The sequence below is a fragment of the Hemitrygon akajei genome, unplaced genomic scaffold (assembly GCF_048418815.1).
Source record: "Hemitrygon akajei unplaced genomic scaffold, sHemAka1.3 Scf000132, whole genome shotgun sequence".
NCBI lineage: Eukaryota > Metazoa > Chordata > Chondrichthyes > Myliobatiformes > Dasyatidae > Hemitrygon > Hemitrygon akajei.
The window spans coordinates 129,614-201,702 of record NW_027332018.1 but is presented as its reverse complement, the minus strand read 5'-3'; the positions used below and the strand labels follow the sequence as shown (position 1 = coordinate 201,702).

Here is a 72,089-nt window from a genome sequence, read left to right as displayed (position 1 = left end):
GATTGGGTATGCTAATAAAACCGAAATGTAACTGAGATAAGAAATGACTATAAAGAATGCTGTACACTGGAGCTCGGTGGGCTTTCGGTGACAAGTTCATTGATTGCCTCAGCCTTTGTTTGCAAATAAAGGTTTAATTTTCTTGAAGAATTGTCTGTGTCTCCAAGTCATTTCAAGTAACCACGACACTTGCTCCTCCTACACCCAATTCTGAATAACGGCTACAATATCAGAATTCACTGTGTTGATTCCTGCCCTGAGCTCGCCTGCCAGTCTTTAAATCTTCCTGCATTGAAATATACAGAGCTCATGGTAACAGTCGAACGATGCACAGCCTTTTGATTCCTGACTTTTTCAGAGGTCTTAACAACATCTGTCTCCATATTGACTCCGCTGTATGCTCTCGAACTCTGAATCCCATCCCACTGCAAATCGAGTTCAACAACTCTCCCAGAATCTCTCATGTACAGTGCTGACAAACCTTCCCGCCAGGATATCAGTTCCCCGCCAGTTTATGTGTAAACCTTCTTCCATCTATTTTGTACACGTCCCAACTTCCTTGGAAAAAATACAGTGATTCCAATTTTTGGAGCCCTTCCACCTACACCAGCACTTGAGCTACGGGCTAAACTGTATGGTCTTCCTCCGTCTGGGCACACTGGGACGGGTGGTGGTCCTGTCCTTTATTTTAATAGCTGAATCCCTGACCTCATTCTGCAGAACCACCTTCACATACATACCGATTTAATTTGTACATATATGCTGCTCACTCAGTCTCTTAAGAATCAAAGAGAAGCAATGGTGTGCTGTGAAAAGAGGAAGGAAGGGGCGGAGAGTGGGGCCACAGAAAGGGTGTTCAGAATGCAGCCGTTAGAGCAGAACGTGTGAGCTACCATTTTCTTGTTCCCTATCTCTAATTGGAGCCAGTTTAAACGCCGGAATCCACTGACCCATGACTAGGAGTCAGAGGCAGAGCGAGAATCACTCCATACAATCCCATCACACACTTTTGGAAACAGACACTGAGTAACGCTCCCTCCGAAAGGATCCATTACACACTACCGGGGTCAGACACAGAGTGAACCTCCCGCCACACTGCTCCTATTATGCACGCCCGGGTTCAGACACAGACATAAACCCCTTCTGCACCTTCCCAACACACAGTCCCGGGATTAGACACAGACAGAAACTCACCCTACACCGACCCATCACACTCCTGGTGTCAGACATGTGAACAACCACCCGCTCCATTGTAGCACAGTCCACTGGAGTCAGAAAATGTGCGCAGCTCCCTTTCTCCCCCGGTCTCCCCACTCACCAATGCCGAGCACTTCGGTGTTCCAGCAGACTCGAACTGTATGTGTCTCTCGCAGATGCTGTGTGTGTCTGTGTGACCGGATGGCGTGCTGCCAGAAGAGGAAGGAAGGGGAGGAGAGAGGAGGCCAGTGAAAGGGTGGTGGGGCTGCAGCCACTGATGGTGGAACCACGTGACCGGTCTGTGCATGTAGAGCTGTGGAGAGGCTCAGAAGCTGGTGACAGATATCCGGTGGGAGGGGGGAGGTGTAGCACCAGACGCCTTCTCTCACTCATAGTCACCACAATTGCCTGTGAACACCGAGAGGGAGCAGAGTGGGGAGGGGTCGACGGAGATTATGGGGGCGTGTCACGGAGAGTGGGTGGGTCGTCGGGAAGGTAGAGGATGAGGGACACTGCGAGGTGAGAGAGTGGTTCACGGTGACGGGGGAGCTTGCAAGGGATGGAGGGGTGACGGAGACGGGTGTAGTGTAGGAGAGGGACTTTGACGGAGATTCCCCAGATTCTTTGATCTCTTCCCACCGGATGAATTTAAACAGCAGTCTGCTATTTTCTACAGAGCAGAGAACGTCAGTAACAAAGCGGAACAGACCCTTCGGCCCAAAAGTTTGTGATATACCAATTAAACTAAATCCCTTCTGCAGACACCATGTCAGTCTCCCTCCATTCCCTGCACACCAACGAGCCTGTTAAACAGCCTTAAACGCCTCTGTGGATCTCCCTCCACCACCAGCGCTGGCAGCACGTTCCAATCACTCACCAAACCCTTTGACAACAGAAACGTACCAAACACATCTCCCTTCAACTTACCCCCTCTCACCCTAAAGCTGGCCCTACGGTATGAGACATTCCCACCCTGAGGGTAAAAATACCCGCTGTCTGGTCAGTCTGTGTCTCACGTAATGACATAAACAGCTGTCAGGTGTACCCTCAGACTCCCCCTCTTCAGGGAAAAGAAACAAAAATTTCCGACCTCTGCTTTTAGATTTTGCTCTCTATTCCTGTCATCGTCCCAGGGAACCCTCCTGTTTATCCTCTCCAATGATCCCCACACTCAGCCTGTAACGGGGCGACACGACATGAATGAGTGAACTCGGAAACGTCAAACCCAGTCCCAATTCCTATCTACTTTGTCCGTCGGTTCCTCGGCACCCTGATCCTGTTCACTGAAGTCGCGCTCTCCTTCAGATCTTCCCACTATTCACGGTATTGTCCCTTCCCTTCTACACTGAGGTTAAACAACGCCTGGGCTCCAACGTAATAAGTATAACCTTGCCAGAAAATAACCTGGACGAATCCACACCTGACAGATCATTCCTGACTCGAATAAAGTTGGCCTTTATGCAATTTAGAGTCTAAAACGAAGGTCCGTCCTATCCTTTTCCATAATTACCTTGTATCTAATGGCATTATCATCACTAGGTGAAAACTATTGCCCTATTCAAACTTCGATCCCCTACCTTGTCCCATTCCGTAGGAGGAGATCATGTATTGCACTCTCTCGTTAGAACTTTACAGGTACCGTTTAAATAAACTTTCTTTAAAACATTTGACAAACTGTACCACTGGTCTTTCACTGTATGGGACTCACAGTCAATACCAAGAAAGTTAAAATCACCCATGATCACAACCTGATGTTTCTTGTAACAGTCTGAGATCTCTCTGCAGATTTGTTCCTCTGAATCCCCAGGACTGTTAGGTGGTCGATAATGTGTCTAATGAACGAGTTCTTACCTCATTCCTCAGATCCACCCGTAAAGCCTCACCTGGACGATTTCTACAGTCTCACCTGACTGAGCATCGCCGTGATAGTTCCCTTGTCCAGTAAAGCTGTCCGTCGCCGTTTAATTATTCCCGCATTAGTACGACTAAAACAGCCGATACTCGGGAATACTAAGCGAAACGTCCTGCCCGTCCTACAACCAACTCTCACGCCTGGCTGAAATATCATGCTTCCAGGCGTTGGCCCCTGCCCTGAGCTGGTCAACCTTCTGTACAATGCTTCCTGCATTGAAACGGACGCTGCTCAGACATGAGTCCCAGCAGACTCAAAATTCTGCGTCCCAACTTCGTCTGAAGTCGGAACAACATCTGTTCCAACAACCACTCCACTATCTGTTCAGGTGTTCTGGCCTTCCTCCCCCTGCAACTCTCGTTTAAGCTCCCCCACTCCCCCTTTCTAAAGGCAAAACTACCCGCTGGGATGCTAGTTCCACTCAAATTCAGGTGTAAACTGAGAGTTGCTCATGGAGAGGAAATGAAGGAGCTGAGCAACGTGAGGGCCGTGTGGCCCAGTCTCCAGGCAGGAGCGTGTGGTGCCCCCTAGTGTTCGCTCAGCAGAAAACAAAATCTGTTCTGGCCAATTGTAGATTACATTGGGGGTGCATGTGTAAACCCCAAGCTCGGCCGGCTACGTTAGACTAGAGGAAGACAATCACCCCACCCCTCCCACCCCACGCCATAACGATGAAGTCTTGTTTGTGTGGATACTGCGTGATGTTTTCCCCTTGTAGAACTCAGTAACACGGAAGAGTAGACGGTACACCAAATGCGATTAAAGAGATGTGCTTCATAATTGGAAACAAAGAGAAAAAGGGCAAATTTCAGTGAAAGTTTATTGTGCAAGTTGGGACGCACGGTTCTCCATCCTTGAATTACACATCGATTTCCACCGATCGTCGTCAACTCTCGGACCCGCACTCCAAGTTCACTCGGTCCTGCGGGATCTCAGCTCACTCCTCTTGTGTCTTCGCTCTCAGTATCTCGCCCAAAAGGCAGCTAAGTTTCTCATTGGATGGCGCACATTGCAAAGTCCCTGTTATTTGCTAGTAATAACAAGAGACACTGCTGCAACAGAGAAATCAGTACATTATCAGTGAAACCTCACACACCGTTACATATCTGTGTGTGTGTGTGTGTGTGTGTGTGAGTGTGTGTGTGTGTGTGTGTGTGTGTGTGTGTGTGTGTGTGTGTGTGTGTGTGTGTGTGTATATAGACATATTATGTGAATGTTTCTATTGATGTTCTACAGTGTTTGATTCCTTTCTATCTTATGCATATTGTGTGTGCTTTGTGCCGTATGTGACACTTGGTAATATCTTTTTCAGCTTGGTCCTGGCTACATGCATGAGTATTCATGTGTGATGGAATTACAATTAAGCTTGATTTGAATTGAATTGAAATGAAATGAAACCGTCTCGTCTGTAAAGGTGGTACCTTCCTTGGAAGAGATCCCCATGATCCACACATAGTAAAGCTCCATCCACACCGTCATATCACACATTCCCTGAGTCGGAAAAGTACTGAGTCTCCCTCCACATCGTTCCATCACTCACCCCAGAGCTAGACACAGAGTGCACCTTCCTCTGGATCATTCCATCACACACTCTCGGTGTCAGGCAAGCACTGATGGTCTCGCGATACCATCCCATCACACAGTCCTGAAGTTAGACACTTTCTTCGGACCATCCCCTCACACACTCACAGGTTCAGACACATACTGAAGCTCACTCCCCCTGATCCCTTCACACACTCCCAGGATCAGACACAAACTGAAGCTTCTTCCCCCTGATCCCTTCACACACACCCAGGTTCAGACACAAACAGAAGCTCCCTCCCACTGATCCCTTCACACACACCCGGGTTCAACACAAACTGAAGTTCCCTCCCCCTGATCCCTTCACACACACCCGGGTTCAGACACAGAGGGAATCTCCATCCACACCCTCCCATCATACACTCCCGGGGTCAGACATAATCTCCCTCCACACCATCCCATCACACACTCCCGGGCTCAGGCACAGAGTGAATCTCCCTCCACACCATCCCATCACACACTCCCGGGCTCAGGCACAGAGTGAATCTCCCTCCATACCGTTCCATCACACACTCCCGGGCTCAGGCACAAACTGAAGCTCCCTCCCCCTGATCCCTTCACACATTCCCGTGTTCAGACACAAACTGAATCTCCCTCCCCCTGATCCCCTCACACACACTCCCGGGTTCAGACACAAACTGAAGCTCCCTCCCACTGATCCCCTCACACACAATCCCGGGTTCAGACACAAACTGAAGCTCCCTCCCCCTGATCCCCTCACACACACTCCCGGGTTCAGACACAAACTGAAGCTCCCTCCCCCTGATCCCCTCACACACACACACCCGGGTTCAGACACAAACTGAAGCTCCCTCCCCCTGATCCCCTCACACACACTCCCGGGTTCAGACACAAACTGAAGCTCCCTCCCCCTGATCCCCTCACACACACACCCGGATTCAGACACAAACTGAAGCTCCCTCCCCCTGATCCCCTCACACGCACTCCCGGGTTCAGACACAAACTGAAGCTCCCTACCCTTGATCCCTTCACACACACCCGGGTTCAGACACAGAGTGAATCTCCATCCACACCGTCCCATCATACACTCCCGGGTTCAGACACAGAGTGAATCTCCATCCACACCGTCCCATCATACACTCCCGAGGTCAGACATAATCTCCCTCCACACCATCCCATCACACACTCCCGGGCTCAGGCACAGAGTGAATCTCCCTCCACACCATCCCATCACACAATCCCGGGCTCAGGCACAGAGTGAACCTTCCTCCGGATCGTTCCAGCACACTTTCGTAGGGCCAGATACCGTCTTATCACACAGTTCTGAAGTTAGACACTTTCTTCGGACCATCCCCTCACACACACCTGGATTCAGACACAAACTGAAGCTCCCTCCCCCTGATCCTCTCACACGCACTCCCGGGTTCAGACACAAACAAGCACCCTCCCCCTGATCCCTTCACACACACCCAGGTTCAGAAGCTCCTTCTCTCTCGCCATTCCCCAGCACTTCGCTGTTCTAGCAGTCCTGAATTGTGTGTCGGTCTCGCAGATCGTGCGAGTGTTTGCGTCCAGATGGTGTCCAGTGAAGAAAAGGGAAGTGGCGGAGAAGGAGAGCCAGGACGTGGCGTTGAGATGTCAGTCAATGGAAGGAAGTGGTGTCGACCCACACGACCGGCCTGTCCACACAATAGAGTGAAAGCTCAGAACAGAGTAATCGACATCCGGTGGAGTGGGGCGGGGTGTTGTTACACCAGGCGTCACCTCTACCCCTTCCTCCCCAGAATTCAATTTGAAGAGAGTGGGAGGGATATAGAGGAGGGACAGGGTTGATGGAACCATGGATGGCTGTAGGGAATGGAGCGGGTCAGGGAGACGGAGTCAGGAGTTGTGAAAGGAGGAGATAACGTAAACGACGAGGGGTGTAGGGGACGGAGCGCTGATGTAGACGCGTTGTGTAGAAGAGGAAGCTGGTGACTGAAAGGAGGTGTAGGGTGTAGGGCTGTCGTGTCTGACGGTGACGAGGTTGGTCGCCGTCGAAGGAGGATTGACGTGATTGACGATGAAGGGTGCTGCAGGGGAGGAAGGGGCTGATGGAGACGGGGAAGGATACAGTGACTGCTGGTGGTGACAGGGACTGGCGGTGTGTAGAAGAGCGAGGGGGTCGTGCAGCCGACCAAGGGTGAGGTGAAGGGACAGATTGACTAGACCGGGTAGTGGTGCAGAAGAGGGAGGGAATCACGGAGAGGGAGCGGATTTTAGTGGAGAGATGGGCTGACGTAAAACAGTTTGTGTGTAAGGGAGGGAATACATGACGGAGACTTGCAGGGGTGCAGGTGAGTAGGTACACGAGTTAGGAAGTCACGTTGCAGTTTAACAATACATTAGAGACAGGCATATTGTTCGGCTCTGCTCGCTCCCTTCTCTTCTGTGACCTCTGTCTCCACGGACGATGTAAGGATCATCCTTCAGGTGGGTGAATTCTCGCCAGGTATCGGGGTCCGAATGCGTTTCTAGGAGGGCACGGAAAACCTTTGCCACCAGCAGGCTGGATTGTTCAAGGAGTCGGTGGTGTGGAAGGCAAATATAAGGGTAGCATTCATTTCCCGGGCAAGGATTTAATTTTAAGTCTCTGCTGAGGCCTCATTTGGAGTGTGCTTCCCTGTCATTTTTACTTTGAGACTCGGACTGCCAGTTTCTGCCTGTCACAATCCTTCCTGGAATGTCTGTAATTAAATGGATTGTGCTGAGCACTCAGTGCCCAACCGTAGGAGATCCATTCTAGCGCTGTGGGTTGTGATTGACACTTTGGATATAGTTACTGCCATCTTGTTTATTTTGAGTCTGAGTCCGAGTTAATTCCAGACCTTACTCTGCACTTGGGTTGACACCATCCATAACTCCCTGGCCACAGAAGTTATTGTGACGTCAGGAGTTCGCGACGATTTGGTTTTTCATTGAACACGAGTACATTTCTATGGATGTCTGCATTTCGAGGTATTTATTATCTTTTTGTAATTAACATTAATTTTACATTTCTGAGCCGGACCGATGCGGAAATGAACAAATCTCAGGTGGTTTAAGTCACAAACCATAACGCAGGCCTTCATCAGTCAGGACACTGAGTACAGGCGCCCGGAGCTGACGTTGCAGTTGTACAAGACGCCCGTGAACCCGCATTGGAGTAGGGGGTTCGGTTCTGCGTGCTCTGCTGCAGCGAAGATGCCATTGAGCTGGCAAGAGTGCGGGTGGAGATTTACGAGGATGTTGCCAGCACTCGAGGGACTGAGTTATGGAGAGAGGTGGGGTAGGTCAGGACTTTATTCCTTGGAATGAACGGGGAGAGGGTAAATACGCCTAGTCCTTTCTCCCTATACTCGAGGAATCGAGAATCAGAGGGCACAGGATGCAGATGAGAGTGGGGAAGATAGAGGAGGAAGAGAGAGATGGGTTAGAAAAGATGGGAAAGGGACGTTAGAGGGGCGGGGGAATAGAGGGCGCGATTGGGAGAAAAGGTGCGATAGAGGTGGAGGGAAGTGAAGGAGGGGCGAAGGCAGATAAGATTGGGGAGTGAGAGACCGGGATGAAAGAGGAGTTGTCAGTTGATTCAAGTCGCCCCCACTGACAGTTGACAGACATCCGGGTACAAAGATGTAGCCGTCTCGCAGATGAGACGGCGTTTATCACGATTGCAAGAGGAAATCTTCCTGGACGATTTGCATTCGGTGCATTCGAACTTGCCAGCGTTCATCTTGTACTCGACATGACAGGCCACTTTCCTATCAAAAAGGGTTAGACAATCTCAACAGGAGCAAAATGGATCCAGTAGGCAACCCAGAGAGTTTTCTGGAAATATTCCCTCTACTCCACTCTCTCCACGGCCCGTGTCAGTCTCCAGACTAATCTCACTACACCGGGATCTCGCCGCAGCCCCATTTCAGTCTCAAAACTATTCCCACTGCTCCGCGCTCTCTCCACGAGCTCGCGTCATTCTCCAGACTAATCTCACTGTACCTTTAGGGGATCCAGCGGGGCACCGGGACGGGTTGTTGCGTTGAGCCGACAGGAGATCACGGAGACGGTGATGTGTGCAGACAGGGAGAGTGTCACGAAGGCGGGTCAGCTTATAAGGGAGGGACGGTGACGGGGACGGGAGTGGTGTAAAGGAAGGAGTGTGTGACGGAGACAGGGAGCAGTGCAGGAGAATGAGTGTAGACGGAGATGGAGAGGAGTCTTGGAGAGGGAGGGGATTTTGCCTACGGGGTGATTGTGTCCCTGCTATGGTGAAAGTCGAGACAGTGTGTCGGGATCGTTAGGCGGTGGGTTCGTGTTATGCTGCAAAGCGTGGCGGTGCGCCGGTGTCACGATGAGGGGCGTGGTCATCTCCCGTTGTGAGCTGTGCCGGTGTCACGCTGCGGGTTGTGTCTGTGTAGTAGTGAGGGCTGTGTCGGTGTCACGGTGAAGGGGGTGTCTGTGTAGTAGTGAGGGCTGTGTCGGTGTCACGGTGAGGGGTGTGTCTGTGTCACGGTTAGGGGTGTGACTGTGTAGTAGTGAGGGCTGTGTCGGTGTCACGGTGAGGGGTGTGTCTGTGTCACGGTTAGGGGTGTGACTGTGTAGTAGTGAGGGCTGTGTCGGTGTCACGGTGAGGGGTGTGTCTGTGTCACGGTTAGGGGTGTGACTGTGTAGTAGTGAGGGCTGTGTCGGTGTCACGGTGAGGGTTGTGTCTGTGTCACGGTGAAGGGTGTGTCTATGTAGTAGTGAGGGCTGTGTCGGTGTCACGCTGCGGGTTGTGTCTGTGTAGTAGTGAGGGCTGTGTCGGTGTCACGGTGAGGGGTGTGTCTGTGTAGTAGTGAGGGCTGTGTCGGTGTCACGGTGAGGGGTGTGTCTGTGTAGTAGTGAGGGGTGTGTCGGTGTCACGCTGCGGGTTGTGTCTGTGTAGTAGTGAGGGCTGTGTCGGTGTCACGGTGAGGGTTGTGTCTGTGTCACGGTGAAGGGTGTGTCTATGTAGTAGTGAGGGCTGTGTCGGTGTCACGCTGCGGGTTGTGTCTGTGTAGTAGTGAGGGCTGTGTCGGTGTCACGGTGAGGGGTGTGTCTGTGTAGTAGTGAGGGCTGTGTCGGTGTCACGGTGAGGGGTGTGTCTGTGTAGTAGTGAGGGGTGTGTCGGTGTCACGGTGAAGGGTGTGTCTATGTAGTAGTGAGGGCTGTGTCGGTGTCACGGTGAGGGGGGTGTCTGTGTAGTAGTGAGGGCTGTGTCGGTGTCACGGTGAGAGGTGTGTCTGTGTAGTCGTGGGGGCTGTGTCGGTGTCACGGTGAGGGGGGTGTCTGTGTAGTAGTGAGGGCTGTGTCGGTGTCACGGTGAGGGGTGTGTCTATGTAGTAGTGAGGGCTGTGTCGGTGTCACGGTGAGGGGTGTGTCTATGTAGTAGTGAGGGCTGTGTCGGTGTCACGGTGAGGGGGGTGTCTGTGTAGTAGTGAGGGCTGTGTCGGTGTCACACTGCGGGTTGTGTCTGTGTAGTTGTGAGGGCTGTGTGGCTCGTTCACTGCCTATGTCGAGACGTCGTTCCCTAAGTTTCTCAATGCAGCGTCATATTCCTTCATCTACCCTGCCCCCTGAGTTTCCCATCCCAAGAGTTTAAAACACTTCTTGCCCCTCCTGTAGAGACAGTGAAACGTCTCCATCAATCTGCCCTCCCCACCGTCTCTGGCAGCACAGTACAATCACCCACCAGTCTTTGTGTGAATAAAAAACTTGCCAACCTCATCTCCTTTGGACTTACCCCTCTCACCTTAATGCATGCTCTGTGGTATGAGACATCTTCATCCTGGGGTAAGAACACCCGCTGTCTGTTCCATCTGTGTCTCTTGTCGCGATATAATCATCTACCAGTTGTCCCCTCAGCCTCCGCCGCTACAGACAAAATAAACCAAAAATTCTGGCTACTGCCCACAGATAGTGCTCTGCATTCCGGGCAGCATTCTAATGAATCCCTTCTGGATTCTCTCCAAAGACCCCCACACATTTCCGTTATCGGAACGTCAGAAATTAATCAGGGAGCTTCGACTCGTCAAACCCAGTCCCAACTCCTATCTGCTCCGCCCCGGGGTTTCCCGGCTCTCTTCCCCAATCACAATGTGTGAACCCCAATCCTCTACATTAAAGTCCCTCTCTCCTTCAACACCTGCCATTATTAAACTACGGGCCCTTCCCTTCCACACTGAGGTTAAACAGCTCCAACTTAGCAGGCACATCTTTGCCAGAAAACAACCTGGCCGAATCCACACTTGCCAGATAATTCTGGACCCCAATAAATTCGGCCTTCATTCAATTTAGAAACTAAACCCGGTCAAAAATATCGTTTTCCATAATTACCTTGTATCTAATGGCATTATCATCAATAGATGATAATGTGGTAGCCTGCACAAACTTCTGTCCCCTGCCTTCTCCCATTCTATCGCACCCTCCCGTTGGGAATTTTTACCTACTGATTAGGGAACTATTTGACAATCCATCCCACTGGCCCTTTCACAGTATGGGACTCACAGTCAATACCGAGAAGTAAAATCACCGAATATCACAACCTAATGTTTCTTTACAGACTTGTTCCTCTGAATCCCCGGGACTATTAGGTGATTGACAATATGGCCCCATGATCAAGTTCATACATTTCCTATTCCTCAGTTCCTCCCAAAAACCCTCTTTGACGAGTTCTTCAGTCTGTCCTGACTGAGCACCGCCGCGACATTTTCCCTGACTGTAAAGCCGCCCCTCACCTTTGATTTATTTGCTCATTAGCGCGACTGAAACAGCCGAAAACCGGAATATTAAGCTAACGGTCCTGCCTCTCTTGCAACCAAGTCTCACTATTGGCTACAATCTCATACTTCCAGACGTTGGCCCCTGCCCTGAGCTCACCTGCCTTTCGTACAATACGTACGGCATTGAAACGTACACAGCTCAGAACATGGGTCCCAGCTGGCTCAACCTTCTTCTTCCTGACTTTGTCTGAGGTCTTAACTACATCTGTCTCAACAACCTTTCTTCTATCTGTGATGGCATTACGGTTTTCACCCTCCTGTAACTCTAGTTTTATGCCCTCTTTTATGCCAGGAAATCCCGCTGAGATATTATTTCAGCTCAAGTTGTTGTGTAAACTGAGAGAGTTGCTCGCTGGCAGAGGAAGTGAAGGAGCTGCGCACGGCAGGCCGGTTTGGCGTGGCCTCCAGGCAGGAGGCTGTGCTGCCCCCCAGTGTTCGCTCGGCAGAAGACAGTCTCTGTTGTGGTCGACTGCAGATATCAGTGGTATTCAGTTGACCCAATGCCTCCAACTGCGTTGGTAGTTTTTTTCTATTTTATACATACTTTTGTGCCTTCTGCCCTGTTTGAATGCTGACAATGTGTTTTGCACCTTGTTTCTGGAGTAACGCTGTCTCCTTTGGCTGTATTCATGGATGTTCATGTGTCGTCCTGACCTGTGAGATATATCCCCATTTGGCCATTTTAACCTGTCTCTCCCGACCAGAGGTATACAAAATGGTGTACCTGTTATTGAGCCGCATGGCCACAGGAGGCCGCTGTACTGGTCCTGGATGATTAACCCCTTTGAAACTCCGGACTGTCACCCAGTTTCCTGCGAACTGAACATTCCGTCTATTTTCCTCCCAATATGACCTGACAGAGAGTCATCGTATAACGACAAGATGATAAGAGGCATTGATCTTGTGGATAGTCAGAGGCTTTTTCCCGGGGCTGAAATGGTTGCCACTAGAGGACACAGGTTTAAAGTGCTGAGGAGTAGTTACAGAGGAAATGTCAGGGATAAGTTTTTTACTCAGAGAGTGGTGAGCACGCGGAATGGGCTGCCAGCAACGGTGGTGGAGGCGGATACGATAGGGGCTTTTAAGAGACTTTTGGATAGGTACATAGAGCTTAGAAAAATAGAGGGCTATAGGTAAGCCTAGTAGTTTTTTGTAAGGTAGGGACGAGTTCGGAACAACATTGTAGGCCGAAGGGCCTCCATTGTGCTGTAGGTTTTCTATGTTCCTATGTTTCTATCTTTATTTTCTCTTGCTGATGAACCCACCTTGCGGATTGGTTGTTGTTCAAACAAACGCGAGGCACTGGTTTATAATGCACACATTTCCCAGTTCCGAACTCTGTTTGGAGGCTGTCCCATGGGGAAAATATATATGAGTCTCTGATACCGTCAGTCAGACGCTGAGCGAGTCACACTCCATGCCGTCCATTCACAGACTCCCGGAGTCAGACACTGAGTGAAGCTCCCTCACCAACATTACATCACACAAGTTCGGAGTCCGAAAAAGATTGAAGCTCCCTCCACGCTGTCCCAACGTTTCGGAAAAGGAGTGAAGCTCCCACTCACAGTCGTATAACGCACTTTCGGTGTCAGCATTGAATGAAGCTCCCTCCCCACCGTCCCATCACACACTCCCGGCGTCAGACACAGAGTGAGGCTCACTCCACACCGCCCCAGCTCACTCTCCTTTGGTCAGACACAGAGATAGGCTCCCTCCACACTGTCCCATGGCAGACATAACGCATTTCCGGAATCAGAGAGAGAGTGAATCTCCCACCACACTCTCCCATCACACACTGCCGGGGTCAGACACAGAGTGCGTCTCCCTCCACGCCGTGCTAAAACACACTCCCCGGATCAGACACAGTGTGAAGATTCCTCCACACCGTCCCGTCACACACTTTCCGGAGGAGACATAGAGTGCAGCTCCCTCCACGCCGCCCCAGAGCAGATCCCCGGCATCAAACACGTGATGCTCCCTCGACACTGTCCCATCACATTCTTTCTGGTACAGACACAGAGTGAATTCCCTGTTCCCCATCCCTTCACACATTCACAGTTCAGAAATTTAGTTAAACTGCATCAACCCTGCCCAAAACCCGCACAATCGCATCACACACTACCCAACCCAAAATAACTGCCCAACCTCCTCCGTCCTCCACTCTCCCCTCTCGGCAAGCCCCAGCGCTCCGTCACCCCAGTCGCCAGGAAGTCTGTCCCGGATACTGTGAGCGCGTGTGACAGGATGTGGATTATTCAGCACGCACGTGCTCCCAGTTTTAATCACCGACTCCAAATCCCGGGCTGGGGTCCGTCCCTCTGCAACTGGATGACAGACTCCCTCATCCGGAAACCACAGTCTGTAGCAACGTTACCGAGCGACAGGTTGTGCTGAGGAAGGGGGGGGGGGGAGGGGCTGCAGAAACGCTCAGACAGAATAGGATAGGAGAATGAAAATGGACGCGGCAATAGAATAGAGTGCCGGGAATAGTATAGTCATCATTTAAAAAAAAAACATACAATCGTAGAATGTTTTCTGAAGGGAGGGTTTTTTTTTTAACCCAGGCAACCTGTTCATATTCTATACCTTCACAGAATGGTCTGGGTCAATTTTGAGCCGGCCCAAGAATCCGCTCATAACAAGTGCCTATACAAATGTTTGAACAGCAGAGCTATTTAGTATGTATAAATAGCATATCTAACGTTAATAAATGAGTGATGAATATTTAACTAATTTTTCAGAGATCCAAAATCAATTTCAATACATACGGGTCAAATTCAACCCGGAACAGCCTCAATGTACAAACATTTGTAGCACCTGTACAGAAGTATAAAACTTCAGGGTGTTTTTACTGTTGTCAAATGTCAGAACGGGTCAAACATGACCGGCACAGTGTGTAAGGGTTAAAAACAATCTGCGGTGCAGAGGGATTTGGGAGACTTCGTGCAGCTTTCCCAGAAGTTTAACCTGCAGCTTGAGCCGGCGGTGAGGAAGGCAAATGCGATGACAGCATTCATTTCGAGAGGACTGGGACGTAAACGCAAGGACGTTATTCTCAGGATCAATACGTCACTGGTGAGGTCACTTTGGAGTTTGCTGAGCAGGTCACGATCGCTTATCTCACAGGGGATGTGAGACAATGGAGAGGGTTCACAGGAATGATAACGGGATTGGACGTCGTATTATAGGAGGAGTATTTGACAGCTCTGGGAGACAGAACACTCACACACAGCGATTCAGGAACAGCTTCTTCCCCTGCCCCATCACATCTTTCAATGCAGCAACACTAACACGACATTTCTGCGGTGTTTATTAATATTTGTGATTTACTTTAATTGTACATCTTTGCACCGTACTGATTCTTCAAAAGATCTAATTTCAGGCCTTATAAGTTTCAGATAATAACTCAGATAGAGATTCCTGTGGAAAACATCCGATAGGGTGGACAGGACACTTGGCGCGCTGGTCTTCAGCAATCAGGGCACCGAATACAGGAGTCGGGAGGTCACGTTGCCGTGGGACAAGACGTCGGTCAGGCCGCCCTGATTTAGGACAAAATGTCAGTGAACTGGATATATTGTACAGGGAGTTCTACAGGGATACTGCCAGAACTCGGAGGACTGAGTTATGGAGAGAGGGAGGGAAGATTGGGACTCCATTCCATGGAGCGCAGTTGTAAATTTACAGAGTTACATAAACCTGAGAAGGTCAGAGACAGAGGGAATGCGCACAGACTGTGACCCTGGGTTTGGTTATCGAGAACCAGACGGCACAGGATTGAGGTGAGAGTGGATGGAAAGCAGAAAGAGAGGGAAAGATCAGGGAGACGGATGGTTTAGATAGAACGGGAAGGGGAGGTACAGAGTGCCTGGGGGAGGGAAGGGGAGAGAGGTGAAAGGTGGGCAGAGGGAGCAGAGAAAGTGCGGGCGGAGAAAGTTCGAGGAAATAAGGGGAGGAGAGGGGGTAGAGCGAAATGTAGAGGGAGCGGGGAAGAGCGTGACGGGGGAAATGGCGAGAAAGAAGGGGATAGATGGCGAGAGGGATTTGTCCGTGTCCAGTGGGGAGAATATGGTTGCGACAAGAGGATGAGATGGAGTAGGAGGGAGGGGCAGAGAGTGTGGGGATGGAACTTGACAGGATTTAGGAGTGAGAGTGAAGGGGAGAGAAGGAGGAGAAAATGGGGGTTGTCACTAGATTCACGTCCACTCCACTGGCTGTTGACAGAGACCCTGGATCTTTTCAGGAACATCCGGGAACAAAGGTGCCGACTTCTCGCAGATGAAAAGCCGATCACCATCACAAGGGTTACTCCTTCGGCACTGACTGCAGACGGGCGTTCCAGAGGACTCCTTGTACAGGAAACTCCAGTCCACATTCCTATCCAGGAGGGTTAAACAATTTCAACAGAGACAAAACAGCTTCAGTAGATGACCCGAGTGAAGTCCGTCCCCAAGCTAATCCCATGAATTCGATCTCTCCTAACTGCCTGCGTGAGTCCCCAAACTCATCCCATTCAACCACTCTCCCCCCCCCCCCCCACGGCCCTGTGTCAGTACCCAGGCAGACACCACGTTCCCAATGTCACCCCCGCAATCCTGTGACCCGAAACTAATCCCACCGAACCGCTTCCTCACCAGATTCCTCTGTCAGTCCCCATACGAGTCGAACAGGACCACCCTCTCGCCTCTGATCTGTTTCAGTTCCCGAACGAAACCCGCTGTCCCACCGTCTAATCCCGCTGCCCAGCTCTTTTCCCTCAGATCTATGTCATTCAGCAAACTAATCACACTGTTCCTCCCTCTCCTCACAGCCTGGCGACTAGCTCCGAACTAATCACTTTAACTCACTGTGTGCCCATCGCCCTGTACAGTTCTCCAAACTAATGCAGTTGTCCTACTCTCGCCCCTGAGATCTAAGTCATTCACTGAACTAATCCAGCTGCTGCTTCCTCGCCTCACAGCCCGGCGACTATCTCCAAAATGATCTCACTGCACCGCGCTCTCCTGACCGACATGCGTCAGTACCAAAGTAATCCCTGTGTACTGTTTTCTCCCTACTGCCCCCTGCCATTTTCCGAAATATTCCCACTGCCCTGTACTTTCCCGGCAGACATGTGCGGCCCCAAAATACTACACCCTACACACATACAAACAAATCCCAATACCCCTCACTTTTTCATCAAAACTACTTCAGACTGTAAACGAATTCTATTTTCTCCCGTCAGGACTATCACAATACCCAACTCTCACCCGACAGATCAGTCCAAATCTCACCCGTTTTCGCATTTTCCAATCCAGTATATACGGGTTTGGTCCACAAGGTTGCGGGATACAAAGTTCTGGGAAATTTAAATTTACTGTATTAATGCCAAGAATCGAAAACTATGATACCGAGCTTCTCTCAGTTGATTACAACAGGAATCTCTTCCAGGACTCTTGTGTAGGTAGTTTCAGTGTGTGTCAGACCCCAGGAGTGTGTGATGGAACACTGTGGAGGTAGATTCACTCTGTGTCTGACCCCGGCAGTGTGTGATGGGACAGTGTGAAAGGAGATTCTCTCTGTCCCTGACACCGGGAGTGTGTGATGGGACGGTGTGGAGGGAGCTTCACTCTGTGCCTGACCCCGGGAGTGTGTGATGGGACGGTGTGGAGGGAGATACACTTTGTGCCTGACCCCGGGAGTGTGTGATGGAACACTGTGGAGGTAGATTCACTCTGTGTCTGACCCCGGCAGTGTGTGATGGGACAGTGTGGAAGGAGACTCTCTCTGTCCCTGACACCGGGAGTGTGTGATGGGACGGTGTGGAGGGAGATTCACTCTGTCCCTGACACCGGGAGTGTGTGATGGGACGGTGTAGAGGGAGATTCACTCTGAGTCTGACCCCGGGAGTATCTGATGGGTCGGTGCGGAGGGAGTTTCACTCTGTGTCTGACCCCGGGAGTGTGTGATGGGACGGTGTAGAGGGAGATTCACTCTGAGTCTGACCCCGGGTGTATCTGATGGGTCGGTGCGGAGGGAGTTTCACTCTGTGTTTGACCCCGGGAGTGTGTGATGGAACGGTGCGGAGGGAGATTCACTCTGCGTCTGACCGCGGGAGTGTGTGATGGGACGCTGTGGAGGGAAGTTCACTCTGTGTCTGATCCAGGGGGTGTGTGATGATTCCTGTGTTTCTGTGGAATCTTCTCTTGCTGTGACACATACCGCTTCATCCTTTGAATTGATTTCGAGCAGCCTTGAATCTCGGTTTGAACAATCTTGAATCGCTTTGTAGAAAGATGTTACAAACGTGGAAACGTAATAACACCGGTCTTTATTTGTGACCCAATTCTCGGAACAGTTTTGCTCTGGAAATCAGGAACAAGGATCAGTGAGACACAGAGTGAATCTCCCTGTACAATTTTCCATCACACACACCCGGGGGACGCAGAGAGTGAATTTCACACCATCACGTTCACCTGAGGTCAGGCACAAAGAGAATTTCCCCGCCCCCAGCATCGTCCCATCGCACATTAACAGGATCAGGCGCAGTGAATATCCCTCCACACCATCCATCACACACTCCCGGAGGAAAATACCTCATCACACACGTCAAATAGACACAGATATAGAACATAGATTAGTACAGCACAGAACAGGCCCTTCGGCCCACCATGTTGTACCGACTCTTAAACCCTGCCTCCCATATATCCCCCAACTTAAATTCCTCCATATACCTGCCTGGCAGTTTCTTAAATTTCACCAGTGTATCTGCATCCACCACTGACTTAGGCAGTGAATTCCACGCACCAACCACTCTCTAAGTAAAAAACCTTCCTCTAATACCCCCTTGAACATCCCTCCCCTTACCTTAAAGCCATGTCCTCTTGTATTCAGCAGTGATGCCCTGGGGAAGAGGTGCTGTCTGGCCACTCTGTCTATTCCTCTTAATATCTTGTATCCCTCTATCATGTCTCCTCTCATCCTCCTTCTTTCTGCAAACAGTAAAGCCCTAGCTGCCGTTATCTCTGTTCATAATGCATGCTCTCTAAACCAGGCAGCATCCTGGTAAATCTCCTCTGTAGCCTTTCCAATGCTTCCACATCCTTCCTATAGTGAGGCAACCAGACTGGATACAGTACTCCAAGTGTGGCCTAACCAGGGTTTTATAGAGTTGCATCATTCCCTCGCGACTCTATAAACACTACCCCTTGAATTATGAAAGCCAACATCCCATAAGCATTCTTAAATACTTTATCAACCTGTGAGACAACTTTCAGGGATATGTGGACATGTAAATCCAGATCTCTCTGTTCCTCCACACTACCAAGTATCCTGCCATTTACGTTGTACTCTGCCATGGTGTTTGTCCTTCCAAAGTGTACCACCTCACACTTCTACGGATTGAACACCATCTGCACATTACTACTTCCTATCAATGTCTCTCTGCAATCTTCTACAATCCTCTACACTATCCACAACACCATCAGCCATTGTGTCGTCTGCAAACTTGCCAACCCACCCTTCTACCCCCACATCCAGGTCGTTATTAAAAATCACGAACAGTAGGGGTCCGAGAACCGATTCTCTTGGAACAACACTAGTCACAACTTCCAATCGGAAAATACTCCCTCCGTCACGGCGCACAGCTTTCTGCAGGCAAGCCAAACCTCCTGGGATCACATGACTTCTGACTTCCTGAATAAGTCTATCGTGTGGAAACTTATTAAATGCCTTACTGAAATCCATATAGATCACATCGCCTGCACTACCCTCATCTATATGCCTGGTCACCTCCTCAAAGAACTTACAGGTTTCCTGGACACGATCTGCCCTTCCCAAAGCCATGCTGACTGTCCCTGATCAGACTATGATTCTCCAAATGCCTGTAGATGCTATCTCTAAGAATCTTTTCCAACATCTTTCCCACCGCTGGCGTAAGGCCTATAATTACCTCGACAATACCTACTACCTTTTTTGAACAAGGGGGTAGCATTCGCCTCCCTCCAATCCACCGGTGCCATTCCAGTGGACAACGTGTACAGAACGATCCGAGCCAGTCTCAGCAATCTCTTCCCTTGCCTCGTGGAGCAGCCTGGGGACTATTCTGTCAGGCCTCTGGGACTTATCCGTCCTATTGTTCTTCAACAATTCCAGCACCCCCTCTCCCTTAATATCAGCAATGCTCCTGAGCTTCAACCTCGGTCATATTGTCCTCACTGTCATCAGGTTCCGTCTCATTCGTGAATATCGAAGAGAAGTATTCAGTGCGGACCTTGCTCGCTTCCACAACCAACAGGCACAACTTCCCACCTTTATCTCTATTCGCTCCTACCTTCACACCTGTCAGCCTTTTGTTCTTCACATAATTGACGAATGCCTTGGGGTTTCCCTTACCCTACTCGCCAAAGCCTTCTCATGCCCCCTTCTTGCTCTCCTCAGCCCCTTCTTAAGCTAATTTCTTGCTACCCTATATTCCTCAATAGATCCATCTGATCCTTGCATCCTAAACCCCATGTATGCTGCCCTCTTCCACCTGACTAGATTTTCCACCTCACTTATCACTTCACCCTACCATTCTTTATCTTCTTCACCGGGACAAATTTATCCCTAACATCCTGCAAGAGATCCCTAAACACCAAACACACATCCATAGTACATTTCCCTGCAAATACGTCGTCCCAATCCCCACCCGCAAGTTCAAGCTTTAAATCCTAAGACTAGATCCAATATGGAACTCCCCCTAGTAGGCTTATCAACATACTGTGACAGGAATCCGTCCTGGACACGCTTAACAAACTCTGCCCCATCTAAACAATTGGAGATAATCAGGTGCCAATCAATATTAGGGAAGTTAAAGTTATCCATGACAAGAACCCTGTTATTTTTGCACCTTTTCAAAATATGCCACCCAGTCTGTTCCTCGATGTCTCTGCTGCTACAAGAAGTCGATAGAATACCCCCAGTAGAGTAACTGCTCCCTTCCTGCTCCTGACATCTACGCACACTGACTCAAAGGAGGATTCTGCTGCATTAACCACCCTTTCTGTAGCCGTAGTGTTATTCCAGACCAGTAACGCCACCCCTTCTCCCCCTTTCTTCCTCTCGATCCCTTTTAAACCACTGAAATCCAGGAATATTGGGAATCCAATCCTGCCCTGGTGCTAGCCATCTCTGTAATCGCCACTACATCGTAATTCCATGTACGTATCCAAGCTCTCAGTTCATCACCTTTGTTCCTGTCGCTTCTTGCATTGAAGAACACGTATTTTATCCTTCTACCTTACTACATGTATACTCTTTATTCTGTTTCTCTTTCCGCTAAGCCTCTTTATATGTTAGATCTGGCTTTGCTCCATGCATTATACTTGCAGTTCTCGCATGACTTTTATACTTCTCCACCTCACTATCTGCTCTAACACTCTGGTTCTGCTCCCCCTGCAAATCTAGTTTAAACCTCCCGGAGCAGCACTAGCAAACCTTCCCGCAAGGATGTTAGTCCCCTCCATTTCAGGTGCAACCCGTCCCATCGCAACAGGTCCCACCTTCCCTGCAACAAGACCCAATTGTCCAGAAACATGAAGCCCTCCCTCCTGCACCAACTCCTTAGCCACGTATTTAGCTGAATTATCACCTGTATCCAGCCTCACTGGCACGTGGCACTGGTAGCAATCCTGACATTGAAACCTTGGAGTCCCGTCGTTCAATTTTGCCCAAGCTCCCTCAACTCTCTGTGCAGAACCTCCTCCTTCTTCCCATCCACGTCATTGATCCTTACATGGTCCACGGCATCTGAGTGCTCACCCTCCCTCTGGAAAATGCTGAGAACTCGTTCCGAGACATCACGGTTCCTGGCACCAGGGAGGCAACAGACCACCCGAGATTCTCAATCTCTTCAACAGAAACACTTATCTGCCCCCTAACTATTGAATCCCCTATCACTACTGCTCTCCTCTTTTCCCTCCTTCCTTTCTGAGCTCAGGGCCTTGTCTCGTTCCAGAGACGTGACCAATGCAACTTGTCCCTGGTAGGTTGTCTCCTAAACGGTGTAATTATTGTTGATGTAAACAGCCACAGGGATGTTCTGCGGTCGCCCAGCAACCTGTCTCCTGACTCTTAGGGGTGACTATCTCCCAGAAACTCGTGTCTACTTCTGTTCCTGCTTCACGAATGATCCGAAGTTCATCTAGCCCCAGCTCCAGTTCCCTAACTCGGTTTGTCAGGAGCTGCAGCCGGATGCACCTTTTACAGGTGTAGTCATCAGGGACAATTTGGCTCGCCCTGACTTCCCACGTCCTTCAAACGGAGCGCTCGACTGCCCTAACTGCTGCCTCCATTACCTATTTCCAAGCGAATTAGATTAATTAAAGTAGCTTACCAAGCCTTACCTCATTGGGAGCAAGCTCGTCCTCAGTCTCTGCTCGCCGAAGCCGCTCGAGCCAAACCCTTCCTACACTGTCTCCCACTACTCCGGTGCCCGCTCCGTTAATCTGTTCGTTTTTTCAATCCTCTCGCTACTTCAGAGGCCAACTTTCACGCGCTTGCGTAGTCGTGCCCCGTCCAAACTGCCGAAGAAATGACATCCCCCCTCTCAATCTGCTCGCTTTTTAAACTCTCCCGTTCACTCAGAGGAAGAGTGATTCTCGCTCTACAGTTTCTCCACACACCACAGAACAAAATGTCAGACACAGAGGGAAGCTGCCTCCACACGGTCCCATCACACATTCACGAGTTCAACACAGTGTGAACCTCTCTACCTACGTCCCATGACACACTCCCGGGGTCAGACACAGACTGAAGCTCCCTCCACACCGTCCCATCACACACTCCTGGATTCAGAGACAGAGAGAAACTTCCTCCATGCAGCCCCATCACACAAACACCGGGTCAAACACAGAGTGAATCAGCCTCCATACCATCTCTTCACACACTCCCGATATCAAGCACAGAGTGACGCTTCATGCCTGCCCAGTGAGGAGGAGCGGGTGAAAGAGGGAGATGATGCCTCACCTCTTCTGCTGGTTAACAATTCACAGATTTGAGCCTTGGTTTCGTTGTCAGATCTGTACTTCGTTTCCATCTCAGTGAACTTGTGACGGATCTGTGACACTGCGAGAGATGGTGAAGGATGTTTAGCCTTTACATGAGTCAGCATCACGCTACCGAACCGTTCACAGAGAGTGTTGTGTTGGTGTCACGGTGAAGGGTGTCACAGTGAAGCATATCCTTTGGGCAAAGTGAGAGGCGTCGGCGCCACCTTGGGGGGGAAATCAATGTTCCAGTGTAGGTTTTGTTGGTACTATGGGTGTCTGCCTCAGTATCGTGCGGGGCATGTCCGAGTTGCTGTGAGGAACGTGTCGGTGTCACTGTGATAGGAGTTTCTGTGCCCCGGCGGAAGGTGTACCGGGTCACAATGACGTGTCACGGTATTCTGGCGTGGGGTGTGCTGGTCGCAAAGAGAATGTTATGTCTGTGCCACGGTGAGAGACATGTCACGGTGTGTGTGAGAGTGACACGCTGAGGTGTGTGTCGGTGTAACGGAGAGTTCGATGTCGATGTCATTGTGTCATTCTGAATTTATGTGTCGGTATCTGTTAAGAGGTTTACCGGTGTCAGGGTGAGGTGAGGGTAATTGCCTCAGCGAGCGGTACATCGGTGTTATGTTGAGGAGTGATACTGTCGCGGTAAGGGGTGTTACAGTGACGTGTGAGTCTTGGTCACGATGCGGTCAAGAGCGGGTCACGTTGAGGAGCGGGAAGGTGTCACGGTGTACGGTACCTCAGTGTCACGGTGATGAGTGTGTCGATGTCACTGTGAGGTGTGTGTCGGTGTCGCTTGAGCAGTTTATCAGTAACACGGTCAGGAGCCTGTCGATGTTACAGACACGTGTGTATCACGGCGATGGTGTGTCAGTGTCGCGGTCAGGAGTGCATTTGCGTATTGTTGAAGGTCGTGACCGTGCTACGGTAACAGCATTGTTGATGTGATGGTGAATGGCGTGTCTGTGTCAGCATGAGGCTTGATTGTGTTACTGTAATGACCTTGTTTTATCACGGTTTGTGGTGTGTCCGTGTTATGGAACATAGAATAGTACAGCACAGTTCTGGCCCTTCGTCTCACAATGTTGTGCCGACCCCTTAAACGCTGCCTCCCATATAAACCACCACTTCAAACTCCTCCATACACCTGTCTAGTAGTCTCTTAAATTTCACTAGTGTATCTGCCTCCACCACTGACTCAGGAAGTGCATTCCACGCGCCAACCACTCTCTGAGTAAAAATCTTCCTATAATATCCCCCTTGAACATCCCACCCCTTACATTAAAGCCATGTCCTCTTGTATTGATCAGTGGTGCCCTGGGGAAGAGGCGCTGGCTGTCCAATTTAGCTATTCCTCTTCATATCTTGCATACCTCTATCATACCTACTCTCATCCTCCTTCTCTCCAAAGGGTAAAACCCTATCTCCCTTAATCTCTGATCATAATGCATACTCTCTCAACCAGGCAGCATCCTGGTAAATCCCCTTTGTACCCTTTCCAGTGCTTCCACATCCTTCCTATAGTGAGGGGACCAGAACTGGACACCAGTACTCCAAGTGTGGCCTAACCAGGGTTTTATAGAGCTGCATCATTACATCGCGTCTCTTAAACTCTATCCCTCGACTTATGAAAGCTAACAACCATAAGCGTTCTTAACTACCCTATCTACCTATGAGGTGTCTTTCAGAGATCTATGGACGTACCCGCTGATCCCTCTGCTCCACCACACTAACAAGTGTCCTGCCATTTACTTTGTACTCTGCCTCGGAGTTTGTCCTTCCAGAGTGTTGCACCTCACATTTCTCCGGGTTGAACTCCATCTGCTAATCCTCAGCCCACTTCTGCATCCTATCAATGTCTCTCTGCAATCTTCGACAATCCTCTACACTATCCATAACACCACCACCCGTTGTGTCGTTTCCAAACTTGCCAAGCCACCCTTCTAAACCCACATCGATGTCGTTAATAAAATCACGAAAATTAGAGGTACTAGAACCAATCCTTGTGGAACAGCACTAGTCACGGCCCTCCAATCCGAATGTACTCCCTCCGCCACGACAACCTGCTTTCTCCAGGCAAGCCGATTCTGAATCCAGCTGGTCAAGCTTCCCTGGACCCCATGCCTTCTGACTTTCTACATAAGCTCTACCACGTGGAACCTTGTCAAATGCCGGACTAAATTCCATGTATATCACATCCACTGGACGACCCTCATCTATATCCCTGGTCACCTCCTCAACGAATTCTATCAGGCCTGATAGACACGATCTGCCCTTCAGAATGTCATGCTGACTGTCCCTGTTCAGACCATGATTCTTTAAATGCCCATAGATTCTATCTCGAAGAATATTTTCCAACAGCTTTCCCAAAACAGACGTAAGCCTCACTGGTCTGTAATTACCCGGTCTATCCCTCTAACCTTCTTGAACAAGGGGAAACATTCGCCTCCCTCCAATCCTTCCGTACTATTCCCGTGGACAACGAGGACATAACGATCCTAGCCGGAGGCTCAGCAATTTCTTCTCTCTCCTCGTGAAGCAGCCTGGGGTATATTCCGTCAGGCCCCAGTGACTTATCCGCCCTTATGTATTTAACAACTGCAACAGCTCCTCTCACCTAATATCAACATGCTCCAGAACATTAAATTCTCTCATATTGTCCTCACCGTCATCAAGTTCCCTGTCATTGGTGAATTCCGAAGAGAAGTACTCATTTAGGACCTCGCTAACTTCCACAGTCGCCAGGCACATCTTCCCACCATTATCTCTAATCAGTCCTACTTTCACTCCTGCCATCCTTTTCTTCTTCACATAATTGAAGAATGTCTTTGGATTTTCCTTTACCCTACTCACCAAGGCCATCTCTTGCTTCATTCTTTCTCTCCACAGCCCCTTCTTCATCTCTTTTCTTGCTACCCTATGTCCCTCAATACTCCCATCTAATCCTTGCTTCCTAAACCTCATGTATGCTGCCTTCTTCCATCTGTGTTATGGTAAAGCGGGTGTTGGTTTTACTGTTGTGTTTTACAATCTCAATATATTCCACTCTCTGTATTTACGTTCTGACTCCATCCAGAGAACGTTCCACTGACCATGGATTGAGAGACCGGCCACTGTCACGATGAGGGCGGACGTAACGAGGCAGAGTAGGCAGATCAGACGGGACGGTCTATTTCCGATCTTCTCTTTCGACTCCCGTTCTTGCGCAGCTGTGGAGATACCATACGACCATAAGATCACAATAAATGTTTAATAAGACCATAGGAGCTACTTAATGAATACTTTACTTCAGTATCTTAGTGATTGTCGTGATGACTTGCAGCAGACTGAAAAGCCTGAGCATGTAGATGTTACGAAAGAGGATGTAATGGAACTTTTGGAAAGTGTCAAATTGGATAAATCACCGGGAGCGGACGAAATATACCCCAGGCTACTGTGGGAGGCGAGGGGAGAGATTGCTGAGTCTCTGGCGATGATCTTTCCATCATCAATGGAGACGTGGGAGTTTCCGGAGGATTGGAAGGTTGCGGATGTTGTTCCTTAATTCAAGAAAGGGAGAGGAGATAGCCCAGGAAATTATAGACCAGTGAGTATTACCTCAGCTTTTGGTAAGTTGATGGAAAAGATCCGGAGAGGCAGGATTTATGAACATTTGCAGAGGTATAGTATGTTTAGGAGTTGTCAGCATGGCTTTGTAAAGGGCAGATCGTGCCTTACGAGACTGATTGCATTTTTGTGGGGATGTGACCTAACACATTGTAAGGAAGAGCAGTTGATGTAGTGTATATGGATTCCAGCAAAGCATTTTATAAGGTAGCCCATGCAAGGCTTACTGAGAAATTAAGTAGGAATGGGATCCAAGGGGATTTTGCTTTGTGGATCCACAACTCTCTTGCCCACAGAAGGCAAAGAGTGGTTGTAGACGGGTCATATTCTGCATGGAAGTCGGTTACCTGTGGAGTGCAACATTGATCTGTTCTAGGACCCGTATTCTTCGTGACTTTTATAAATGAACTGGATGAAGATGTAGAGGGATGGGTTCATAGGTTTACAGATGACACAATGTTTGTAGTCTTGTGGATAGTTGGAGGGCTGTCAGAAGTTACAGCGGGATGCAAAACTGGCTGAGAAGTAGCAGATGGAGTTCAGCCCAGTTATGTGTGAAGTGCACGACGAGTGAATCTGCAGATGATAGAAATAAATAGAGACACAAAATGTTGGCAGAACTCAGCAGATTGGACAGCAACTATGGGAGGAGGTAGTGACGACGTCTCGGGCCAAAACCCTCGTGAAGTGGTTCATTTTTGTCAGGTCAAATACGATGTCAGAATATAGTATTAATGGTAAGACTCTTGGCAGTGTGGAGGATCAGAGGGATCATGGGGTCCGAGCTCAAAGCGGTTAAGAATTCGTATGGTGTATTGGCCTTCATCAATCGTGGAATTGAATTTAGGAGCCGAGAGGTAATGTTGCAGCTATATAGAACCCTGGTCAGACCCTACCTGGAGAACTGTGCACAGTTCTGTTCGCCTCACTATAGGAAAGACGTGGAATCCATAGAAAGGGTGCAGAGGAGATTGACAAGAATGTTTACTGGATTTGAGAGCATGCCTTATTAGAAGAGGTTGCGTGAACTCAGCCTTTATTCCTTGGAGCGACGGAGGATGAAAGGTGACCTGAGAGAGGTGAACAAGATGATGAGAGGCATTGATCATGCGGAGAGTCAGAGGCTTTTTCCCAGGAATGAAATCGCTCGCACGAGAGGACAGGCTTTTAAGGTGCTTGGAAGTAGGTACAGAGGAGATTTAAGGGGTAAGTTTTTTTTTTACTCAGAGAGTGTTGAGTGCATGGAATAGGCTGCAGGTGGCGGTTTTGGAGGCGGAACTGATAGGGTCTTTCATGGGTCTCCTGGATCGCTACATGGAACTTTGAAAAATAGAGGGCTCTGGGTAAATCCTAGGTAGTTCAAAGGTACGGACGTGTTCGTCACAACTTTGTGGGCCGAAGAGTCTGTATTGTGTTGTATGTTTTCTATGTTTCAATGTTTCTGTATACATCACAAACAGGAGTGGTCCTGCAGAATAAAGCGTCACAGTTACAGAGAGAGGGCAGTGCAGGCCGACGATAAAGTGCAAGGGGCCACGACGATGTAGATCGTGAGGTCAGGAGTCCATCTGATCGGCCTGGGGGCCCGCTCTGTAAGCCGATAGAAACGGGCTAGAAGCCGTCCTTGAGACTGGTGGGACGTGCTTTCGTAACTTTCTCCCCGATGGGAGCGAGTCCGGCTGGGTTGGATCGGGGTCTGTGGTTATACTGGCTGCTTCACGGAGACAGCAGGAAATGTAGACAGTGTCGCCGAGAGAGAAAATGTCAGAATTCCATCTTTAGAGTAAGACAGCAGGACGGTTGATCAGGGCAGTGTACCAGGCGTGATGGATAGGGACTTCAGTGACCTATTGTTGGGCTGCTCTGTATAAGGGGGTTGGGCCAGGGGAGATTAGACTGATTTGATTGCGGAGGACCTGTTTGTCTTGATTGGTTGATGAAATTTACACTGACTTTCACAAATACTGTCACAAGATCCCAGATGGTAAATCACTCTGGGAGATGGAAGTGAGGAACGGAGGGAGAGATGGAGAAAGAAAGGAGCAGTGAGAGAGGGGGGTGGGGAGATCCGAAGGGTGGAAGATGGAGGAGGGAGAGAGATACTGGATGGCCTGAGACCCAGAGAGAGTTGTCGGGCTAATTTGCTCTGGAAGGACAGATCAGGCACGGGGAATAGATGTAATCTACCTAGACCTTAAAAAGGTCTTGGATGGTACACTGCTGTAGAAGATGATGGTACAGGAGTCGGGAGGTCACGTTGCCGATGTACAGTGACGCCGCTCTATGTACGAGGATGTTGGATTCGGGGAAATGAGGTATGGAGAGTGGTCGGACAGTTCGGGACTTTATTACTTGGAGTGCAGGGGCGACCTTACAGAGTTGTATAAAACCACGAGGGGCGCAGGCAGGGAGAATGAGCACAGACGTTCTTCAGGTCCGGAGTTTCGGAAACGAGATGGCACAGGATTGATGTGAGAGTCGCTGGGAGGGCGAGAGTGGGGCGAGAGAAAGTGAAAGGGAGGAAATAAGGGTAGGAGGCAGTAGAGGGAGGGAGTTGGGGAGAGAAGACGGACGGGGTGTGGGAGAGATGGGGAGAAAGGAGGCCATAGATGGGGAAATGTTTGCAGGAGATTGGTGGGGAGAATCTGGATGCAAAGGAGGAAAATGGGGTAGGAGAGGGGCAGTGATGTTTGGGAGGGTAATGTGTGAGTGGAGGAGAGAAAAGGAGGAGAACGATGTTGTCTGGACTCGAGGGACTGAGTTCTGGAGAAAAGTCGCGGAAATTTGAAGTTCAATTCTTGGAGAGAATTAAAGAATTATTATTTATTTAATTCTTGAAGGGGAACAGATAGGAAGAGCAGAGCACCCCTGTGGCCGTTCCCATCAACAATAAGTGTACCGTTTTGGATACTGTTGGTGGGGACGACCTACCAGGGACAAGTTGCAGTGGTTGCGTCACTGGCATCGAGACTGGACCCTCAGCTCAGAAGGGAAGGAGGGAAAAGAGGAGAGCAGTAGTGATAGGGGATTCGATAGTTAAGGGGACAGATAGGAGATCCTGTGGAAGAGAACAATGTTCCCGGATGGACTGTTACCTCCCTGGTGCCAGGGTCCGTGATATCTCTGATCGAGTTCTCAGTAATCTCAAGAGGGAGTGTGGGCAGCGGGATGTCGTGGTCCATGTAGGGACAAATGACGTGGGTAGGAAGAGTGAGAAGGTCCTGAAAGGTGAGTTTGGGGAACTAGGTGCCAAGTTAAAGGACAGGAACTCATGGATAGCAATCTCAGGACTGCTAACTGTGCCACGTGAAAGTGGTTTAGAAATAGTAAGATAGCGCAGATCAACACGTGGCTGAAGACATGGTGCAGGAGGGAGGGCTTCAGATATATAGATAATTGGCCTGTTTTCCAGGGAAGATGGGACCTGTTCCGGCGGGACGGTTTACATCTGAACTGCATGGGGGCAAATATTCTTGCAGGTAGGTTTGCTAAAGAGGCTCAAGTGGATTTATATAATATATGAGTGGGGAGGGGAACCAGAGTGTAGGAACAGATGTATGGGAGAAGGAAGAAAAAGATGACAGTAAAGTTTTTCTACTGTTAGAGATAAACAGAGTGGAAGAGGTGGAAATATTCTTAAATGCATTTACTTTAATGCTGGGAACATTGTAAGATAGTTGGATGACCTTAGAGCATCGATTGATACATAGAAACATGATGTTGTAGCTATTAGTGAAACATGGCTGCAGGAGGGGTGTGATTGGCAACTAAATATTCCTGGATTTCGTCGCTTCAGGTGTGATAGAATCGGAGAGGCAAGAGGGGAAGGTGTTGCGTTGCTTGTCAGAGAAAATATTACAGCGGTGCTCTGTCAGGATACATTAGAGGGCGCGTCTAGGGAGTCTATTTGTGTGAAATTGAGGAATGGGAAAAGTGTAGTAACACTTATAGGGGTGTATCACAAACCACGTAATGGGGAGCAAGAATTCGAGGAGCAAATTTGCAAGGAGATGGCAGATATTTGTAAAAAGCACAGGGTTGTGATTGTGGGAAATTTTAATTTTCCACACATAGTCTGTGAAGCCCATACTGTAAAAGGGATGGATGGTTTGGAGTTTGTAAAATGTATGCAGGATAGTTAATTGCAGCAATACCTAGAGAAACGAACCGGAGAAAGTGCAGTGTTTGATCTTCTGTTAGGGAATGAAATAGGTCAGGTGACGGAGGTATGTGTTTGGAGCACATTGGGTCCAGTGATCACAATGCCATTAGTTTCAATATAATTATGGAAAAGGATAGGACTGGACCTAGGGTTGAGATTTTTGATTGGAAAAATGCTAACTTTGAGGAGATGCGAATGGATTTAGAAGGAGTGGATTGGGACAATTTGTTTTATGGGAAGGATGTAATAGAGAAATGGCGGTCATTTAAAGATGAGATTTTGAGGGTAAGGAATCTTTATGTGCCTGTTAGGTTGAAAGGAAAGGTTAAATTTTTGTGAAAGCCATGGTTTTCAAGATATATTGGAAACATGGTTACGAAAAAGAGAGATATCTACAATAAATATTGGCAACATGGAGTAAATGAGGTGCTCGAGGAATTTAAATAATGTAAGAAGAATCTTACGAAATGCATTAGAAAAGTTTAAAGAAGATACGAAGTTGATTTGTAAATGGCAAGTAAATCAAAAGGGTCACTACAGTTATATTAATAGCAAAAGGATAGTGTGGGATAAAATTGGTCCCTTAGAGAATCAGAGTGGAGCCGAAAGTGATGGGGGAGATATTGAACATTTTTTCTTCGGCATTCACAAAGGAGAAGGATATTGAATTGTGTAAGGTAAGGGAAACGAGTAGGGAAGTTATGGAATATATGACGATTACAGAGGTGGAAGTACTGGCGCTTTTAAGGAATATAAAAGTGGATAAATCTCCGTGTCCTGACTGGATATTCCCTTGGACGTTGAGGGAGGTTAGTGTAGAAATAGCAGTGGCTCTGACAGAAATATTTCAAATGTCATTAGAAACACGAATGTTGCCGGAGGATTGGCATATTGCTCATGTCGTTCCGTTGTTCAAAAAGGGTTCTAAGAGTAAATCTAGCAATTATAGGCCTGTCAGTTTGACGTCAGTGGAGGGTAAGTAAATGTAAAGTATTCTTAGAGAGCGTATATATAATTATCTGGATAGACAGGGTCTGATTTGGAACAGTCAAATGGATTTGTGCGTGGACGGCGGTTTTTGACAAATATTGACTTTTTGAAGAGGTTTTGGGGAATGTTGACGAGGGTAAAGCAGTGGATGTTCTCTATATGGACTTCAGTCTATATGCACTATATTTGACCAGGTTAAGCACGGAAGGTTAGTTGGGAAGGTTCAATCGTTAGGTATTAATCTTGAAGTAGGAACATGTATTCAATAGTGGCTGTATGGGAGATGCCAGTGAGTAGTGGTGGATAACTGTTTGTCAGGTTGGAGGCCGGTGACTAGTGGTGTGTCTCAGGGATCTGAATTGGGTCCAATGCTTTTGTCTTATACATTAATGATCTGGATGATGGGGTGCTAAATTGAATTAGTAAGTATACAGATGATACTAAGGTAGGTGTCGTTGTGGATAACGAAGGAGATTTTCAAAGTTTGCAGAGAGATTTAGGACAGTTAAAAGAGTGGGCTGAACGATGGCAGATGGAATTTAATGCTGACACATGTGAGGTGCTACATTTTGGTAGGAAAATCCAAATAGAACACACGCGGTAAATGGTAGGGCATTGAAGAATGCAGTAGAGCAGAGTGATCTAGGAATGATGGTGCATAGTTCCCTGAAGGTGGAATCTCATGTGGATAGGGTGGTGAAGAAAGCTTTTGGTATGCTGGCCTTTATAAATCAGAGCATTGAGTGCAGGGGTTGGGATGTAATGTTAGAATTGTACAAGGCATCGGTAAAGCCGAATTTGGAGTATTGTGAACAGTTTTGGTCACGGAATTACAGGAAAGATGTCAACAAAATAGAGAGAGTACAAAGAAGATTTACTAGAATGTTACCCGGGTTTCAGCATCTAAGTTAGAGGGAAAGATTGAACAGGTTATGTCTTGATTCTTTGGAGCGTAGAAGGTTGAGCAGGGACTTTATAGAGGTATTTAAATTTATGTGGGGATAGGTAGAGTTGACGTGGATTGGCTTTTTTTCCATTGAGAGTAAGGGAGATTCAAGCAAGAAGTGTTCATACACATGTTCAAGGGTAACACAAGGGGGAATTTCATTACTTCGAGAATGGTAGCTGTGTGGAACGTGCTGCCAGAAGAAGTGGTAGAGGCAGGTTCCGTATTGCCATTTAAAGTACAATTCGATAGGTAGTTGGACAGGAAAAAAATGCAGAGTTGTGGGCTGAGTGCGGGTCAGTGGGACTAAATGAGAGAAAGCGTTCGGCACGGACTAGAAGGGACGAGATGGTCTGCTTCCATGCTGTAATTGTATGTTATATATATATGGTGAATAGGGGTGACCTTGCGCGGGGATATAAGACCACTAGCGGTGAATGCGTAGTTATTTTCCCTAGACTTGGAGAAAAGAGAGCAGGTCTAGGGTGAGTGGGGACAAGGATTTAATTAGGGTGTCAAGAGACAACCACTTTTATCCAGATGGTGGTCAGTCTATGTAACCCGCTAACAGAGGATGTGGTCGATGGACACTTGACAGTTAGTCACGTGACCCCTTGGAAAGATTTCATCACTGTGAACTCTGACCTGCTTGTGCAGTGGTTGACAGCCCGGCTGATCCCGAGGCAAAGGGACGACTTTCGTCCTCATCGATGCGGGGTTCCTCTTTCCAGAAGTTCACCTCTGAGTAAGTGGAGATAAGACCGTTTGGGAGAATGACGGTCATGCAGATAAGAAAGAGAGTGACAGCGGTAAGAATAGGGGAGGGATTAAGCGGATAAAGAGAAATGAGAACGGGAAAGAGAAGAGAAAAACAAGTGAGGAGGGAGAGATGTGACACAACAAGAGAAAGATTTAGGGAGAGGAGGGAGAAAGAGATGGTAGTGACAGGGAGGTAGAGGAGGAGAGCGATGGGCAAAGAGGGGGAGAGGGTGAGGGGGCGATGGGCGGGAAGATGCGTGAGAAAGAATGAGGAGGGAAAACGGGGTGAGAGAGGCGGAGATAGAGTTGGGGAGAGAGAGGATGAAAGGTGCTTTCTATCTTGAGGCAAATCAGAGTCGATAAATCCCCAGGACCTGGCAGGATATTCCCAGGGACCTTTTAGGAGGCTAGTGTTGAAATTGCATGGGACCTGGCAGATATATTTATAATGTCGGTATCTACGGGTGATGTACCGGAGGATTTCAGGACAGCTCATGTTCTTCCATTGTTTAAAAAAGGCTCTAAAAGTAATCCAGGAATTTATTAATCGAGGAAATCTGCAGATGCTGGAAATTCAGGCAACAGACACAAAATGATCCGATCCCAACGCTCACCTTATGACACCACTACGAAGCACATCTTCCCATCTCCCCTGTCTTTCTGCTTTCTGCTGGTGTGGTATATTGCGTCTGGTTCTCCCGGTGCGGCCTTATATATTGCTGAGACCGGACGCAGACTGGGGGCCGTTTGGCTGAACACCTACCCTCTGTCCGCCAGAGAAGGCAGGATCTCCCAGTGGCCACACATTTTAATTCCATGTCCCATTCCCATTTTGATATGTCTATCCATGGCCTCCTGTACTGTCAAAATGAAGCCAGACTCAAGTTGGAGGAACAACTCCTTATATTCTGTCTGGGTAGCCTCCAACCTGATGGCATGAACATTGATTTCTCTAACTTCCGTTAATTCTCCTACTCTTATTCTCCTACTCCTACTCTTCTTATCCCATCCCTGATTTATTCATTTTCCCTTCCTTCCCTTTCTTTTCTTCTCTCACTCTGCCCATCATGTTTTGCCTGTTCTCCATTTCCCTCTTGTACTCCCCTCTTCCCTTTCTTTCCCTCTAGGCCTCCCATCCCATGATCTTTTCCAGCTCTGCATCCCTTTTGCCAATCACGTTTGCAGCTCTCAGCTTCACACCACTCCCTCTTGTCTTCTCCTATCATTTCGGATATCCCCGTCCCCCTCCTACTTTCAAATCACCTACTATCTTTTCTTCAGTTAGTCCTTACATAGGTTCTCAGCCAGAAACGTCGACAGCGCTTCTTCCTATAGATGCTACCTGGTCTGCTGCGTTCCATCAGCACTTTGTGTGTGTTCCCAGAAATTATAGGCCGGTAAGTTTGACGTCGGTAGCAGGTAAATTATTGGAAGATGTACAGAGGGATAGGATCTTCAAGTATTTAGATAGACAGTCAATAATTAGGGAAAGTCAACATAGCTTTTTTGCATGGTAGCACATGTTTAACAAATGTATTAGAGTATTTCAAAGAGGTTACAAGGAAAGTGGATGATGGGCAGACAGTGGATGTTGACTACATGGACTTCAGTATGGGAGGTTAGTTAGGATTATTCAGTCACTAGGTATACATGGTGGCAGTAAATTGCATTAGACATTGCGTCAATGCAAGAGATCCTTAAACATCGGCCACATGGCCATAGTACATTTCCCTGCAAAATCATCATCCAAATTCACACACTCAAGTTTAAACCCTGATAGCCTCATAATTTGCCCTTCCCCGATTAAAAATGTTTCTGTCCTCTAGAAAATAGGTATAGATGGAGTGAATGCAAGCCAGCTTTTTTCCCCACTGAGGCTAGAGGGAAAAACACAGAGGACATGGGTTAAGGGTGAAGGGGAAGCGTTTAAAGAGAAGATGGGGTGGGGGCTTCTGTACGCTGAGAGTGGTAGGAGTGCGGAATAAGCTGCCAGATGAAGTGGTAAATGCGAGCTAACTTAATATTTAAGAAAAACCTGGGCAGATAATTGGATGAGAGGTGCATGGAGGTATATGGGCCAGGTTCCGGTCAGTGGGACTAGACAGAAAAATGGTTTAGGGCAGCCAGGAAGGGCCACAATGCCTGTTCTATATGCTGTAAAGTTCTATAGGTCTAAGATTCCAGGGAAGTAGGAATGGATCACAGTTGAACATGCAGTTCATTGGGATGCTAAACTCTTGATTTTAGACGGGCATTCAGGAACGTCACTTTCATGGGAGATACATTGACAAGATTGCGGTGACTGGGATTCACAATGAACTGGGAATTTGGGCTCAGAGTTAGCTTGTGTACAGACCTCAGAGAGCGGCGGACGCCCGTGAATCGTGGTATAATGCACCGATCCGGCCTACGGCTTCTGCTCTTTGTGGCAAAGATTTGGATGGAAATATGGATAGTCAAGCAGGCTTTGTGTGTTTAGAATGTCCTGCCTTGTAGAGTTAGTAAGTTGTTAGAAAATTGTTTTATTATTTCCAGGTATAGAACAGAGACCACCCAGCGGAGTACAGGAATGGGCCTACAATTTTGTCCCGAATGCATTCCCTCTGGTATGAGATATTTCAACTTTGGTAAAAGGTACTGTCTGTCGACTCAGTCTGTGCCTCTTGTGATCTCAGAAACATCTGACGGATCTCCTGCTCAACGTCTCCGTCGGGCAGTGAAGCGGGGAAGATTTAAAAAGGTCACAGCCTTATACAGCTGGCAGTGAAGTGGCCGGGGGCAGAGTGAAGGCTTAAGGGCTTTGACTCAACGAGCTGAGGCGGAAACGGGCGAGGCAAGGTAGGTTTAGGTTTCAGTTTTTCCTGTTATGCAAGTTATTTTGAGTAAGTGCAAGCTGTTGTATTTCAGGAAGACAAGTAGTGTGAGAAAGACACAGTGACGAGGAAGAACTCTGGGAAGTGTTAGAGAATAAATAGCCACAGGACTACACGAAAACGTTTCCCAGAAATTAAGGTCAAGGGTGGATAGGGCGGTGAAGATTGCATTTTCATCAATCAAAGCTCTGAGTACGGGAGTCGAGAGGTCACTTTGCAGTTGAACAGGACGTAGTTGTACAGGACCCTGGAATATAGTGTTCAGTTCTTGTCCACCTGCTCCAGGTGAAATGCCACTGAGCAGCAAAGATTGCAGAGGGAGCTTTACGGGGATATTGCCGAGACTCGAGGGACTGAGTTATGGAGATAAGTCAGGCAGATTAAGATTTTATGCCCTGGAGTTCATAGGTGACTTACAGAGGTTTATAAAACCACGTGGGGCACAGACAAGGTGAATGCGCAGAGTCATTTTCTATAGACTTGGAGAATTGAGAAACAGAGCGAACAGTTCCGAGGTGATAGCAGAAAGAGATTTAACTGTGGACCAGGATGACAATTTCTGTTTAAAATATGGTGCTCCGTCTGTGGAAGGAACTGCCAGAGGAAATGGTCGATGCAGATGCATTATCACTTGTACACTTGTGCGTTTTTCACGTGACACCTTCAGAATGACGTCATCAACGTGAAATCTGACCTGCCTGAGCTCCTGGTCCCGTCGCAAGAGGAGGATCTTCTTCCTTAGCGATGAGAACTTCATTTCGGCGAAGGTTCAGCTGAGAGTAGGTGGGGTCCAGTCCATCTGGGAAACAAAGCAAGAGAATGTGAGAGAGAGACAAATAGAAGGGCACGGGACAGGTAGAGAATGGTGGGGCGGAGTGAGAGACGGAGACACAATATGAGGGAGATGAGGAAGTGAGTGGAGAGAGAGGTGGAGACAGAGCAGCCGATAGAGTGATGGATGGAGAGGGGAAATAGGGTGAGAGATGAAGGCGCTCGGCTGGAGAATGGGAGAGAATGGGGAGACAGAAAGATGAGAAGAATTCAACAGGCAGTGTGGATGGAGAACGAAAGGGACGGGTTGCACCTTAACAGGCGGGGGACCAGCATTCTGGCAGGTAGGTTTGCCACTGCCACACGGGGGCGTTTAAACTAGTAAGTGGGGCGAGTGGGGATGAACTGGAAATATAAGGATTGAGCTAAAGGGAAAGAGTGAATAAGAAAAAGTAAGAACGACAGCAGAATTAAAGGGTCAGAACGCTCAGGAAGGGATCGGAGCGTATGGCCAAGTACAATAGGAATCCGTGTGAGAAGCGAGGGGAGTGATGAATGAAAAGTATTATACATGAATGCACGAAGTATAAGAAATAAAGTGGATGGGCTTGAGGCTCAGTTGGAAATTAGCAAGTATGATGTTATAGGAATAACAGAGACATGGCTGTAAGAGGACCAGGGCTGGGAAATGAATATTCAAGCGTATACGTCCAATCAAAAGGACAGACAGGTGGGCAGAGGGGCTTGGGAGTGCCAAGCTGTGGGGAGAAGGGTGCTGGGGAAGGACACAAACTCTTTTTTATTGGTACAATAAAATAGCGTTTCTTACTCGCTACACCGAAGATCGGAAAATCGAGGACAAAGAGGAACACGAACCTCAGACTAGGGACGAGGATCACCGCGGACCTGGGACTTGGAAACAGGGAACTGGTATCGCCGCGGAACTTGGACTTGGACAGGGGGAGCAAGGACAGGCGCGGACCTTGGACTCGGACAGGGGTAGCATGGGTACGAAGGAGGCAGGATCCCGCCGGGCAGCGGCAGTCCGCCGCTTCTTTCCGACTTGAGGCAACGGATAGGAAGGGGCCGAACCCCCGCCGGGCATACGGCAGTCCGGCCGGACCTGCCCGAAGGAGGCAACGGGTAGGAACATCGAGTCAGGCCTCCGCCTTCCACTCAGGTACCGAGACGAGACTCTTTGAGGGCTAGACATGGAGAACGGGCAGGAACATCGAGTCAGGACTCCGCCTTCCACTCAGGCACCGAGCCGGGACTTCTTCGAGGGGTAGACACGGACAAGGGGAATAAACGTCGAGTCAGGACTCAGCCTTCAACTCTCCCCTGGTAGACTGACCTTGCCCGGACCCACTCTGACGACGGAAGCCGAATTGTGGGTACTCCGATGCGGGCTGGATCACTCTGGTTTGTCGTAGCAGTGGCGGCGACTTGCAAAGGCTTCTTTAACGCTCTCGCTCAGGGCGGCTAAAGCCAGGGGCTTATAAGCTGCCGGTTCGGGTGGAGGGTAGATTACCATGATTGCCGAGCTCAAGGGATGCGTGAAACGGAATTAGACGGGAACAATGAGCCAATGGTCCGAATCGCATCCTAACTAAATTTAAAGGAGAACCAATCAGGACCATGACAGGGAGGCTCTACTGGTGAGGTATGAAATTCAGTCCCTTGCGAGTGGTGACATAGAATCAGGAGATGTAGAGTCAGTATAGATAGAACTGAGAAATTGTAAGTGCAAAAAGACACTAATGGGAGTTATCTACAGGCCCCCAAATAGTAGCCGGGATATGGGGTGCAAGTTGCATCAAGAGCTAAAATTAACATGTCGCAAAGGTAATGCAACATGCAGGTAGAGTGGGAAAATCTGTTTGGTACTGAACCCCTAGAAAGGGTGTTTGTGGAGTGCCTCCGAGATGGATCCTTAGAGCAGATTGTACTGGAGCCTACCAGGCAAAAGTTAATTGTGGATCTAGTGTTGTGTAATGAACCGGATTTGATAAAGGAACTCAAGGTAAAGGAGCGATTAGGAGTTAGTGACCATAATATGATTAGTTTTAATCTACAATTTGAGAGGGAGTAGGGAAAATGGGAAGTGTCAGTATTACAGTTGAACAAAGGGTACCATGGAGCCATGAGGGAGGAACTAGCCAAAGTTGACTGGAAGGATACCCTGGCAGGGATGACAGCGGAACAACAATGACAGGTATTTCTGAGAATAATACAGAAGGTGCAGGATCAGTTCATTCCAAAGAGGAGAAAGATTCTAAGGGGTGTAGGGGGCGTCCGTGGCTGACAAGGGAAGTCAAGGGTAGTATAAAAATAAAAGAGAAGTATATCATAGCAAAGATGAGCAGAAAGCCAGAGGATTGGGAAAATTTTAAGGAGAATCAGAAGATAACTAAAAAGGCATTACGGGGAGAAAAGATGAGGTACGAAGGTAAGCTCGCCAAAAATATATCGGAGGATAGTAAAAGATTCTTTAGGTCTGTGAAGCGGAAAAAATATTTAAGAGCAAAGTTTAAATTTTGAAGGCAGAAACGGGTGAATTTATTATAGGGAATAAGGAAATGGCAGACGAGCTGAAAAGGTACTTTGGATCTGTCTTCACAAAGGAAGACACAGACAATATCCCAGATGTAATAGTGGTTAGAGGACCTAGGGCAACGGAGTAACAGACGGAAATCCACATCAGGCAGAATATGGTGTTGGGTGGACTGATGGGACTGAAGGCAGATAAATCCCGAGGGCCTGATGGTCTGCATGCCAGGGTACTTAAAGAAGTGGCTCCAGAAATCGTGGACGCATTGGTAACTGTTTTCCAATGTTCTATAGATTCAAGTTCAGTTCCTGAGGATTAGAGGGTAGCTAATGTTATCCCACATTTTAAGAAAGGAGGGAGAGAGTAAACAAAAAAATTAGCCTGACTTCAGTGGTGGGGAAGGCTGGAGTCAATTATAAAAGATGAAATAGGGGCACATTTGGATAGCAATAACAGGATCGGTCGAGTCATCATGGATGAAGGAGGGTGGGATCATGCTTGATTAATTTCTGGAATTTTTTGAGGATGTGACTATGAAAATGGACAAGGAGAGCCAGTGGATGTAGTGCACCTGGGCTTTCGGAAAGCCTTTGATGAGGTCCCACATAGGAGAATAGTGGGCAAATTTAAAGCACATGGTATTGGGAGTAGGGTACTAACATGGATAGAAAATTGGTTGGCAGACAGGAAACAAAGAGTAGGGATGAACGGGTACTTTTCAGAATGGCAGGCAGTGACTAGTGGGGTACCGCAAGGCTCGGTGCTGGGATCGCAGCTATTTACAATATACATTAACGATTTAGATGAAGGGATTAAAAGTAACATTAGCCAATTTGCAGATGACACAAAGCAGGGTGTCAGTGTGAAATATGAGGATGATGTTAGGAGAATGCAGGGTGACTTAGACAGGTTGGGTGAGTGGGCAGACACATGGCAGATGCAGTTTAATGTAGATACATGTGAGGTTATCCACTTTGGTGGCAAGAACAGGAAGACAGATTACTACCTGAATGGTGTCAAGTCAGGAAAAGGGTAAATACGACGAAATCTAGGTGTTCTTGTTCATCAGTTACTGAGAGCAAGCAAGCAGGTACAGCAGGCAGTGAAGAAAACTAATGACATGTTGGCCTTCATAACCAGGGGAGTTGAGTATAGGAACAAAGAGGTCCTTCTGCAGTTGTATAGGGCCCTGGTGAGATCACACCTGGAGTATTGTGTTCAGTTTTGGTCTCCAAATTTGAGGAAGGACATTCTTGCTATTGAGGGAGTGCAGCGCAGTTTCACGAGGTTAATTCCCCGGATGGCGGGACTGTTATGTGTTGAAGGATTGGAGCAATTGGGCTTGTATACACCGGAATTTAGAAGGATGAGACTGGATCTGATTAAAACATATAAGATTATTAAGGGATTGGACATGCTAGAGGCAGGAAACATGTTCCCGATTTTGGAGTCCAGAACCAGAGGACACAATTTATGACTAAGGGGTAGGCCATTTAGAACTGAGTTAAGGAAAAGCCTCTTCACACATATAGTTGTGGATCTATGGAATACTCTGCCTCAGAAGGCAGTGGAGGCCAATTCTCTGGATGCTTTCAAGAAAAGGTTAGATAGCGGAGTCAAGGGATATGGGGAGAAGGCAGGAACGGGGTACTGATTGTGGATGATCAGTCATGATCGCAATGAATGGCGATGCTGGCTCGATGGGTTGAATGGACTACTCCTGCACCTATTGTCCATTGTCTATTGGCTATTGCGTACAGGAGTAAGGCGGTCATGTTGCAGTTGTACAGGACGTCGGTGAGGTCACACGTGGAGTACAGTGTTCAGTGTTGGTCGTCCTGTTCCTGGAAATATGCAATCGAACTGGAAATGAGCGCTCGTGGAGATTTAAGACGACGTTTCCGGGACTCCCGAGACTGAGTTAGGGAAAGAGGTTGGGTTGATTGCGACTTTATTCCTTGTTGCGCAGGGATGACCTTTCAAGGGTATATAAAGCCACGAGGAGCACAGACAGAGTGAATGGGCGCTATTATTTCCCCTAGACTTGGACAACCGAGGACCAGAGTGCACAGGTATAAGGAGACAGGGGAAATAGATTCAACTGTTGAGCCGATTGACAACCGTTTGTTACCCAGATGGTGGTCAGTCTGTGGAACGAACTGCCAGGGAATTGGTGGAGACGAATGAATTACACACTTGGGCATTTGGGAGTATGACATGTGAGCCCTCCAGAATGACGTCGTTGTTGCATCACTGACCTGTTTGTGTATTGGTGAGGCGTTCGACTTTCCGAATGTTCAGCTCGGTGTAGGTGGAGGTCATATAGTCTGCGAGAGAGAGATAGACAAGTATGAGATAGCGCGATAGAGGATCGGGGACAGTGCGGTGTAGAGGGAAGCGAAGAGAGCACAGAGACGGGGGGGGGGAGGGTTGGGGACAGCGAAAGGGAAGAAGGGAGGCAAGAGAGTGAAGCGAGACAGGGAGTACAACGACAGAGAGAGTGAAATGGATGGATTGAGTTATTGAGAGGGGGTGACTGAAGTGTGGCGATGGTTGGGAAAATGGAGCAGATTTGTGGAAAGAGAACGAGGAGAAATAGGAGAGAGAGGGGTAAAGTGATGTGAGGGGAGGGAGGTAGTCAGTGCGGAGAGTAGGATTGAGAGGCGCGGCAGAGGGGTGAGAGAGTAGAAAGTACAGGATGGAGAAATGTTGGGGCAGAGAGGATGGAAGTGAGAAAAGGAGCGACAGAGTGAGGGAAAGAGTGTAGAGGGAGAGCCACAGTGGGAGTCCGGGGGACGGTGACAGAGGAGGGAGGATTAAGAAAGTGAGCAATGAGAGAGGGGAGAGTTAATGGGTAAAAAGCGTTAGAGAGATCCTGGGAGGTAGTTAGAGAGCGGACAGCATAAACACGCGAGAGGGAGGCAAAAGAGGAGGGAATGAGAGAGCGATAGGGAGAGAGTGTGAGAGAGGGAATAGCGTGAAAGACAGGGCAGGGAGAGAGGGGGTACGGAAGAGAGAGAGGTTCAAGGAGGGATAGCGAGGGGAGGGAGCGTTAGAGAGGAGCGAATGAGAGAGAGCAATATGGGGAGATTAGTTAGAGGGTAAAGAGAGGGGGTGAAGAGGGTCAAGGGGAGAGTGAGGACAAGAAAGGGGAGAGTGGATGAGATGGGAAAAGAGGGATAGAGGGGAGAAGAGAGGGGAAACAAGAAGGAGTGTGTGAGGGAAAGGGATAGAGAAGGGGAAGAGGTAAGGTTAGTGCAGAGTGAAGGGGGTGAGGAGATGGAAAATACGAGTGGATCAGAAATATATTTTAGGGGGCTTCCCTCATCACCGCATCTCTCATTGCCCTCTCTAAACACCATAATTTCCAAGGCACTCCTTATTCACCTGCCATCCCACAACCCTCCCTCCTTTCGCCGTCTCAGCGCTCCCCCCTCAGTCACCCTTCCACCCCACCGCCCCGATCACGGGACTTCCACAACACTGTCCCCCATGACATTCCGTCCTCCCACATCACACTCGCTACATCCCACTCCACAACACTGCCCCCCATGACATTCCGTCCTCCCACATCACACTGTCTACACCCCACTCCACAACACTGTCCCCCATGACATTCCGTCCTCCCACATCACACTCTCTACATCCCACTCCACAACACTGTCCCCCATGACATTCCGTCCTCCCATATCACACTGTCTACACCCCACTCCACAACACTGTCCCCCATGACATTCCGTCCTCCCACATCACACTCTCTACACCCCACTCCACAACACTGCCCCCATGACATTCCGTCCTCCCACACCACACTCTCTACACCCCACTCCACAACACTGTCCCCCATGACATTCCGTCCTCCCACATCACACTGTCTACACCCCACTCCACAACACTGTCCCCCATGACATTCCGTCCTCCCACATCACACTCTCTACACCCCACTCCACAACACTGTCCCCCATGACATTCCGTCCTCCCACATCACACTCTCTACACCCGACTCCACAACACTGTCCCCATGACAATCCGTCCTCCCACATCACACTCTCTACACCCCACTCCACAACACTGTCCCCCATGACATTCCGTCCTCCCACATCACACTCTCTACACCCCACTCCACAACATTGCCCCCATGACATTCCGTCCACCCACACCACACTCTCTACACCCCACTCCACAACACTGTCCCCATGACATTCCGTCCTCCCACATCACACTCTCTACAACCCACTCCACAACACTGCCCCCCGTGACATTCCATCCTCCAACATCACACTGTCTACAACCCACTCCACAACACTGTCCCCCGTGACATTCCGTCCTCCCACATCACACTCTCTACACCCCACTCCACAACACTGTCCCCATGACATTCCGTCCTCCCACATCACACTCTCTACACCCCACTCCACAACACTGTCCCCCATGACATTCCGTCCTCCCAAATCACACTCTCTACACCCCACTCCACAACACTGCCCCCCATGACATTCCGTCCTCCCACATCACACTCTCTACACTCCACTCCACAACACTGTCCCCATGACATTTCGTCCACCCACATCACACTGTCTACACCCCACTCCACAACACTGCCCCCCATGACATTCCGTCCTCCCACATCACACTCTCTACACCCCACTCCACAACACTGCCCCCATGACATTCCGTCCACCCACATCACACTCTCTACACCCCAATCCTCAACACTGCCCCCCATGACATTCCGTCCTCCCACATCACACTCTCTACACCCCACTCCACAACACTGTCCCCCATGACATTCCGTCCTCCCACATCACACTCTCTACACCCCACTCCACAACACTGCTCCCATGACATTCCGTCCTCCCACATCACACTCTCTACACCCCACTCCACAACACTGTCCCCATGACATTCGGTCCTCCCACATCACACTCTCTACACCCCACTCCACAACACTGCCCCTCATGACATTCCGTCCTCCCACTCCACAGTCTCTACACACCACTCCACAACACTGTCCCCCAGTACATTCCGTCCTCCCACATCACACTCTCTACATCCCACTCCACAACACTGTCCCCCATGACATTCCGTCCTCCCACATCACACTCTCTACACCCCACTCCACAACACTGTCCCCCATGACATTCCGTCCTCCCATATCACACTCTCTACACACCACTACACAACACTGTCCCCCATTACATTCCGTCCTCCCACATCACACTCTCTACACCCCACTGCACAACACTGCCCGCCATGACATTCCGTCCTCCCACATCACTCTCTCTACACCCCACTCCACAACACTGTCCCCATGACATTCCGTCCTCCCACATCACACTCTCTACACCCCACTCCACAACACTGTCCCCATGACATTCGGTCCTCCCACATCACACTCTCTACACCCCACTCCACAACACTGCCCCTCATGACATTCCGTCCTCCCACTCCACAGTCTCTACACACCACTCCACAACACTGTCCCCCAGTACATTCCGTCCTCCCACATCACACTCTCTACATCCCACTCCACAACACTGTCCCCCATGACATTCCGTCCTCCCACATCACACTCTCTACACCCCACTCCACAACACTGTCCCCCATGACATTCCGTCCTCCCATATCACACTCTCTACACACCACTACACAACACTGTCCCCCATTACATTCCGTCCTCCCACATCACACTCTCTACACCCCACTGCACAACACTGCCCGCCATGACATTCCGTCCTCCCACATCACTCTCTCTACACCCCACTCCACAACACTGTCCCCATGACATTCCGTCCTCCCACATCACACTCTCTACACCCCACTCCACAACACTGTCCTCCGTGACATTCCGTCCACCCACACCAAACTCTCTACACCCCACTCCACAACACCGCCCCCTTGACATTCCGTCCTCCCACATCACACTCTCTACACACCACTCCACAACACTGTCCCCCATGACATTCCGTCCTCCCACATCACACTGTCTACACCTCACTCCACAACATTGCCCCCCATGACATTCCGTCCTCCCACATCACACTGTCTACACCTCACTCCACAACATTGCCCCCATGACATTCCGTCCTCCCACATCACACTGTCTACACCACACTCCACAACACTGCCCCCCATGACATTCCGTCCTCCCACATCACACTCTCTACACCCCACTCCACAACACTGCCCCCATGACATTCCGTCCTCCCACATCACACTGTCTACACCCCACTCCACAACACTGTCCCCATGACATTCCGTCCTCCCACATCACACTCTCTACATCCCACTCCACAACACTGCCCCCCATGACATTCCGTCCTCCCACATCACACTGTCTACACCCCACTCCACAACACTGCCCCCCATGACATTCCGTCCTCCCACATCACACTCTCTACACCCCACTCCACAACACTGTCCCCCATTACATTCCGTCCTCCCACATCACACTCTCTACACCCCACTCCACAACACTGCCCCCCTTGACATTCCGTCCTCCCACATCACACTCTCTACACCCCACTCCACAACACTGCCCCCATGACATTCCGTCCTCCCACATCACACTGTCTACACCCCACTCCACAACACTGCCCCCCATGACATTCCGTCCTCCCACATCACACTGTCTACACCCCACTCCACAACACTGTCCCCCATGACATTCCGTCCTCCCACATCACACTCTCTACACCCCACTCCACAATGCTGTCCCCATGACATTCCGTCCTCCCACATCACACTGTCTACACCCCACTCCACAACACTGCCCCCCATGACATTCCGTCCTCCCACATCGCACTCTCTACACCCCACTCCACAACACTGTCCCCCATGACATTCCGTCCTCCCACATCACACTCTCTACACCCCACTCCACAACACTTCCCCTCATGACATTCCGTCCTCCCACACCACAGTCTCTACACACCACTCCACAACACTGTCCCCCAGTACATTCCGTCCTCCCACATCACACTCTCTACATCCCACTCCACAACACTGTCCCCCATGACATTCCGTCCTCCCACATCACACTCTCTACACCCCACTCCACAACACTGCCCCCATGACATTCCGTCCTCCCACATCACACTGTCTACACCCCACTCCACAACACTGTCCCCATGACATTCCGTCCTCCCACATCACACTCTCTACATCCCACTCCACAACACTGCCCCCCATGACATTCCGTCCTCCCACATCACACTGTCTACACCCCACTCCACAACACTGCCCCCCATGACATTCCGTCCTCCCACATCACACTCTCTACACCCCACTCCACAACACTGTCCCCCATTACATTCCGTCCTCCCACATCACACTCTCTACACCCCACTCCACAACACTGCCCCCCTTGACATTCCGTCCTCCCACATCACACTCTCTACACCCCACTCCACAACACTGCCCCCATGACATTCCGTCCTCCCACATCACACTGTCTACACCCCACTCCACAACACTGCCCCCCATGACATTCCGTCCTCCCACATCACACTGTCTACACCCCACTCCACAACACTGTCCCCCATGACATTCCGTCCTCCCACATCACACTCTCTACACCCCACTCCACAATGCTGTCCCCATGATATTCCGTCCTCCCACATCACACTGTCTACACCCCACTCCACAACACTGCCCCCCATGACATTCCGTCCTCCCACATCGCACTCTCTACACCCCACTCCACAACACTGTCCCCCATGACATTCCGTCCTCCCACATCACACTCTCTACACCCCACTCCACAACACTTCCCCTCATGACATTCCGTCCTCCCACACCACAGTCTCTACACACCACTCCACAACACTGTCCCACAGTACATTCCGTCCTCCCACATCACACTCTCTACATCCCACTCCACAACACTGTCCCCCATGACATTCCGTCCTCCCATATCACACTCTCTACACACCACTACACAACACTGTCCCCCATTACATTCCGTCCTCCCACATCACACTCTCTACACCCCACTGCACAACACTGCCCCCCATGACATTCCGTCCTCCCACATCACTCTCTCTACACCCCACTCCACAACACTGTCCCCATGACATTCCGTCCTCCCACATCACACTCTCTACACCTCACTCCACAACACTGTCCCCATGACATTCCGTCCTCCCACATCACACTCTCTACACCCCACTTCACAACACTGCCCCCCATGACATTCCGTCCTCCCACATCACACTCTCTACATCCCACTCCACAACACTGCCCCCCATGACATTCCGTCCTCCCACATCACACTGTCTACATCCCACTCCACAACACTGCCCCCCATGACATTCCGTCCACCCACATCACACTCTCTACACCCCACTCCACAACACTGCCCCCATGACATTCCGTCCTCCCACATCACACTCTCTACACCCCACTCCACAACACTGTCCCCCATGACATTCCGTCCTCCCACTCCACACTCTCTACACCCCACTCCACAATGCTGCCTCGATAATTCCCTCCTATTCTGGTCGCTCCACGCCACCCTTCCCAAAGCACGCCAGCGTCACAGACGTCCCCACCCCCTCACCTTGCTCCTCCGAGTCGCCTGACCTGCGCGCTCCCTTCGACATATTCTGAAACAGCGAATCTTAATGGTCAGCTGTGTTTGCCCTGAGGTCTCTCGACAGTAATGGGCAAACTACATGAACACAGTCTAGGCAACAACGATGAAACTGTCTTCCATCTCTACGAACCTGGGACACAGAGAGGGTCTAGGCTTTAGTCGCCACGTACGATACATCAGGTTCAGAAATTGGCTGAGACTCCCTCATCATCGACCCAGGATCAGGCACTGAGTGAACCTCACTCCACATCAGCCCATCACACCCTCCGGGGGTCAAACACAGAGTGAATCTCCCTGTGCAGCGTCTCACAAGTCCTGGGCTTAGAAACAGAGTGACGCTCCCTCCCCAATGTGCCATTACCAACCCCCAGGGACAAACGCAGAGGGGGTTACATCCACACAATCCAACACACGCTCTCGGAGTCAGACTCAAATTGAAACTCCCTCCTTCCGTCTTTCTGCCCCACTCACTTCGGGAAGCTCCCGTTGAGCCAGTATTTGTGCGTTTCTTATTCATGGAAGCCTCACAGTCTTCCAACCTTTCGAGGATCCTTTGAGTGTCTGAGCTCAGGAAGGAGAAGTAACCGTTGTCAGAGTAAGCCCGTTTTGACAAGTGAATCAGACCGACACCAAAAAACACAAGCTGAGCAGCTGAAAAAGTGAGGAAGCGAGAACTGGGGGTGGGAAAGGTACCGTGGAGAGGGGTTGAGAGTGCGAGAGAATGGCCCGCAGAGATGGACTTCGATAAGGCCTTTGACAAGTTCCCACATGGGAGGTTAGTTAAGAACATTCAGTTGCTAGGTATAGATGATAAAGTAGTAAACTGGATTCGACATTGGCTCAATGGGAGAAGCCAGAATGGTAGTTGATGATGTCTTCTCTGAGTGGAGGACTGTGACTAGTGGTGAGCCACAGGAATCAGTGCTGGGTCCATTGTTATTTGTCATCTATATCATTGATCTGGATGATAATGAGGTACATTGGATCAGCAAATTTGCTGATGATACAAAGTTTGGAGGTGTAGTGGACAGTGAGGTAGGTTTTCAAAGCCTGCAGAGGGATTTGGACCAGATGGAGAAACGGACTGGAAAATGGCAGATGGAGTTTAATACAGACAAGTGTGAAGTGTTGCTTTTTGGAATGGAAAATCAAGGTGGAACATACTAGGTAAATGGTAGGACATTGAGGACTGCTGTAGAACAGAGTGATCTAGGAATACAGATACATAATTCCCTAGTTTCCTTAGTAAATACAGCTGCAAAAAAAAACCATTTAATATCTCTCACATTTCTTTTGCTTCCATACATAGCCGACCACTCTGATCTTCAAGAGCACCAATTTAATCCATTACTATCCTTTTGCTCCTAACATACCTGTAGAAGCTCTTTGGATTATCCTTCACCCTGACTGCCAACGTAACCTCATGTCTTCTTTTATCCCTCCTGAGGCTTCACAAGTAGATAGGGTTGTAAAGAAAGCTTTTAGTACTTTGGCTTTTATTAATCAAAGTATTGAGTATAAGAGTTGGAATGAAATGGTGAGGTTGGATAAGACATTGGTGAGACCGAATTTGGAGCATTGTGTGCAGTTCTGGTCACCTAATTACAGGAAAGATATTTATAACGTTGAAAGAGTGCAGGAAAGGTTTGCAAGGGCATTGCCGGGACTCGAGAAACTGAGTTACAGAGAATGGTTGAATAGGTTTGGACTTTATTCCCTGGAGCGCAGAAGAATGAAGGGAGATTTGATTTAGGTATATAAAATAATGATGGGGATAGATAGGGTGAATGCAACCAGGCTTTTTCCGCTGAGGCTCGGGGAGAAATAAAAAAACAGGGCATGGGTTAAGGGTGAAAGTGTTGGCGCGTGGCCTAGTGGATAAGGCATTGGTCTAGTGATCTGATGTTCACTGGTTCAAGCCTCAGATGAGGCAGCGTGTTGTGTCCTTGAGCAAGGCATTTGACAACACATTGCTCTGCGACGACACAGGTGCCGAACTGCTTTGGTCCAAGTGTCCTTCCCTTGGAGAACTTGAATAAGAATGAGGAACTTTTGTTCTCGAGGGATATTGAAACCCTGATAAAGAAGAAGAGAGAGATGTAGAACATGTATAGGCAACAGGGAGGAAATAATTTGCTTGAGGAGTATAAAAAGAGAAAGAAAATACTTAAGAAAGAAATCAGGAGTGCTGAAAAAAGACATGATGTTACTGTGGCAGTCAGGGTGAAGGATAATCCGAAGAGAATCTACAGATACGTTAAGAAAAAAATGGATAGTAATGGATAAAATTGGTCCTCTTGATGATCAGAGTGGTCGACTATGTATGGAGCCAAAAGAAATGGGAGAGATATTGTATGTATTTTTTTTTTTTGCATCTGTAGCTACTAAGGAAACTGGAATGGAGTCTATGAAAACAAGGCAAACAGGTAGGGAGGCCATGGAACATACAGATTAAAGAGGAGGAGGTGCTTGCTGTCTTGAGGCAAATCAGTGTAGATAAATCCCCCGGACCTGACAGGGTATTCCCTCGGACCTTGAGGGAGACTAGTGTGGAAATTGCAGGGGCCCTTGCAGAAATATTTAAAATGTCGTTCTTTAAAAAAGTCTCAAAAAGTAAGTAGGGATATTATAGGCCGGTAAGTTTGACATCGGTAGAAGGTAAATTATTGGAAGGAATACTAAGAGATAGGATCTGCAAGTATTTCAATAGACAGGCACTTATTAGAAAAAGTCAGCATGGCTTTGTGCGTGGTAGGTCATGTTTAACTAATCTGTTAGAGTTTTTCGTGGACGTTACCAGGAAAGTGGATGATGGGAAGGCAGTGGATGTTGTCTACTTGGACTTCAGTAAAGCCTTTGACAATGTCCCGCGTGGGAGATAAGTTAGGAAGATTCAGTCGCTAGATATACATGATGAGGTAGCAAATTGGATTAGACATTGGCTCAATGGAAGAAGCCAGAGAGTGGTAGTGGAGGATTGCTACTCTGAGTGGAGGCCTGTGAACCCACAGGGATCATTGCTGGGTCCATTGATATTTGTCATCTATATCAATGATCTGGATGATAATATGGCAAATTGGATCAACAAATTTGCTGATGATACTAAGATTGGTGGTGTAGTGGAGAGTGAGGAAGGTTTTCAAAGCTTGCAGAGGGATTTGGACCAGTTCAAGGAATGGGCTGAAAAATGGCAGATGAAGTTTAATGCGGACAAGTGTGATGTATTACACTTCGGAAGGTCAACCCAAGGCAGTACATACAAGGTAAATGGTAGGACACTGAGGAGTGCAGTAGAACAGAGGGATCTGGGAGTGCAGACACACAACTCACTAAAAGTGGCTTTACAAGTAGATAGGGTTGTAAATAAAGCTTTTGGTACATTGACCTTTATAAATCAAAGTATTGAGTATAAGAGTTAGAATATAATGGTGAGGTTGTATAAGACATTGGTGAGATCGAATTTGGAGTATTGTGTGAAGTTTTCGTCACCTAATTAAAGGAAGTATATTAATACGGTTGAAAGAGTGCAGAGACGCTTTAAAAGGATGTTGCCGGGACTTGAGAAACTGAGTTACACTGTAAGGTTGAATAGATTATGACATTATTCCCTGGAGCGTAGGAGAATGCGGGGTGATTTGATAGAGGTTTATAAAATTATGATAGGTATTGATAGAGTGAATGCAAGCAGGCGTTTTCACTGAGGCCAGGGGAGAAAAAAAAACCCACAGAGGTCATGAGTTAAGGGCGAAGGGGGAAAAGTTTAAAGGGAACATTGGGGGAGGGCTTCTTCACGCAGAGAGTGGTGAGAATGTGGAATTTTATACCTCCTCAAATGTGCATAAATCCTGCCTCTTAGGATCTTCTCCATCAACTTACCAACGACTGAGGACGGACTCACTGGTCTATAATTTCCTGGTCTATATCTACCCCCTTTCTGGAATAAAGGAACAACATCCGCAAACACCAATCCTCCGGAAACTCTCCCGTCCACAGTGATGATGCAATGATCATCGCCAGAGGCTCAGTAATCTCCTCCCTCGCCTCTCATGTTAGCCTGGTTACATCGCATCCGGTCCCAGTGACTTTTCCACATGCTCAATCTTTTCAGTCTGCTGCAAGTTATCACCACTATCACCAAGATGCTTTTCCATAGTGAATACTGAAGCAAAGTATTCATTAAAATCTAACACCTGACCAGGTTAATTTTCCAATATCAAATCAAGAACAGTTTCTCGTCATGCAGGCGTATCTACATATTGTGTCAATAAACCTTCCTGGACACACCTAACAGACTCCAACCCATCTAAACTTCTTGCTCCAGGGAGATGCCAATCGATATTTGGAAAATTAATATCTCCGATCGCGACAGCACTGTTATTATTATAACTTTCCAGGATCTGTTTCCCGATCTGCTCCTCGATATTCCTGCTACTGTTGGGCGGCCAATAAAAAGAAAACACCGAGTAAAGTTATTTACCCTTTCCTTTTCCCAATCTTCACCCTAAGAGTCTCCGTAGATAATTCCTCCATGGCGTCAACCATTCCTGCAGCTGTGTCACTATCTCTGATCAACAGTGCCACGCCCCCAGCTCTTTTGCCCACCCCCGTCCTTTCTGAAACATCTAGAGGTTGGCACTTGAAGTATCCATTCCTCTCTCCGAGCCATCCAAGTCTCTGTAATGGCCACCACATCATATTACTTCGGCAGTTTGAACGGTGCACGACTGCGCAAGCGCGTGAAACTTGGCCCGTGATGCAGCGGGATAGTTTAAAAAGCAAACAGATTAACGGAGCTGGTACGTAGTGGAGAGAGACAGGGTTGAAGGCTTTGGTTCCAGAGGCTTCGGCGAACAGATGCTGAGGACGAGCTTGCTCCCAGTGAAGTAAGGCGGGGTAATCTCCTTCAATTAATCTAATTAGTTCAGGAGAAGGTAATGGAGGCAGCAGTTAGGGCAGTAGAGTACTCCGTTAACAATATGTGAGAAGACCGGGAGAGCACAAACGTTCCTGATGGCCACATCTGCAAAAGGTGCATCCAGATGCAGCTGCTCACAAACTGTGTTAGGGAGCTGGATAAACGTCAGAACATTCGGGAGGCAAAAGGGGAAATAAACTGGAGTTTCTGGAAGATATTCACCCCTAAATGTCAGGAGGCAGGTATCTGGGTGACTGTGAGCGGAGGGAAGAGGAATAGACAGAATGAGCAGAGCACCCCTGCGGATGTTCCCACCAATAATAAGTACACCGTTTTGGATACTGTTGGTGGGGACGACCTACCAGGGACAATTTGCAGAGTTCAGATCTCTGGCAGTGAGACTGGATCCTCAGCTCAGAAGGGAAGGAGTGAAAAGAGGAGAGCAGTAGTGATAGGGGATTCGATGTTTGGGAGGAGAGATAGGAGGTTCTGTGGGAGAAATCGAGAAACCCGGATGCTCTGTTGCCTCCCTGTTGCCATAGTCCGCGATATCTCGGATCGAGTTCTCACTATTCTCAAGAGGGAGGGTGAGCAGCCGGATGTTGTGGTCCATGTAGGGGCAAATGTGGTGGATAGGAAGAAGGAGGAGGTCCTGCAAAGAATGTTTGTGGAGTTAGGTGCAATTTTGGAGGAAGGGACCTCCAGGGTTGCAATCTCAGGATCGCTACCCGTGCCACCTACTAGTGAGGCCAGAGATAGGGAAATAATGCAGCTAAATACGTGGCTTAGGGGCTTGTGCAGGAAGGATAGCTTCATGTTTCTGGACAATTGGGCCTTGTCCCAGAGAAGGTGGGACTTGTACCATCGGGACGGTGTGCACCTGAACTGGTGGGGGACTAACATCCTTACGGGAATGTTTGCTGGTGCTGCACCGGCAGGTTCAAACTAGATTTGCGGTGGGAGGAGAACCAGAGTGTTAGAGCAGATGGTGAATTGGAGAAGGATAAAGGTCATGCGAGAGCTGCAAGTACAGTGCATGGAGTAAAGACAGATCTAGCCTTTGAGGAAAGAGAAACAGAATAAAAGGTGTAAAGGTAGTTAGGTAGAAGGGCTAAAGTGCGTGTACGACAATGCAAGAAACATCAGGAACAAAGGGAATGACATATTGCCCTTACAACTTCTCAGTTCTATCCATACTGACTCTACATCTCCTGATTCTATGTCACACCTCGCAAGGGTCTGAATTACATTCCTCACCAGCAAAGCCACCCCATCCCCTCTGCCCACCTGTCTGTCCTTTCGATAGGACGCATACGCTTGATTCTTCATTTCCCAGTGAAAAGTGGCAGATACGTTCACCTCGGAGAAGTGTAAGGTGGTATGGAGCGTTATGGCCTATGGGGTGTTAGCTTTCATAAGTCGAGAGATAGAGTTTTAGAGTGGCGATGTAAAGATGCAGCACTATAAAATCCTAGTTAGGCCACACTTGGAGAATTGTGTCCAGTCTAGTTGCCTCACAATAGAAAGGATATGGAAGCACTGGAAAGGGAACAGAGGAGATTTACCAGGATGCTGCCTGGTTTAGAGAGTGTGCATTATGATCAGAGATCAAGGGAACTAGGGCTTTACTCTTTGGAGAGAAGGAGGATGAAAGGAGACATGATAGAGGTATACCAGATATTAGGAGGAATAGATAGAGTGGATAGCCAGCGCCTCTTCCGCAGGGCACCACTGCTCAGTATAAGAGGACATGCCTTTAAGGTAAGGGGTTGGAAGTTCAAGGGGGATATTAGAGGAATGTTTTTACTCAGAGAGTGGTTGGTGCGTGGAATGCACTACCTAAGTCAGTGGTGGAGGCAGATACACTAGTGTTGAATGACTTCAGACCTGTTGCCTTGACGTCGCACGTGATGAAGACCATGGAGCGGCTGATAATACAGAATCTGAGGCCACAAACCAGGCACGCCCGGGATCCACTTCAGTTTGCGTATAAGGAGAAGGTGGGAGTGCAGGATGCTATCACGTATTTGCTGCACAAATCACTCTCTCACCTAGATGGGGTCAGTTGTGCTGTGAGGATCACATTCCTTGACTTCTCTAGTGCCTTTAACACCATCCAGCCCAAGATCTTAAGGCACAAACTAACGAAGATGGGAGTAGACTCTCACATGGTGGATTGGATAGTGGATTACTTGACAGATAGACCTCAGTATGTGCGGTTGGGAGACTGTAGGTCTGACACGGTGGTCAGCAGCACAGGAGCGCCGCAGGGAACCGTACTCTCTCCGGTCCTGTTCACCCTGTACACATCAGACTTCCAATATAACTCGGAGTCCTGCCATGTGCAGAAGTTCGCTGATGACACGGCCATAGTGGGGTGTGTAAGGAACGGACAGGAGGAGGAGTATAGGAAACTGATACAGGACTTTGTGATATGGTGCAACTCAAACTACCTGCGTCTCAATATCACCAAGACCAAGGAGATGGTGGTGGACTTTAGGAGATCTAGGCCTCATATGGAGCCAGTGATCATTAATGGAGAATGTGTGGAGCAGGTTAAGACCTACAAGTATCTGGGAGTACAGTTAGACGAGAAGCTAGACTGGACTGCCAACACAGATGCCTTGTGCAGGAAGGCACAGAGTCGACTGAACTTCCTTAGAAGGTTGGCGTCATTCAATGTCTGCAGTGAGATGCTGAAGATGTTCTATAGGTCAGTTGTGGAGAGCGCCCTCTTCCTTGTGGTGGCGTGTTGGGGAGGAAGCATTAAGAAGAGGGACGCCTCACGTCTTAATAAGCTGGTAAGGAAGGCGGGCTCTGTCGTGGGCAAAGTACTGGAGAGTTTAACATCGGTGGCTGAGCGAAGGGCGCTGAGTAGGCTACGGTCAATTATGGAAAAACCTGAACATCCTCTACATAGCACCATCCAGAGACAGAGAAGCAGTTTCAGCGACAGGTTACTATCGATGCAATGCTTCTCAGACAGGATGAAGAGGTCAATACTCCCCAATGCCATTAGGCTTTACAATTCAACTGCCAGGACTTAAGAACTTTTTTAAGCTATATTAATGCTTTTTGAGTTAGTTCTTACTGAGTTAAGTATTGTATGTAATTAGTTTTTTTGCTCCACAAGTGTATGGGACATTGGAAAAAAGGTTGAATTTCCCCATGGGGATGAATAAAGTATCTATCTATCTATCTATCTATCTATCTATCTATCTATCTATCTATCTATCTATCTATCTATCTAGTGAAATTTAAGAGACTACTAGTCAGGGAAATGGAGGAATTTAAGGTGGGGGTTTATATGGGGGCATGGTTTAAGGGTCGGCACGGCATTGTGGGCCGAAGGGACTGTAATGTGCTGTACTATTCTATGTTCTATGTTGTAACATTGCCATACATTTCTTATTCGTCACTTACGCCCATAAAGCCTCACTTAGACGAATTGTCTTTCCTGTCCTGACTGTCCACTGCGGTGACATTTTCTCAGCCTAGTAATGTCACCCCTCCTCCTTTAATTCCTTCCTCTTTCCCACGACTAAAAATAGGGAAACCCAAAATATCGTGCTCTCCTGCTTGTTCCTCCTACACCCAATTCTCAGCAATGGCTACAATGTCATAGTTCACAGTATTGATTCATTCCTTGAGCTCAACCGCCTTTTTTAAAGCGTCCTGCAGTGAAATATACGGAGCTCAGGGCACCAGTCGCATTATGTCTAATCTCTTGACATCTGACTTTTCCTGCGATCGTAACATCATCTGTCTCCATAGCGACTGCGCTATTTGCTCTGGAGCTCTGCATCCCATCCCCCTGCAACTCGAGTTCACCAACTATCCCAAAAACTCTCACACACAGTACTGACAAACCTTTCCGCTAGGATATCAGTTCCCCTCCAGTTCCGGTGTAAACCGTATTACATCTCTTCTGTATAGATCCCACCTTCCTCGGAAAAAAATACAATGATTCCAAATTTTGGAGCCCACCCACTTACACCACGTGCTAATCTGTATGGTCTTCCTATGTCTGAACACACTGGGACGGGTAGTTGTCCTGCCCTTTAATTTAATAGCTAAATCCCTGACCTCACTTTGCAAAACCACCTTCCCGTACATACTGATTACATTTGTACATATATGCTGCTCACTCACTCACTTAAGAATCATAGAGAAGGAATGGTGTGCTGCAAAATGAGGAAGGAAGGGGCGGAGAGTGGGGCCACAAAAGGGTGTTTAAATTGCAGCCGTTGGAGCAGAGCATGAGAGTTACCATTTTCTTGCTCCCTATCTTTGCTTGCAGTCAGCTTAAAAGCCGAAATCCACTGACCCATGACTAGGAGTCAGAGACAGAGCGAGAATCACTCAATACAATCGCATCGCACACTCCTGGAAACATACACTGAATAACGCTCCCTGCACAACGACACATCACACACTGCCAGGGTCAGACACAGAGTGCAGCTCCCTCCACACTGTCCCAACACACACTCCGGGGTCATAGACGGAGTGAAGCTCCGTCCACACCGTCCCTACACACTCTTCCAGGATCAGATAACCAGCGAAGCTCCCCAAATATTATCTCATCTCTCTCCCGGAGTCAGACATGTGAAGTACCTCCCGCAACACCGCAGTACACTCCACTAGAATGAGAAAAAGTAATAAACCCTCTTCCTCCTCCGGTTTCTCCACTCACCAATACCCAGTCTTTCGGCTTTCCAGTAGTCTTGAATTGTGTGTGTCTCTCGGAGATGGTGTGTGTGTGTGAGCGGATTGTGTGCTGCCGTTAGAGGAAGGAAGGGGAGGAGAGAGGAGGTCAGGGAAAGGGTGGTGAGAATGCAAACACTGATGCAAGTGGTGTGGAAGCACATGACCGGCCTGAGCATGCAGAGTTCTGGAGAGATTCAGATCCTGGTGATCGATATCCAAAGTACGGGGGAGATTTATCACCAGCCATCATCTCTCCCTCATACTGCGCACAATTACTTGTGTCACGGAGTGGGAGGAGAGTGCAGGGACGACGTAGATGGGGAGTGTTTAGCACATGGAATGTATCACCGAGATGGGGAAGGGACGGATGGGTACGTACGGGATGATGGAGACGGCGAAGTGTGCAGAAGAGGGTTTGGGTCACGGAGACGGGGTTGCTTGGAACTGAGGGATGGGTGACGGAGACGGGAGTGGTGTATTGCAGACAGTGTGTGACGGTGACGGGAATGAGTGTAGGGGAAAACGTTTGACGGGGTTCAGAGGGATTTTGCAGAGTGAGGGAATTATGCACACGGAGTGAAGTGTTTTCGATTGTTTTAGAATTACATTGCAGGGTAACTTTCTCTAATATGTCCTCACTATCACACCCTCGGCATCCCTAATGACCCGGAGTTCATCCAGTTCCATTTCCAACTCCTCAACGCAGAGTGTTAGAAGCTGCAGCTGGATACACTTCAGACCATAAGATTCAGGGGCAGAGGTCGGCCATACGTCCCATCGATTCTGCTCCGCTATTTTATTATGAGCTGATCCATTCACCAATTTAGTCCCACTTCCCCCGCCTTCTCACCATAACCTTTGATGCCCTGGCTACTCAGATACCTACCAATCTCTGCCTTAAATACACCCAATGACGTGGCCTCCACTGCCGCCTGTGACATCAAATTCCAGAGATTCAACACCCTCTGGCTAAAAGAATTTCTTCGCCTCTCTGTTCTGAATGGGCGCACTTCAATCCTTCAGTCATGCCCTCTCGTAATAGACTCCCCCACCATGGAAAACAACTTTGCCGCATCCACTCTGTCCATGCCTTTCAACATTTGAAATGTTTCTATGAGGTCCCCCCTCATTCTTCTAAACTCCAAGGAGTACAGTCCAAGAGCAGTCAAACATTCCTCATATGTTACCCTCTCATTCCCGGACTCATTCTAGTGAAATTTCTCTGAACCCTCTCCAACGTCAGCACGTCCTTAATGAAATAAGGTGCCTAAAACTGCACACAGCACTCCAAGTGAGTTGTTACCGGTGCCTTATAGAGTTTTAACATCATACCCCTGCTCCTATAATCTATTCTTCTAGAAGTAGACAATAGGTGCAGGAGTAGGCCATTGGTCCCCTCGAGCCAGCACCGCCATTCAATGTGATCAGGGCTGAACATCCACAATCAATACCCTGTTCCTACCTTCTCCCAATATCCCTGGACTGCGCTATCTTTAAGAGCTCTATCTAACTCTTTCTTAAACGCATACAGAGAATTGGCCTCCACTGCCTTCTGAGGCAAAACAATCCATAGAGCCACAACTCACTGGGTTATTTTTTTTTTCCTGATCTCCGTTCTAAATGGGCTAATCCTTAAACTGTGGCCTCTGGTTCTGCACGCCCCCATCATCGGGAACATGTTTCCGGCCTCTGGCGTGTCCAATCCCTTAATAATCATATATGTTTCAATCAGATCCCCTCCCATCCTTCTGAATTCCAATGTATACAAGTCCAGTACTCCAATCTTTCAACACCTGACAGTCCCGCAATCCCGGGAATCAACTTCGTGAACATATGCTGCACTCCCTCAATAGAAAGAATGTCCTTCATCAAATTTGGAGGCCAAAACTGAACACAATACACTAGGTGTGGTCTCACGAGGGCCCTGTGCAACTGCAGAAGGACCTCTTTGCTCCTATACTCAACTCCCCTTGTTAAGAAGGTCATCATGCCATTAGCTTTCTTCACTGCCTGCTGTACCAGCAAGCTTACCTTCAATGTCTGATAAACAAGGACATCTAGATCTCATTGTACTTCCTTTTTTCCTAACTTGACACCATGCAGATAGTAATTTGCCTTCCTGTTCTTGTCACCAAAGTGGATAACCTCACATTTATCCACATTAAACTGCATCTGTTATGCATCTGCCCAGTCACGCAACCTGTCCTAATCACCCTGCATTCTCCCAACACCCTCCTCATATTTCACACTGCCACCCAGCTTTGTGTCATCTGCAAATTTACTAATGTTACTCTAAATCCCTTCATCTGAATCATTAATGTTAATTGTAAATAGCTGCGGTCCCAGCTCTGAGCCTTGCGGTACCCCACTAGTCACTGTCTGCCGTTCTGAAAATGACCCGTTAAACCCTAGTCTTTGTTTCCTGTCAGAAAAACAATTTTCTACCCATGTCTGTACTCTACTCCCAATTCCATGTGCTCTAATTTTGCCCACTAATCTCCTGAGTGGGACCTTATCAAAGGCTTACTGAAAGTCCATGTACAGTACATCCACTGACTCCCCTTGTCCATTTTCGTTGATAGATCTTCATAAACTCCCAGAAGATTAGTCTTGCTGAGTCAGACAATAGATGTGATGCTCACTACACCGACCCAACACACATAACCCAGATCACAGACTGAGTAATCCTGTCTCTCTCTCTAACTCTCCTTGCCCGTCTCTCTCCTCTACGTCTCTCTCTGTCTCTGTCTCTCCCCCTCTCTCTGTCTGTGTCTCTCTGTCTCTCCCTTGAGAATGGGGTTCAAGCAGGTTGTGGAGGGAGCTTCGCTGTCTGGCCACAGGAGGGTGTTATGGGACGGTAAGGAGGAAGTTTCATTCTGTGCTTGACCCCAGGTGTGTGTCACTCTGGGCCTGACGGTGGGGCTGTGTGGTGGGACGATGTGAACGGTGATCCGCACGGTTTCCGCCCCCGATCTTGTTTGTTCGTACGGTCTAGTGGTTCTTGACCTCTCTGTCTCTGTCTCTGTCTCTGTCTCTGTCTGTCTGTCTGTCTGTCTCTCTCTCTCTCTCTCTCTCTCTCTCTCTCTCTCTCTCTCTCTCTCTCTCTCTCTCTCTCTCTCTCTCTCTCGGGTAGGAGCGGGGGAATGGGGGCTTTTACCTCACCTTTCCTGCAGGTCAACGTTGCCAGAATAATTTGCATTCGGGGATAGAGCTGTTGTGATTGACGATGCACATGTTCCTGAGACAGGTGGCCTGGCAGAGGTCCCGAAGGGATTTTGCGATTGTCCTGGATTCAAGGGGCGAATATAATTCAAGGAATTTTAGTCGATATTGGCTCCAGGTCCTGTTCATCTCCTGATATTGTTCCACAAAAGTCAGCTGATCTCGTTCGGAAGAGATCAGGGAGAGGCGAAACTCTGTCAAGAAGAAAAGAGAAAATTGCAAAAGTTTCGGAAAGCTAGGTAATATCTACAAGATTGTAAGGCTAGCAGGAAGGATCTTAAGAGGGTAATTAGGAGGGCCAGAAGGGGCCATTTGAAGCCTTGGCGGGCAGGATTAAGGAATAATTCACCGGGACTGGATGAGATGTGCTCCAGGCTACAATGACAGGCGAGAGAGGAGATTGCTGAGCCTCTGGCGATGATCTCTGCATCATCAATGGAGACGGGATAGGTTCGGGAGGATTGGAGAGTTGCGAATATTGTTCCTTTATTCAAGAAAGGGAGCAGAGATAGCCCAGGAATTTATAAACCAGTGAGTCTTAACTGAGTGGTTAGGAAGTTGATGGAGAAGATCCTGAGATGCAAGATTTATGGACATTTGGAGAGGTATGATATGATTAGGAATAGTCAGCCTGGCTTTGCCTAGGACAGGCTGTGCGGTACGAGCCTGATTGAAAACTACGCAACACAGAACATGGGTCCCTTCAACATACCGTCCAGGACTCTCGTTCTCTCCACAGAACCTCCATTTGTTACCCTAATCAACGATTCCCCTGTCAGGACAGCTCGCCTCTGCTCTCCCACACATTCCGTTCTGAGCCACAGAACATTAAACAGAGCCATCAAACCGCTGTCAACAACTACCACACACACACACACACACACAGACACACACACACACACACACACACACACACACACACACACACACACACACACACAGTATCTGAAGTATGTGGTTGTGCATGTATGTGGGGGGCGGGGGGAGGTTGTGGAGAGCAGAGACCGGAATGGAAATATATTGCTGGTGATATAGCGGACACTAGAGGGAGTGATGTCCACGCAGAGCTGTGGAGAGATTCAGAACCCAGAGGTCAATATCCGGTGGAAAGGAGGAGGTGTGACAACTGGCACCAATATTCCCCTTCCTCATTACACATTCCTCTGAACACAGAGAGGGAGGGGTGCTGCGGAGTGAGGTGCATATATACTGAGGTGGGTAGTGGAGGTATGGGAAGACGGAAATGGAGAGGGGCATAGGGGAGGACGGGGTGACGCATGCGAAGAATAGTATGGGGAGGGAATTCGGTTCGGAGACATAGATGTTTTTAAGGGAGGGAAGAGTGAAGGGAAAGGGAGGGGTACCTCTATTCCCCAGCCTTGTACACCAAAATCCATCTCTCCTTCAACACTTCCCACTATTCACAGTGCAGGTCGTTCCCGGCTACAACGAAGTAAGCACCGCTTGGGGTCCAAGTTACCAAGAGCACCTTTGCCGGAAAACATCTTCTCAAATCCGTACATTCCAGATACTTTCTGATCCAAGGTAAACTTCGCCTTGTTCCAATTTAGAATCTAAACCTGAGGAACGTCCTATCGTTTCCAATAATTATTTGAAACTAATGACTTTCTGATCACTAGATACAATGTGCACCCTGGCATAAAACTCTGACACCTGCCTTGTCTCATGCCGCAGTAGCAGATCAGGTATTTCTCAGGTATGTTTTGGGGATAGTGTGGCGGGCTGTCAGACATTACAGCGGGACATTCATATGATGCAAAACTGGGCTGAGAAGTGACAAATGGTGTTCATCCGAGATAAGTGTAAGGTGGCTCATTTTGGTCTGTCAAATATGATGACAGAATAAAGTCTTATCGGTCAGACTCTTCGCAGTATGGAGGATGAGAGAGATCTTGGGGTCCGAATCCATAGGAAGCTCAAAGCAACAGCGCAGGTTGGCTCTGTGGTTACGAAGGCATTTGATGTATTGGCCTTCATCAATCCTGGGATTGAATTTAGGAGCAGAGAGATAATGTTGCAGCCTTATGGGACCCTGTTCAGACCCCACTCGGAGGACCGTGCTCAGTTCTGGTTGCCTCACTATAGGAAGTATATAGGAAGTTTCCTGGAATGTGGAACATGTCTTAATAAAACAGATTTAGGGAACTTGGCCTTTTCTCCTTGGAGCGACGGAGGATCAGATGTCACCTGATATCGGTGTATAAAATGATGAGAGGCATTGATAGTGTGGATAATCAGAGGCTTTTTCCCAGGGCTGAAATGGTTGCCACAAGAGGACACAGGGTTAAGGTGCTGGGGATTAGATACACAGAAGATGTCAGGGGTAAGTGTTATACGCAGAGAGTGGTGAGTGTGTGGAATGGGCTGCCGGCAATTGTAGTGGAGACGGATACAATAGGCTCTTTTAAGAGACCTTTGTACAGGTGCATGGAACTTAGATAAATAGAGGGCTATGTGTAAGCCTAGTAATTTCTAAGGTAGGGACATGTTGAGCGCAACTTTGTGGGCCGAAGGGTCTGGATTGTGCTGTAGTTTTCTATGTTTCTATATTTACACCCACAAAGCCCACAGGGGATGCAGAGTCAGTATGAATAGAATTGAGAAATTCGAAGGGTAGAAACACCCTAATACAAGTTATCTACAGGCCCCCAAACAGTAGTCTGGATGTAGGGTGTAAGTTGAACGAAGAGTTAAAATTGGCATGTCGCAAAGGTAATGATACAGTTGTCATGGGGGATGTCAACATGCAGGTGGACTGGGAGAATCAGAATGGTACTGGACCCTAAGAAAAGGAGTTTGTGGAGTGCCTCCCAGATGGATTATTAGAACAACTTGTACTGGAGCCTACCAGGGAGAAGTCAATTCTAGTTTTAGAATTGTGCAATGAACCGGATTTGATCAGGGAATTCGAGGTAAAGGAGCCATTAGGAGGTAGTGACCAAAATATGATGTATTTTAAACTATAATTTGAGGAGAAGGGAGAATCGGATGTGTCAGTATTACAGATGAAGAAAGTGAACTCAGCAGCTATGGGGGAGGAGTTGGACAAAGTTCAATGGAACAATACCCTAGCAGGGAAAACAGTGGAACAACAATGGCAGTTATTTCTGGGAATAATGCAGAAGGTGCAGGATCGGTTCATTCCAAAGAGAAAGAAAGATCCTAAGGGGAGTAAGGGGCGGCCATCGCTGACGAGGGAAGTAAAAACAGTATAAATATAAAAGAGAAGAAGTATAACATAGCAATGATGAGCGGGAAGCCGGAGTACTGGGAAGCTTTTAAAGAGCACCAGAAAATAACAAAAAAGACAATTCTCGGAGAAGAAAAAATGAGGTACGAAGGCAAAGTAGTCAGGAATATGAAGGAAGATAATAAAAGCTTCTTTAGGTATGTGAAAAGAAAAAAAAAAACAACAGTTAAGACCAAAATTAGGCCATTGAAGACAGAAACGGGTGAGGTTATCATGGGGAACAAGGAAATGGCAGACGAGTTGAGCAGGTACTTTGGATCTGTCTTCACTAGGGAAGACACAAACAATCTCCCAGATGTAATAGTGACCACAGAAGCTACGGTAATGAATGAACTGAAGGAAATTTATATTAGGCAAGAAACGGTGTTGGATAGGGTTAGGGTTAGGGTTAGGGTTAGTGTTAGTCCCCGGGACCTAATGGTCTGCATCCCAGGGTACTTAAGGAGGTGGCTCTAGAAATAGTGGACGCATTGGTAATCATTTTCCAATGTTCAATAGATTCAGTATCAGTTCCTGCGGATTGGTGGCTAAAGTTGTCCCACTTTTCAAGAAAGGAGGGAGAGAGAAAACAGGGAATTATAGACAGGTTAGCCTGACGTCTGCGGTGGGAAAGATGCTGCAGTCAAGTACAAAAGAGGAAATTACGACACATTTGGATAGCAGTAGAAGGATCAATCCGAGTCAGCATGGATTTGCGAAGGGAAAATCATGCTTGACTAATCTTCTGGATTTTTCTGAGAATGTAACTATAAAAATGGACAAGGGAGAGCCAGTGGATGTAATGTAACTGGACATTCAGAAAACCTTTGATAAAAGCCCACATAGGAGGTAATTTGGCAAAATTAAAGCACATGTTATTGGGGGCAGAATACTGAAATGGATTGAAAATTGGCTGGTTGACAGGAAACAAAGAGTAGCAATTAATGTGTCCCTTTCGGAATTGCAGGCTGTGACCAGTGGGATACCGCAATGTTCGGTGCTGGGACCGCAGCTGTTTACAATATGCATTAATGATTTAGATGAAGGGATTGAAAGTAACATTAGCAAATTTGCCGATGACACAAAGTTGGGTGGTAGTGTGAAATGCCAGGACGATGTTATGAGAATGCAGGGTGACTTGGACAGGTTAGGTGAGTGGGCGAATGTATGGCAGATGCAGTTTAATGTGGATAAATGTGAGGTTTTCCACTTAGGTGGCAAGAACAGGAAGGCTGATTAATATCTAAATTGAGTCAAGTTAGGAAAAGGGGAAGTACAACGAGATCTAGGTGTTCTTGTACATCAGGCAATGAAAGCAAGCATGCAGGTACAGCAGGCTGTGAAGAAAGGTAATGACATGCTGGCCTTTATAACAAGATAAATTGTGTATAGGAGTAAAGAGGTCCTTCTGCAGATGTACAGAGCCCTGGTGAGACCCCATCTGGAGGATTGTGTGCAGTTTTGTACTCCAAATTTGAGGAAGGACATTATTCCTATTGAGGGAATGCAGAGTAGGCACACAAGGTTAATTCCCGGAATGGCGGGACTGTCATATGTTAAAAGATTGGTGCGACTGGGCATGTATACACTGGAATTTGGAATGATGAGAGGGGATCTGATTGAAACATATAAGATTTTTAAGGGTTTGGACACGCTGGAGGCAGGAAGCATGTTCCCGCTGATGGGTGAGTCCAGAACTAGAGGCCACTGTTTAAGAATAAGGGTAGGTCATTTAGAACAGAGATGTGGAAAAACTTTTTCACACAGATAGTGGTGGATGTGTGGAATGCTCTGCCCCAAAAGGCAGTGAGGGCGAAGTTTCTTGATGCTTTCAAGAGAGGTTAGATAGAGCTCTTACAGATAGCTGGGTCAAGGTATATGGGGAGAGGGCATTAACGGGGTACTGATTGTGCATGATCAGCCATGATAACAGTATATGGCGGTGCTGGCTAGAAGGGCCGAATGACCTACTCGTGCACCTGCTGTCTATTGTCTATATGTGTAAACTGTCTTCCATCTCTTCAGCAGACATCCCACGTTCCTTGGAATAAACACAATGAATTTTGAATCCCTCCCACCTGCACCGTAGCTGGAGCCACGTGCTGAACTATATGGTCTTCCTGTGTCTGGGCACACTGGGACGGGTGGTGGTCCGATCCTCCAAGTTAATAGCTAAATCCCTGACCACACTGTGCAGAACCACCTTCCCATACATACCGATTTCATTGGTACATATATGGACCAAGACGTCGAGCTGCTCACTCACTCACTTAAGAATCATAGAATCTTTCTGCAATAGCAGTTGAGCCTCTTTCTATTTCACTTAAGTCAACTACATTATTTCAAGGTGTTAGGGGAGGGGTCATAGAACATTCCTGTTGAAATCCTCTCAATTCACATCTGACCCTGTCGGGTTATCCACCCTCAAAATTTTTAATCAATTTCGCTGCCACGATACGTTCACATCAGTTCAGTTTTGGGTCCCATTCATAGAAACCATCTATTTCTTCCCTCCACACTCGATTCAGTTTTTAGACAATGGGTTTCAACGGCCTTATGTGCATTAAGGATTTTTGCACTGGAAATATATTCAACAATTTTGATAACCTGTGCAGTAAATATGGCCTTCCGCATAATCATTTTTTTCAATACCTGCATATTCTCCACTTTGTCAAGGAAAACATTCCCTCTTTGCCTGATGTACCACCTGCTATGTTGTGGGACAAACTCACTCTTAGCTTTAATAATAAAGGGCTGATCTCTGTACTATACTCTCAGCTGATGTATTTGGGAGTTCAAGATCTAAACAAAACTACGACTAGCTGGGAGGATGACCTTGGTGTAGATCCGGCTGAGGAATATTGGGCAAAAACACTAAATGGGGTTCATTCCTCGTCATCATGTGCTAGACTCGGGCTCATACAATTTAAAGTTTTACACTGTACATTTAAGTAAAGCCAGGCGTGCTGACATATATCCTGGGACAGACGCTGGCTGTGACAGGTGTTCCTTCTCTCCGCCTGGTTTAGTGCATGCATTTTGATCTTGCCCTCGGCTTGATGGCTACTGGGCACTGGTTTTTAAAATTATCAGTGAGGTTTCGGGGGGTGACATTGAGACCTTGCCCACTTATAGCTGTATTTGTTGAGGCAGATGAAGTTTTCGGTTTAATTACAAACAACTCGGATATCATTTCACTTACATTGCTTTTGGCCCGTAGGAGAATCTTGCTGGTCTGGAAATCTGCCACTCCCCCATCTGCTGTTGCTTGGTTAGAGGACGCAATGTTTTATTCTGAAATTAGAAAAGATTAAATTCACTCTGAGGGAGTCTGTGAGAAAGTTCTATTCGAAATGGGGGTCTCACTTGTCATATTTTGGGAGTCTTAAGGAATTACCTCACAGTTGAGGGCATTTGATTGTACTTGGGAAGTTGCTTCCCTTTTAACACGCATATGGTTTACCTCACAGGGTGGTTGATGAATTGTAATATGAGTGTATTCTGGATCATCTGAGATGTTGTAGATGTGTGTGGGACTTCGTCATGAAGTAGTGTGGGGGTATGGCTGTGAAATGTCCATACTTGTGTTTGTGAAGGGTTGTATTGTAAGTACATTAGCTGCAATTGTATGTCCGGGGAGGGCGGGTGAGGGGAGTTTTCTTTAGGGGTAAGATACAAAAGCAAAATGGAGGAAATTGTAATCCATTATTATTCTGTACAGTGACTTTTCTTCAATAAAAATGTATTACAAATAAAAAAGAATCATAGAGAAGGAATGGTGTGCTGTGAAAAGAGGAAGGAAGGGGAGGAGAGTGGGGCCACAGAAAGGGTGTTCAGATTCAGCCGTTGGAGCAGAACGTGTGAGGCGCCATTTGCTTGCTCCCTGTCTCTGAATGGAGTCTGTTTAAACGCCGAAATCCACTGACCCATGGCCAGGAGTCACAGACAGAGTGAGAATCCCTCCATACAATCCGTTCACACACTCCTGGAAACAGACACTGAGTAACGCTCCCTCCGCAACGATCCATCACACACCCCCGGGATCATACACAGTGTGCAACACCCTCCATATTGTTTCAACACACACTCCGGGGTCGCACACCGAGTGAAGCTCCGTCCTCAACGTCCAAACACGCAGTCTCTGGTTCGAATAACCAGCGAAGGTCCTTAAATATTATCCCATCACACTCCCGGGGTCAGACATGTGAAGTACCTCCCGCACCGTCGCAGCACACCCTACCGGAGTCATCAAAAGTGCGCAGCCCTCTCCCTCCTCCGGTCTCCCCACTCACCGATACCCAGGCATTAGGCTTTCCAGTAGTCTGGAACTGTGTGTGTCTCTCGGAGATGGTGTGTGTCTGTGAGCGGACTGTGTGTGGCCGTTAGAGGAAGGAAGGGGAGGAGAGAGGAGGCCAGGGAAAGGGTGGTGAGTTTGCAAAGACTGATGCAAGTAGCGTGGTGGAATCACATGACCGGCCTGCGCATACAAAGTTGTGGAGAGGCTCAGCTCCTGATGATCGATATCCGGTGGAACGCAGGGAGGTGCAATACAGAGAGAGAGAAAAAAAACCTAAATGTATCAGGGATGGGGTAGGAAGGGGAGGAGGGGTATTATCAGAAGTTAGAGAAGTCAATGTTCATGCCATCAGTTTGGAAGCCGGTATATACCGGCTCGGTAGCCTCCAAACTGATGGCATGAACATTGAATTATCTAACTTCAGTTAATGCCCCTCCTCCACTTCTTACCCCATCCCTGACATACTTAGTTGTTTGTGTTTTTCCCTCTCTCTGCCCATCATTCTATGCTTGTTCTCCATCTCCCTCTGGTGTCATTTTTCTAATTTTGTCCACACCTACACGTAAATGTTTGGAGAACCGGCTCCCTTTTTCTACCTATACACTGGTGACGGTAACGATCGCTTACCATCGACGAATCTCGTTCTCGTCCACAATTCCTCTTTTCCGTTCCCCTAACAAAGAGAACCCTATCAATGCAGCTCGCCATATTTCACCCCTTTCTCTGCTGAGCCACAGAACCACAGTCAGTGCCAGAGACCTGACCGGTGAGACTTTCCTCTGCTTGGTCATTTGCACCTCTCTCCTCCCATCCAGAAGTATCCAAACTGGCCTACCTGTTATTGAGCGGGTTGGCCACAAGGGGTCTCTGCATAGGTTCTGGCTGTTTAACCCCTTTCATCTTCAGGTCTGTCACCCAGTTTCAAGTATCTGAAACATTGGGTGTAATTCCTCTCTATATGACCCCTTATCACCCGCGCAGCTTCCCGAATGATCCAAAGTTCATCCAGTTCAAGTTCCAACGCTGTTCCTCAGAGTGTCACGCGGGATGCGTGTGGGTGTCACCGTGTGGGGTCGCTTAGCGTCCGGTCGGGGTTGTGTCCATGTCATGGTGAGGGGTGTGTAGGTGTCACAGTGACAGCTGTGTGGCTCGCTCACTGCCTATGCTGTCTGTGAACCTATGCTGGTTGTTCTCTGTGTTTCTCAATCTATCGTCAAAGTCCTTGATCCACCCCACCCAGTTATCTGCCTACTCGATGAGTTTAAATCTGTCTTTTTGCCCCTCTTGCAGAGCAGTGAACGTAAATCACCGAACAGAACAGACCCTTCGGCCACAATGTTGTGATATACCAATTGAATTGAATCACTTCTCACCGCACAACAACCATCTCCCTGCATTCCCTGCATATTACCGTCCCTGTCAAAGAGGCATTTGAACTCCTCTCTCCCTGAGTTTGTCAATAAATCCCATGTGACTAGTAAAGCCGTTCCTCAACTTTGAATACTTCCCGCTTCATCACGTCTAATATAATCACGTCTACAATATCATAATTCCAGCCGTGGACCCCGGACCTCAGCTCATCTGCCTTTCGTACAATACTTCCTGCATTGAAACGTACGCAGCTCAGAATTTGAGTCCCAACAGGCTCAACGTTTTGCTTCTTGACTTTGTCGGAGGCCTTAACAACATCTGACCCAACAACCACTCAGCTGTCTGCAATGGCGTTCTTGTTTACATGTCCCTGCAACTCTATTTTATTACACTACTCTCCCTTTTTAATGGGAAAACTTACCGATGGTATATTAGTTCCAATAAAATTCGGGTATAAAGTGAGAGGGTTGCTCATGGAAGACTAAATTAAGGAGCTGCGCAAGATGGAGGCGGTGAGGCGCTGCCTCCAGACAGGAGTCTGTGCTGCCCCCCAGTGTTCGCTCGGTAGAAGACAATCTCTTTGTGAACAATTGTAGATTACCGTGTATTCAAAGTGCCCAGGGGCTTCAAGGTGTATGTGGTGTGTGTGTGTGTGTGTGTGTGTGTGTGTGTGTGTGTGTGTGTGTGTGTGTGTGTGTGTGTGTGTGTGTGGATATGTGTGTACGCGCGCGCCCGTGTACGTAATGCGTTATTGAGTTTTCTTGATAGCCTACATATGCTTGCTCTCTTTCTATTTTATACATATTGTGTGTGCTTTCTGCCATGTGGGACTGTTGGTATTGCAATTAACAGCCAGTTCCTGGCTGTATTCATGGGCAGTCCTGTGTGATGGAATTAAAATGAAACTTAAATTGAAATTAATTGAAATGAAATAAAACCGTTCCGTCTGTAGAGTTTGCACCTTCAGTGGAAGAGAATCTAGTGATACACATATCTGAAGTTCTCATTCCAACCCTAATGTTAAACTGAAAGTTCTTTTTATTTTTGGCCACACATGCACATACATAAGTTTGCAGAAACGGCTCCCTCTTCGATCCTATGTACTGGTGTCTATAACATAGGCTACATAGAAACACAGAAAAATCTGCAGCACAATTCAGGCCCTTAGGCCCTGAAATCTGCGCCAAACATGTCCCTAACTTACAACGACCTAGGGTTTACCCATAGATCTCGATTTCTCCAAGCTCCATGGAGCCAGACTGGAGTCTCTCAGAAGTTCCGATCGTATCCGCCTCCACCACCGCCGCCGGCAGCCCATTCCACGCACTGACCACTCTACATTTAAAAAAAAACTTACCCTGACAACTCCTCTGTACATACTTCCAAGCACCATAAATCAATGCGCTTTTGTGCTAGCCATTTCAGCCCTGGCAAAAGGGGTTTTGACTGTCCACGCGATAAATGCCTCTCATTTTCTTGTCCATATCTGTCTGTTCACCGCTCATCCTCCGTCGCTCCAAGGAGAAAAGATCGAGTTCATTCAACCTCATAAGGCATGCTTCCCAATTCCAGCTACAATTTGTATATTGGGGACCGCATACCATCGAGGAATCTGGTTCTCGTCCACAGTACCTCTTTTTTGTTCCCCTAACAAAGACAACCCTACCGATACAGCTCGTCAGATTTCACCCCTTACTCCCTGCTGAGCCACAGAACCGTTGTCAGTGCCAGAGACCTGACCGGTGAGACTTTCCCCTGCTTGGTCATTTGCACATCACTCCTCCCATCCAGAAGTATCCAACGTGGTCTAACTGTAATTGCGCGAGTTGGCCACAAGGGGTCTCTGCACTAGTTCTGGCTGTTTAACCCCTTTCACCTTCTTGTCTGTCACCCGGATTCCTGTATCCTACACCTTGAATGTAAATACCTCTCTATATATCTTCCCTATCACCCGCTCAGCTTCCCGAATGATCCCGAGTTCATACAGTTCCAGTTCCAACTCTGTTACGCACAGTGATAGACGGTGCAGCTGGATGACCTTCTTACAGGTGAAGTTGTCAGGGACTCTGGAGGTCTCCATGACCTCCCACAACCCGTAAGGCAAACAGTCAACTCTCCTGCAGGAGTGCTCACTGTTCTTTCTAACTGTAATTATAAACGAAACAATCAATAAACTGAGAACAAATCTACCGATAGTTTTGCGCCTTCTCTCACACGAGTCTGTCCTCCTTACAGCATCAGATTGGATAAGCCCTCTAACTCGAACAATGTCCGCTGCGATTGCCCACACCTTTACTCCGAGGTAAGCCCCCTCTGCTTCGGTTCATTATACTGATAGAGATTCAAACAATGAACGAAATTCACCCCACACCGTCCCATCACCCAGACGCGGGGCCAAGCACAGATTGAAGCTCCCTCCCCACGGTCCCTTCACACACTCGGGTTCCGAAGCTGCTTTCCTCTCACCATCCCCAACACTCCGCCGTTCCAGTAGTCCTTCATTGTGTGTCTGTCTCGGAGACTGTGTGTGTGTTTGTGTTCAGATGGTGAGCAGTGAAGAGCAGATAAGTGGAAGAGGTTGACGGGGAGGGA

General features: G+C 48.3%; 1 protein-coding gene across 4 annotated transcripts; it reads right to left on the bottom strand.

Annotated features, from left to right (window-relative positions):
* Positions 1-14,807: 14,807 nt before the first annotated feature.
* On the bottom strand, positions 14,808-68,215 carry LOC140723744 (killer cell lectin-like receptor subfamily B member 1B allele C). Of its 4 annotated transcripts, none has more exons than XM_073038290.1 (10): positions 68,122-68,215; positions 67,032-67,123; positions 60,520-60,773; positions 41,398-41,466; positions 36,512-36,616; positions 25,574-25,690; positions 22,453-22,551; positions 17,668-17,810; positions 16,740-16,804; positions 14,808-15,843 (listed from the first exon to the last, which is right to left on the bottom strand). In XM_073038290.1, exons 3-10 carry the CDS (start codon positions 60,554-60,556, stop codon positions 15,663-15,665), a joined length of 816 nt encoding a protein of 271 aa, XP_072894391.1. In that variant the 5' UTR covers positions 60,557-60,773; positions 67,032-67,123; positions 68,122-68,215; the 3' UTR covers positions 14,808-15,662. The 4 variants fall into 4 exon arrangements, with proteins under 4 accessions (XP_072894391.1, XP_072894392.1, XP_072894393.1 ...); XM_073038291.1 differs by having other exon boundaries at positions 68,070-68,200; XM_073038292.1 differs by lacking the exons at positions 60,520-60,773; positions 67,032-67,123; positions 68,122-68,215 and adding an exon at positions 57,344-57,427.
* Between the last annotated feature and the right edge of the window lie 3,874 nt (positions 68,216-72,089).

What these genes read in the sequence shown, in the direction of transcription:
- LOC140723744 (XM_073038289.1), bottom strand. Translation starts at nt 47,742, where the DNA reads ATGTCGAAGGGAGCGCGCAGGTCAGGCGACTCGGAGGAGCAAG. An exon ending in AGGCGACTCGGAGGAGCAAG is followed by an intron (nt 41,467 to 47,699) that starts GTGAGGGGGTGG and finishes TCTCTCTCGCAG; the next exon opens with ACTATATGACCTCCACCTAC. An exon ending in CCTCACCAATACACAAACAG is followed by an intron (nt 36,617 to 41,397) that starts GTCAGTGATGCA and finishes TTTGTTTCCCAG; the next exon opens with ATGGACTGGACCCCACCTAC.